General features: G+C 48.5%; 1 long non-coding RNA gene across 4 annotated transcripts; it reads left to right on the top strand.

Annotated features, from left to right (window-relative positions):
* The first annotated feature begins 1,667 nt into the window (after nucleotides 1-1,667).
* Nucleotides 1,668-27,439, top strand: LOC112668825 (uncharacterized). Of its 4 annotated transcripts, none has more exons than XR_003141900.3 (5): nucleotides 1,668-2,353; nucleotides 17,284-17,416; nucleotides 19,975-20,123; nucleotides 23,105-23,199; nucleotides 26,201-27,439. It is a non-coding gene; the product is annotated as an uncharacterized LOC112668825 (long non-coding RNA). The 4 variants fall into 4 exon arrangements; XR_003141899.3 differs by lacking the exon at nucleotides 19,975-20,123 and having other exon boundaries at nucleotides 1,698-2,353; nucleotides 26,201-26,477; nucleotides 26,706-27,437; XR_003141901.3 differs by lacking the exon at nucleotides 19,975-20,123 and having other exon boundaries at nucleotides 1,699-2,353; nucleotides 26,201-26,477; nucleotides 26,896-27,435.
* Nucleotides 27,440-53,481: the final 26,042 nt, after the last annotated feature.

Genomic DNA, 53,481 nt, shown 5'->3' with positions numbered 1-53,481 from the left:
ATTCAAGCAGCTGGCATTCTCACCTCAGTTCCCAATCTGCCAGGTGGCTTAGAAATTGATGTCAAAGCAAGAGTTTCGTGGTTCTTGGGAGACACTGAGCAGCAAGAAATAAGCTGGTACTTATTTCATTCTTACTACCTGCTCTGTGTATCTCAGGAGGGCTTGGATTTCATCCTAAGGACAACATGCAGGTGTGGAAGTATATACAAGGGGCGGGGGGGAGTTGCACATAAAAGGTATCTCCAAAAACCATTCCCATTTTATGAAGGAGGAAAATGGGGGGAAAAAAACCCCTCAGAGTGGTCAAGTGACTTGCCCAAAATCACACAGCTAGTGAATGGTCAGCCGGGATGCTGGAATCAAAATAGTGTCAGCCCCCTTAGAGTTCTTTTCATTCAAAGTCTTCCTTCTGCAAAGTTTGCCAAATAATTAATAGTGTAGGGTTGGTCTGCCATGGTGTAGAGTGGGCAGGATCTTTATAGAAAATTATGGGCATGACAAAGGTAGATAACTTGGTTGTCTAGCAGAGTTTTGATCTAGATCTCACAAAGCTGCCAGGACCTTAGCAAGGCAGAAATAGCCTTTTTCTGAATGATTACAAGTTGCTATATGATAGAAGGTGCTCTAATAAATGTAACAGTACAGGCCAACACTGTATTCAATACCTCAGAGACTTCAGTGGAGAAAATGAGTGAGGGTGGGCTCTTCCCTGGGAGGTCATGGCTACTTGGGAGCCTGTTGCTTCTTTGTGTACTTTCGGCAGTTATGCTGTAAGGTAAATGCATCTGTTGCAAAGAGAGGAACTGGAGCTGGCCTGGGTGGGGGGATCAGGAAAGTTGAAGGAGGTAAGGCATTTGAACTGAAATGTCAAGAAGCTGGTGTTTTAATACGACTCATCTTTCGTAAGAACAAACATTTATGGAACACTAATTGTGTGCTACAAGCTTTGGAACATTATTCATTTATTTTTTAAATTTTTTTTATTTATGATAGTCACACGGAGAGAGAGAGAGAGGCAGAGACACAGGCAGAGGGAGAAGCAGGCTCCATGCACCGGGAGCCCGACATGGGATTCGATCCTGGGTCTCCAGGATCGCGCCCTGGGCCAAAGGCAGGCACCAAACCGCTGCGCCACCCAGGGATCCCTGGAACATTATTTAATTTAACCCTGGTAACAGTTCTGTGGGAAGGTATACTTGTTGCTTGTTGGAGCAGATGCTATTGGTGACCTGCCCCTGGAGCCTTGGCTGGACTAGCTGCTAATGGCATTGGTGACAGTGGTTCATACTGACCTTTTTCTTGAGGACTGCTCTTGAGTGGCAGAAGAAGCCTTACCTGGAGTTGTAAATTGGATGGCAAAGCCAAGGAAACCTGTGGACAAAGGGAGAAAACAGGAAAAACAACTGGTGAGAAATATGAATGTTGGATTTTCCAGATCTATCTTCCATCTAATTGACATTACAGAAAGAGAGACTTTTTAACAATTTTATCTTAATAGAAAAAAAAATTTATCTTAATAGGAAAAAAAGTTCATTTTTAAAGGACTTTAAAAATATATTTTATTTATTTGAGAGAGAGAACACAAGCGGTGGGGTGGAGCAGAGGGAGAGGGAGCAGGGAGCCCAATGTAGGACTTGATCCCAGGACCCTGAGATCATGACCTGAGCCAAAGGCAGACACTTAACCAACTGAGCCATACAGATTCCCCCAAAATAGTGCTCAAATTTTTTTATGTAAATTTCCTTGAGGTGCCCTCAGGTGGCAAGAAACAATAGTGGGGGAAAATCGCATGTAGACGGCACCTAGTGAAATTTCAAACTCTTAAAGATGCCAAGGATCCTTGGCTAAGGATAAAGAGAGAATCCTACAAGTTTCCAGAGGGAGATAATACAGTTTCAACAGTCAGACTGGTGCCCAATTGTTCATCTTCAAAGTGTGAGCTATCTACAAAATTCTGAAGGAAATTGATTTTGAACCTAGAATTCTACACCCAGTTTATGATTCTTAAGAGTGAAAGCAAAATAATAATGCTCTTGGACACGCAGAAAAGACTGGATGTATAATTTGTGGAGCTCAGGGCAATATGAAAATGTGGAGTCCCTAATTTAAAAATACACTAAGAATTTTAGGATAGCATCAATGGCAGAAGAGTCAGAGTCATTGTGATGCAATGAGAGTAAAACTTGACCAGCCATTGCTGGCTTTGAAGATGAAAGGGGACCCAAGGCAAGGAATGCAGGCAGCTTTGAGAAGCTGGGAATGGCAAAGAAATGGATTCTCACCTAGAGCAGCTGAAGGAACACCTTGATTTTTGCCCAGTGAGATCCATTTTGGACATAGGACCTCCAGAACTGTAAGATAACAAATCTGTGGTATATTAAACCACTGACTTTATGGTAATTTGTTATAGCAGCCATAGGAAATTATTTTACCCTCAGTTAAAATGACAGACTCTCAAATAATATAAAATCAAAACCAAGATAAAACAAACACTCTTACTACAACGGGGTTTAAATTCAGTCACCTGCATTTTACAAGAGAAAAACAAAACTGAGCAAATTGTGAATCCTAATTCATTCATTCAAAAGTATGTGTTGTGCATTTATGTGTGCCAGGCAGTGAGCTAAATAAAAGTGAACAGAATGGAGGAATTCTTTGCCTTCATGACATTTACAGCTGGGGAAGGGAGCAGTTTAAAAGGCATATATTTGGGGACGCCTGGGTGGCTCAGTGGTTGAACGTCTGCCTTCAGCTCAGGAGGTGATCCTGGGGTCCTGGGATCGAGTTCCACATTGGGTTCCCTGCAGGGAGCCTGCTTCTCCCTCTGCCTGTGTCTCCTCTGCCTCTCTCTCTGTGTCTCTCATGAATAAATAAATAAATAAAATCATTTTTAAAAGGCATATATTTGGATATATGTAAATAATCACAACTCCCAGGAGGGCTGTGATACACAGCATGCTGAGATTGAAACTGTGGCTTGTGTCTGGGCACATATTGAAGAAAGGAGTGGTGGTAGGAAGTGGCCTCATTTCTCAGAAAAGGTTGAGGTGACCATGGAAGGTGCCACTTGGAGCATGTGCTTTGGGGAAAGACAGACTAATTGCCCCAGGAGCCACCCCTCCAAATCCAGCTCTGCATTCTCCTCGAGGCCACACTCATCCCAGCCAGTGGCAGAGGCAGCCCCAGCCAGTGACCAAGCCTGGGGGCACTCAGGAGCCAGGTATCCCTGCCTGACACAGGTCTCCCTCAGTGGTCACTCCCCAGCCACTGCCAGAAACTGTCCTGGAGCTGCACTCCTGTGATCTTCCTGCCTAACTTCTTTCTTCCTCCTCTCCTTTCACACAGCCCAGCCCACCCTGTCTCTTCCAGGTCTCTCCCTTCTGTGGGCATTTTCCTCAGCAAATGCCTTGCACGCCTACAGCTGTTTGACATGCTTATTATCTCACAGCTTGTGGATTGGGAACCCAGGCATGGTGTCATTGGTTCTCTGCCTTGGGATCTTTCCCAAGGCTGCCATCATGGTGGCCAGGGTGGGGCTTTCACCTCAAGGCTTGAGCGGGGATGGATCAGCTTTCCCAGCTCACATGATTACTGGGGAGAGGATTCAGTTCCATAGAGCCTGATGGGTGGAGAGCCTCGATTCTTCACTGCTTGTCAGCCAAAGCCACCCTCAGTTCTTTACCATGTAACCTCCCCAATGTGGTCCATCCCTTCATCAAACTTTATAAGCTAAGAAGGCAATCAAATCTGCTAGCAAGTCAGAAGTTATTATCTTATGTACTATAATCACAACAGTGACATCTCATCAGCTTTTCCAGGTTCTACTGGGGTTAGAAGAAGTCACATGTCTCATTCACACTCAAGGAGGGAGGTCACACAAAGGCAGTGGAGTTTGCTGGGACAACTTTGAGAGGGCTTGCCCCACGTTCATGCACAATTCAGGGTCTGTTGGATCCTGGAGACTTGGTGAAACACTTGGTCTACAAAAAGCCTTGCCTGTGCTCCCTGAAGTTGACAGAGTAAATGTGTTGCCCGAAAATATCAATACGTGGTTTCAAATGCAATCATATAGTCACTATTTGTTGAACGAACATATCAATTTGCTGCAAATGAAAGCAGTTTTGAGAAAACAGAGTCTGGCACCACTAATAGGTTGTTTTAAATTTGCATTATATAACTGATTTGACAGTTTTGTGTATTAAAAGGTCAAAATTTCAAGCCATGTGACATTAAAATAAAAAAAAAGGGGGGGGGCTTAAACATTGAGGAATAAAATTTTCCAAAGCATACCCTTGTGCTTGCCTTTCACATCTGGAGCATTGTTAGTCCTGCCCTTCACAGCCATTTACATTTGAATCACGTTTCTCTCCAAGAAACTCGAACAAATATAGCACTTCCTTTTAAATGTCCTTTACTCAGGGAGAAACATATTTTGGGATATGTACTTACTTTTCCACAACAATAGTGCCATCAATTTTAAAGCACTGTGTGCAAGGGGTAGTGGCTGCATTAGGTTAAGCCTGTCAGTTGATGCCTTTTAGATGATTTTTGAGAATTGATTCATTAACACCGTCGCTGTTCTGTTTTTGGCACAAGAATCAGGCCAGTGCTCACCCTGTGAAGCCACATCGGAGGCTCAGAAAGTCAGGGATTCGTGTTCCAACACTACCACATGAGCTGAGTGGCCCTGCAAGTCACCCTCCCTGTCTGTTTCACAGTTCTCTTGTTTGTGGAATGAGAGGTTCAGATGAAAAATCTCTTACCCATCCATTCAGGGGTCTGTCACTCCACTGTGAGCTCTCAGGGGTGACCATGATCAGGTGCTGTGGTGCTCCCCGTAGACCCTCTTCACTGGGCTGATGCAACCACTCCCGAACATTGACTGACAAAGGGGTGCAAAAAGCCTGCCCCGGATGAGCACTGGGTGTTATTCTGTATGTTGGCAAATTGAACACCAATAAAAAATAAATTTATTAAAAAAAAAAAAACAAAGCCTGCTCCTCACCTCCATGTGGGACTGAGCCTTGTGGTACAATTCATGTTCTGAGTTCCCCGTGGGAACTGATCCTTCCTCACCTCCTTCCGTCACTCCGTCTGCTTTCCTCTCTCCTCCTGAGCACCTCCCTAAATCAAATACACAGAATTCTTGTCTCAGGTTCTAGTAGATCTAGAGATCTACTTCTAATCCAAGAAAGTTACCTGAGAGGGGAGCACTCAGGTTTGTGGGATTTCCTGAATCTGCCTGAGGGTGTATGTCATCATGAAAACGGGGAATGGTGAGATATAAAAATAGACAGGAAGCCTTTAACTAAAGCACTAGATATATTTAAATAATTATGTGGTTTTTAGTTTATAGACAATTTAGTTTATATTTGTGTTGATGATGGCACTGCTAAGTGGATCTGCTCATGCCTTGCTCAGGGTGGGTACTCAATAATTACTGAACTAAATTGAATTTCTAAAAAGGGGCCTAGAATGCTTATGAGAGGCTTGGTCATAGGACAGAAGAGTTGGGGGCAGAAAGGGGAGAAAGGAGAGAGCATAAGAAAAAGTCTGGTGGCCCTGGTCTCCAGACTGCGCCTGCTCCTGTGGCAGCATGGTAGAAATCAGGGTTGGGGGAAAGCAGTCATCGAAGGGTCATCTCAGCAAGTATGCCTGGATTGCAGGTGACAACCCTTGGGAGCATTGTCAGTAGGCTCTGATCTTCCTCTTTGTCACCACCTGCCATGTTGGTAAACTTGATGGGGAAGCCAACTCCCTTCCAGTGGCTTTCCTGGGTTCAGCTACCCTTTCTTTCTCAGTGTCTGGGGGACACCTGCTGCTTTGCCCACACTCAGCCTTCTCTGTGGTTCTCAGCCCACCTGACTTTTAGTTATTTTGTGTCTCTTAATCCCCTCACCACTGAGTGCTTAGGGAAAACTTAGAGGGACTCCTTCTGGATTTTTCAGAATAAGTGATGGGAGCCACACAGGGAGTAGTAAAGATGTTGAACCAGAGAATGCAAGTCTTCTATCCTCAGCCAGTCCTGTACTGTCTCTGGGTTAGAGTTTTTCTATAGACCCTCAGCCATGGCCAGCACAGACAGCAGGGCCATGCTGAGTTGGAGGCCTCTCCTGGCTAATGTTCCCTGAAGGACCCCATGGACAGGGATCATCTTCTAAACAATGGTGACATGGGCTTGAGGGGGCAAGTCCTGGAGTTGGGGAACAGGGCCTCCCTGGTGTGGTCACTTCTTCAGAGGTGTGAAGGTTTCCAGAATGAGATTTGATGTTCCCAACTATGGCCTCCAGATCCTAAGCCAGGACACCAAGCATCTGTTAGAAATGCCCCCCCGCCAATCTCCTGAGCCCATCAGGGCTCCCTGGCTGCACCCTCAAGCAGGGTGTGAAGGTTTTCTGGGGGGGGCTTTGGGTGGGAGAGGAGAAGAAGACAAAGAAAGGAAACTAAGAAAATTGGCATTGAGTGGTGACAGCTGCATGCCACGTGCATTTTCGTGACCCATCTCATCTGACCCTCTTTTTTTTTTTTTTAAGATTTTATTTATTTATTCATAAGAAACACAGAGAGAGAGGCAGAGACAAAGGCAGAGGGAGAAGCAGGCTCCATGCACCGGGAGCCTGATGTGGGATTCGATCCCGGGTCTCCAGGATCGCGCCCTGGGCCAAAGGCAGGCGCCAAACCGCTGCGCCACCCAGGGATCCCTGACCCTCTTAATCTCAGTGAGAAATCACCTCTCAGACTCAGTTTCTTCACATATAAAATGTGCTTAAGAATTGGCTGAAGGTCTCCCAGGTCACAGTCATGCCACATCCATGGCACAAGACAGAGTCCTGGAGGCCAAATGGTTTGCAAAATGAGAAATCAGAGCTGATGGACAAATCTAGGTGTGCCTGATCTTTCCGGTGACTTTAGAGCACTGAGGAGGCCCTCAGCCAGGTGCTACAGCTGGAGGCTTTGGACAACTGGGTGAAAGAATAAGGGTACTGAACACCTTCCATTTTGAGCAAGGATTGGCACACATTTTCTGTAAAGGGCCAGATAGTATTTTTTTTTTCTTTTTTTGTGGGCCATCCGGTCTCTCTGCCAGAACTACTCACCCTTGCCCTTTTAAATGCAAAAGGAGTCATAGACAATATGTAAATGATGGGTGTGTCTGTATGCCAATTTACAATATTACAAAACCAGGCAGCCACTCTGTGGGCCAAAGTTTGCCAACCCCTGACTTAGAGGCACATGACAGACGCATCAGGAGGTATCTGGGTGAGACAAGAAGTGTGAATGATTAGGGTTAGCAGGGCACCTTAGTCTGTGTAAATGGCATCCTGTGGAGCCGTGCAGTGCTCAGACTTCACAATCTTATGTGATAGTCCTGAGGGTAAGATAAAAAGAAAACAAGCCTTACGATCTAGACTGTCCTACCCTGGGATTGACTAAGTGCTGGCCCCTGGACAGCATCACCCTCTCCTTGTTCGGGTGGGAGGGACAGAATGTGGAAGGACCTTGGCAAAAAAAGTGGGAGGGTCATTAAACCTGCCCAAAGGTAATGCACTCCCAGAAAATCGGGTTCTCAGCAGGTGTCAAGAGAACGCAGGATCATGTGAAGTCCTCCTTCCCAGAGTGTGAGGAAAGCAGACACTCCTGGTGACCTGATTTCCTGCAATCTGACCATCCTGCTTCGTAGCACTCGGGCAGCTCTACTTCAACCATAGAAGCAGGATGTGACCGGGTCAGCATTAGAGAAGGAAAACCCTTGTGAGGCAGAACCATCTAAGGATGGAATAGAAAGGTCTCAGTACTCATATCCCTAGAATTCCATTCCTGGGCTGCCAAGGCAGTGGGGCACATGGCACAGTGTCAGCTGATTTAACCTTTGGCCGTTCTCAGTAGTAGCTGCTCCAACAGATCAAGAGCAGGACAAAGTACAAGAAAGGGACTGAAGCAGGTGCTGCTTTGAGCAAATCTAGCCAGGGCTGGATAAGCAAGATGGAAAACGCATTTGTCTGACAGGCTCCAGGCTGCTGGTAAAGACCATTGTGAGGAGCTCTTGCCGGCCCTAGAACAGGGCCGAAGTGACTGCCACAAACTGTACCCATGCTACTCACTGCTCCCGGCCTTTCTGTCTGACTGGGCTACCGTCTGCAAGAGAGAGACAAGGAGCTCAGGGTTAGCATGGCTCCTGCCTCCAAGAGTCCCCAGTGCAATAATTAATCATGGGCCAGCTGCATACCCCATCCACAGCCACCAATAGCAAGTCAGGGAAACCAACCTTTGAAGGGAGGAAGTACGACAGAGCAGGAAAGTGATTGAGTTTTTCCTACTGTGCTTTTTGTTGTTGCTTTTGTCTTTATGCTGATGAAAATCCAAAGGGGCCATGTCACACCACTCTCAGAGAGAGTTGGTGCAAGAGACCCTTCTTTTTCTCTAGTTAAAATAGTTTAAAATTCTATCAGCAAAGTCAGGGAGTATATAAAGAGAAAGTAGAGGGAATTGAAGTTCCATTGGAAGTACAGAAAATATGCTAAAATATAAAGTGAACATGGTGATTAAGAAGTATGGAAGACAGAGTAACTGCAACCCATATCCTAGTGGCCAATACTGAAGACAAACACACAACTAGATACAAACCAGAAATACATTTTAGGTTAAAATAAAAATTTGTAGTAATAGAAAAAGGATTAGATCTAGAAAACCAGTCAGAGCATTTTTTAAACACTTTTATTTATTTATGATAGTCACAGAGAGAGAGAGAGAGAGAGAGAGAGAGAGGCAGAGAGAGAAGCAGGCTCCATGCACCGGGAGCCCAACGTGGGATTCGATCCCGGGTCTCCAGGATCGCGACCTGGGCCAAAGGCAGGTGCTAAACCGCTGTGCCACCCAGGGATCCCAGTCAGAGCATTTTAAAAAGGTCTAGAACTATTCAGTGTTTGGTAGACTTCTCCAGTATAACCATCCAGGCCTAGAGATGTCTTCTTGGGAGCTTTTTAATTATGAATCCAACTTCTTTAATGGTTGAATAGTCTTATAACCATTAGAAAAATTGAATTCAGAAGCTGAAAGCTCCTGAAGAAATAAGTCTCTTCTGGTTCCAGCTCTGACACATAGAGAGCAGAGCAGTCATTACTCCTGTCCTCAAGAGAAAGCTGAGAGAACTAGAATCTGCCTCTCTAGAATCAAAGACTCACAGCTTTTAGAGGTTTACCTGGAACAGGAGCTAATGTAAACCGAGGCAGAACAGTTTTCAAGGACAAAATAGACAAAGGAATGCTGTCCTTCGTACATAAGGGGGCTTGTACCTGTGGGCAGGGGCAGGGCACAGAGTCCAGAGAGAGCACGCACCAGTTAGACCTGAAAACGCTCCAGACAATTAAGAAAAAATGTTCAAGTTAACTCTTGATAGAAGCAAAGTGAACCACACCAATGAGGTAGGTTTACGGAATTCTTGCTAAGCTGTCTGGCACGCAGATATTCTCTGGTGGCCACACGACAGGCTTGTGTCCTATGTAGAGGCAATTTGGCAGCTGGTGTCAACAACTCTATGTGCCATGTGTCACACTCTCCCCTGGTAACTCCAATTCTAGAAAATGCCCTGAGGAAACAAACACACTTTGGGTCAAAGATCCACATACAAAAATGTTTGCCTCAGCACTACGGTGAAACACCAGAATATTCTAAATGCTGGTGAGGAGGGATGTGTAAACAATTTAGGGTATATATGCTATAATGAATGTTGAGGATCCATTAAAACTGTATTTAGAAAAAGTTCTTAATATGATAAAATGCTTATGGTGCAATACTAAGGGGGGAAAAAAGAATACAAATTTGTGTCAATCGTCTAAAAATATTTTTACGTGTACTTAAAAGCAATCAAAAGGAAATATATAAAATCTTTAGAGTTTATGTCTGCATAGTGGCTGGTAGGGTGATTAGAAAATGCAGATAAAGGTTTTTAACACTACGATTCCAATAATAAACATGCATTTTTATGTTGACTTCTAAAAATCTTTTTTGTTGACCTTAAAAACCTTTTTTGACTATAAAAGTAAATCAACTCCATGAAAGTTAATTAACTCGAACAATGTGTGGAAATAATTAAATTGATAAGAAAACTCATTGAGGGATCCCTGGGTGGCGCAGCGGTTTGGCGCCTGCCTTTGGCCCAGGGCGCGATCCTGGAGACGCGGGATCGAATCCCACGTCAGGCTCCCGGTGCATGGAGCCTGCTTCTCCCTCTGCCTGTGTCTCTGGCTCTCTCTCTCTCTCTCTGTGACTATCATAAATAAATAAAATCTTTAAAAAAAAAAAAAAAAAAAAAAAAAGAAAACTCATTGAATTTAAAAAAAAACCACTAAGACTACTCACTGTAATTATATAAATTCTACATACACAGAGAATGATTTAATGATGGGAAGAAAAGGAGAAAGAGTGGGCAGTTAGCCTGTGTAGAAACCAGTATGTGTATGATAGAGAATTTGTGGGATTCCTTTGTGAATACGTATCAGAGAGCAATACTTTGTCCATTTTTCTATTCTTCTTAAAATATTTTAAATACAGAAAAGGTGACAGACTATAACCTACTCTTAGTTTTTTTTTTTTTTAACCTATTCTTAGTTTTAAAAAAACGTTAGCATTTTGCCATATTTGGATTCTTTTCTTTGTAAGGACATAAACAATTGTGGACACGTGTGAATTCCCTCCTTAAGCCTCTCCTCTCCCCCTCAAGTTCATTCTCTCCACCCACGGCCTCCTGCTCTACTGGCATCTCCTTTGTTGGTTCTCTGCTTCCCTAACATTAGAAGCTGTCAAAGTTCTGGCTGTGAGCTCCATTTATTTGTGCACCAGGCACAGGAGGGGGTGCGGGTGCAGGGGAGCAGGGAGTGCAGATGCCCAGTCTACGCAGCCCAGCCTGGCACCTTCCTGTGACCCTGACCGTGGACATCAGGAGGCACCCCACCCCAGCCAGAGGCCCTGGAAGCTTTCCCTGCTCCCGTAACTAAGTGGCCTGGAAAAGTCTTCTTTCGCAGGACAGCCTCTTCCTTGGTACCAGAGGCGACTGTGCTGCAAGCTGTGGCCCGTTCGGCTGGACAGCAGTAGGATAGGTGGCACCTCCTGATCCTCCCAAAGCTGCAGCATGTCCCCCTAGCCCTCCTTTTGTTGTCTTTTGCATGTGAAATCTGAGGAGTGGTTTTGCACATTGCTTCCTTTGGGCACTGGATGGCAAGGAAGCATGCACACGGAGGGCAGCGAGGACCTGGGGGGCACCACCTCTGAATGCTGGGTGTTTTATTCACCAGCACCTGTCCGGTTCACTTTTCATTCGTCTCCACTATACAGGAAGCTTAACTACAGAGGAAGCTCCATTCTGGGCTTGCGCCGATACCATGTCAAGTAGCCGTAGACTCAGCTCCAGTTTGGATTAGTTGCCTACAAACTGCTGTAATAAATTACCACCAACTTGTGGCCTAAAACAACACAGATTTACCATTTTATAGTTCTGGGGCTCAGAAGTCTAAAATCCAGGGGCCCCACACTCCTGGTGCATGCCCCTCCCTCCATCTTCAGAGGGCATCACTGCCATCTCCAGCTCCATCCTTCCAACTTCTCCTTCTGACCTCTGGCTCTCTTGCCTTCTAAGGATGCTTGTGATGACATTGGGCCCACCCAGAAAATCTTGGCTAATCTCCCTGGTTGCACCAGCAAAGCCCCTTTGCCAGCAAGGTACTGTATTCTCAGGTTCTGGGGCTTTGCATGTGGACATACTTGGGGAAGGGGCAAGCTTCTGCCTACCACACTGTCACCCTGGCAGTTTTCATCTGAGTCGTCGTTAAACAAATCACAGCAAGTGCAGGAGTGGAGAGATAGACAGTGTCATCAGGGAGGTGAAGGCCTTCACTGAGGAAGCAACCTTGGCCAAGCACTAGAGGCTGAGAATGACTCAACACATGGCGTGGAAAGAGAAGGGCACTCCGCATAGAGAAAACAGCCCTTGTGAAGGCCAGTTGTCAGGACAGAGCTGGGGGAGGATGAGGGACTATTTGAAGCTTGTAGGTCAGGAGGAGAGAGAGGAGGGGAGGGATGCCCAAGATGAGGCCAAATGTGAAAGCAGAGGCCAGAAGATTCAGGCCTAGGGGATGAGGTTCAAGGTCTTTTCCTTAATATCAGCAGACAGGTGCAGCTAGGGGATGGCTGACGGCCTTGTGTTTTGAAAGCTCCTCCGGCTGACTGTGTGGAGAGCTCCCCAGTGGGACATTCTGACCTGGGTCCATGCAAGGGACAGAATGATAGCCCCCAGCCATGTCTGCACCTTCATTCCTGGAACCCGTGAATACATTGTGTCCATGACGAGGAGGCATTCGGTGGCTCATCAGCTGGCCTTAAAGTAGGGAGAGTACCCTGGAGTCTCCAGGTGGCCCAATGTGACCACTAGGGGTTTTAAATATGGAAGAGAGAGGAAGGAGAGTCAAAGTCACAGGGTTGCGATGGTACAGAGAACTCGAACCGACATGGCTGGCCTCAGAGATGGGAGGAGGTTTGGGTCAGGGGAAGCTCAGACTTGCCAGGACAGAGACCTCCACTTGAGCCCCAGGAAAGGAGCACAGCCTTGAGGCCACCTCGCTCTTTTCTTTTTTTTTTTTTTTTTTAAATATTTATTTATTTATTATTTATTTATTTATTTATTTATTTATTTATTTATGATAGGCACACAGTGAGAGAGAGAGAAAGGCAGAGACACAGGCAGAGGGAGAAGCAGGCTCCATGCACCGGGAGCCCGACGTGGGATTCGATCCCGGGTCTCCAGGATCGCGCCCTGGGCCAAAGGCAGGTGCCAAACCGCTGCGCCACCCAGGGATCCCCCACCTCGCTCTTAATTCAGAGAGACCCACTTTGGACTTCTGAGCTCCAGAACTAGAAGACTAACTTTCTGTTGTCTCTAGCTATTGACCTGTGGTCCTTTGTATAGCAGCAGGGGAAGCTCCAGGACTCCTGAGATGTTCAGTGGGGAAGCAGGGAGTGGTAGAGGTGGGGGGTGGGATGGGCACTGTTCTTTTAGCAACCTTGATCTTGAAATTTTGGAAGCTGGACAGATGCTTTGAACAGAGTCCCCTGAGCCAATAGTGCTAATAGGAGCCTGGCCCCTGAAGACACGAGAGATGCAGGTGAATAACGTGTGGTATAGACAACAAAGAAGAGGAGGGTCGTACCACCTCATGGAAGGTGGGGGCAAGGGGCAGGGAGAGAGAGGGCAAAGATACACACACCTGCCCAGGGCTCCAGTGTCTGGAGCTCATGGAGTCTTTGCGCCCCATTTGATAAAGAAGGAATCAGAGGCTTAGAGTCAGAAATAAGGTAGCGTGCTCAGGCCACACACCTGGAAATGGTAAGGTGAGTGTTCCAGCCCTTCTTGGTTTAGAGAAACCAATCAAGCCCCGCGGAGAACTTCAGCCCCACATATGGCATCGGAGCATTCCAGCTTGTGTGGCTTGCTGCCTCTGGTGAGAGTGCCTTGCATCTGCCTGGCTCAAGGTCACAGGCTGCCCTTGGTACCTGAGCCAGCCAGGGGTATAAAGACCTCGTTTTGGGGGCCAGATGTGGACACTGCCAGCCCATCTTTGCCTTTTGCACAACCAGAATGCGTCTCTGGGCAGTGAAGACAGAAGGAGGCTGTGGTTAGGGCTGAGGGAGTTCAGCCTTGTATTCTAGGTAAAGTTTTCTCCATGCAGAAAAACGAAGCAGGAGCCTCCCCATCTTTTATTGCTGCTTTTGTTTTTTGTTTTCTCTCTTCTGAAGGTGAAGCGCGGGTGTTTGCATGTGTGTCTTGATAAGAGAGAGGCCGAGCTCTTGGCGGTGATCGTGGACTCCTGGGGAAGCAGCATCCTCCTGCTCCCGCTGAGTCATGCTCAGGTTCACCTCCAGCCTCTGGCTGGCTGTCCATCTTCCCTTCCTGACCTGCCAGCCCCCAACTACATGCAGATCACATACGAATCCAGTGCTGGGACCGGGGGCACCAAATTATCACCTGATTTGCGGTCCAAGAGGGAAACAGACATTATCCGCTGAAAGGGCAGAGCCCATTTTTCCCTGCCCAGCACTCCCCACTCCTGGCTCTGGTCCCCACTGCCCGGGAAGGAAGAGGACCCTCGACACACACAGCAACTTGTGAGAATGGAAGGGGGCTGGGGGCTCAGACAGCCAAGAGTGGAGCCTCAGAGAGCTACAAAAAAGCATGTGGGTAGCAGCCCAGATTGTTTTTCTCCATTGATCCCTGAATGCTTTACCAGAAATTCCACCTCTAAATATGCAGGGATTTAGGGTTTCGGCTCCACATGTAAGGAGCTTGGAAGTCACCATTTCATCTGACAAGTGAAAAGCTATAGGCATGGAGATCCTCATCTCTTCTTGGATCCATAAAAGAGAGGAGGACACAGATGAACCCCTTCCCCCAAGCCTGGGGAGACGGGTGAATATGAGGAATCCTGGCTTACCTGAGTGGAGACTTGGGAGTGGAAGCTCAGGGGGAGCAAGTACCTGGCTGGTAACCCACCAACTGATGGAGCTCAGTGTGCATAACTCAAAGCTCACCCCGGGAAGACCCAAGGAAACAGAGACCCCTACAGTATTGTGAGGCTTACCTCCAGAGGCTCCACTGGATTCCCACCATAAATTTCGGGAAAAATCTCAGGCTGCTAATGGGGAGGGGAAAAGAACCATCTTGCAGCGCACCCAGCAGTCTCTTTTCCTTAGGGCCTGCTCTCAGGGGAAACCAGTTAACCAAAGCCTAACCTGATCTGGGGGAAGGTAAATTCACAACTGTAGCCTGCTCTGTCCTCTGTTCCATCCAAGGTGTTGGTCGTGCAGAAACTGAGAAACTCTCATGATGTTCCTGTGAAGCCTACATGCAGGACGACAGGTAGCTTCCTTTCCCCGACACCTCATCAGCACATCCCCGAAGGCCCATTTCCAGTTCCTCTCATCCGCATCTCCTCTCTGGCCTGAAGGAAAAAGTCCAAGGCACACCAAAAGAGAAAGCCACAATTTGCAAAGACAGAGCCAGCGTCAGAAGCAGACCCGGCGGGGCTGTTGGAACCATAGGCCAGAAATTTAAAACAACCAGGATTTGTATGCTGAGGGCTCCAGGGAATCCAGTAGACAGCACACAAGAGCAGGTGGACAATGTAAGCGGGGATGGAAGTCCTAAGAAGGAACCAAGAAAAGCCACAATTGCTGGAGATGGAATACTAACAGAAATAGAAACTGCTTTGCGGGCTTCTGAGTAGACTGGGCACAGCTCTGGAAAGATCTCTGGGCTGGAGGTTATATCAATAGATTCCTTGAAAACTGAAAAGGAGAACAAGAATTAGAAAAAAAAAAAAAAAGAACAGAATATCCAAGGGCTGTAGGATTGCATAACACAGTGGGAAGAAAGAAAAGCTTTTTCTTTATTATAAACTGAGCTCCACACCAAGTGTGGAACCCAATGGGGGAGGGGGGAGCTTGAACTCATGACCCTGAGATTAAGACCTGAGCTGAAATCGGAAGTTGGATGCTTAACTGACTGAGCCACCAAGGTGCCCCCAAAACTTTTATTTTTCTTATTTTTAATTGATCTAACAGATACATTTGCTCAAAACAATTCCAACGGTGTATTTGACAGCATATGCTCATGTACATATCTGCTTATGTATAAGAGAAATGAGTGCCAGCAAGGGGAAGCAGTGGAGGAGGAAACCAGATGATGATTGCCATAAGGTCCTCACACTGCCTGTGAAGTGGTATAGTATTATTTGAAAATGAACTTGGATTAGCTGCAAATGTATATTGCAAACTCTAGGGCAACAACCAAAAAAGGTAAGAAAGGAAGTATTGCTGATACGATAACAAAGAAGGGAAAATAGAATAACAAAATGCTCAATTAAAACCACAAAAGGCAGGGACCTGGGTGGCTCAGTGGTTGGTCATCTGCTTTCAGCTCAGGGCATGATACCAGGTCCTGGGATCAAGTCCTGCATCTGGCTCCCTGCAGGGAGCCTGCTTCTCCCTCTGCCTGTCTTTCATGAATAAATAAATACAATCTTTAATTTAAAAAAACCCACAAAAGGCTGAAAAAGAATGGAAGGCAAAAATAAGAATATAGAACAAGAGCAAGAAATAGAAAATAGTAATGAATATGATGGATATTAATCTGACTATATAAAAAATCACTTTGAACATCAGTGCAAGAGTTTAAAGTTAGAAATTGTCAGCGTGGATCAAAAAACCAGACCCAAATACATGTTGCTCACAAGAAACCCACGTTAGATATAAAGACATGTACAGATTAAGAGTAAATGGATGGAGAAAACCAAACCATGCTCACATGTATCAAGGAGGCCAGAGGGGTTGTGTATTAATTTCAGACAGAGCAGAATTCCAAGCAAGGGAAGTTACTGGGGATAAGGAAAGGCCTCACATAATGATAAAGGGGTCAATTTTCCAAGAAGACATGCTAATCCTTAATGTGTGTGAGCCTAATAACAGAGCATTCAACTATGCAATGCAAAAACTAATTGAACTTAAGTGAACGTGAACCTCCTTAAAAAAAGGGGGGGGGGGCAACCTGGGTGGCTCAGCGGTTTAGCGCCGCCTTCAGCCCAGGATGTGATCCTGGAAACCCGGGATCCGGATCGAGTCCCATGACGGGCTCCCGGCATGGAGCCTGCTTCTCTTCTCCCTCTGCCTATGTCTCTGCCTCTCTCTCTCAATCAGTGTCTCATGAATAAATAAATAAATAGTTTAAAAAATAAATAAAATAAATCTTTAAAAAAATTCTTAAAAATTGAGGTCAGAAACTTTCCTGGTGCAGGTGTTTTTACTGAGAAGTCCGAAAGGATGAGGGAAGGGAAAGAGGGACAGAGGGACGGAGGCCTGTGTCTTCCCCAGGCCAGCCTAGCAGCTGCTTCCTCAGGCTTCCCAGCTCTGCGCCTATGTGTGCTGCTCGGCCAGTGAGCGGCCAAAGCTCTGACCCGTAACCTTTGCTGATTTCTGTGTTGCCAACGTCAGCCGAGGCTGACAGCAGATTACCAGTTTCATTACTGGATCAGAGCAGGCAGGACATGGGCAGCGGCTCAGCATCACGTCGTACTTCCACCATACAGGGAGCAATCGACGCCAGTAACCCCAACAGCACGCAGAAGAGTAAGCTGTGGCCAAATAATTAGGAAGTGACACATCTGAGTATTATCTTTGTTTTTATCATTTAATTATAAATTTATATGATTTAATTTGATAATGGTTGTGTTTACCAACCAGCTCAGGAAGTTCCTGAACTTTCAATAAGCAGTTCTCACAGACCATTGAAGAGCCGATTCCTGCACATGCCACACAGACAGCCATTTAGCAACTCGAAGTCACTTCGTAGCCACCGTCCCAGATGCCACTAGGGGTGAGTCTGCGTGGCTTCCCTCCCCCGCCCCATGACTCTCCTTTGCAATCTCTCTGGAGGTGACATCAGATGAACAGTCACTACTTGGAGGGAATGAGCAGAGTGTAGTGGAAAAAGCACCGGCTTCTGAGTCAGAGTAGGATCTTCAGGTTTTTCAGGATTTCGGGTGAATTAATCACTCTAAGTCTCAGGCACTTCTTCTCTAAAATGGAGATAATAATGGTTACTCCACAGGGTTATTATGGCTTTTGAGAGGGATAACTAACTATATCTCAGGATCCATTCTCCCCCTTTGACAGAGTAGTGGGATTTTTAGGGGGATGCATACCTGACTGGATGAAAGACTACATTTCCCAGCCTCTGCTGGAGCTAGATAAATACATTCTGATGAATGGGATAAAAGGGAAAGTCATGTGTGCCATATCTGTACTCCTAAAGGACGGTGGCTCCCACTCCATGTTCCTTCCTCTTGCTGGCTGGAATGCTGGGGGGGATGGTGGCAGGGAAGTGGCTATGTAGACCATGACAGAAAGCTTATGTGGTAGTGGCCCAGCACCCAGGTAGAAGCAGCCTTGGCCAACAACACTGGGTCTCCTTAGCAGCCCAGGCCCACCTCTTCAGCCTGTTATGAGTGATAGACATGGTGTTTAAGCCTCTATTATCTTGAGTCTTCTTAAGACTTTTTTATTGTGACTAAATATATAGAACATATAATTTACCATTTTAAGCATTTAAAGTGTATAAAGTTCAGTGGCATTAAGTACGTTCTCATTGTTGTGCAAGTATCACCATTATCCATTTCCAGAACTTTTCATCATTCCAAACAGAAACTCGGTACCCATTAAACACGAACTCCTCACTTCCCCCAACCCCCTGCTCCTGAGAACCACAGTTTCACTTTCTGTCGATGAATTTGACTATTCTAGGTCTTCATACAAGCGGCATCATACAATCATATAATGTTTGTCCTTTTCTGTCTGGCTTACTTCACTTAGCATAGTTTTCAGGGCTCACTGTGTTGTAGCATGTGTCAGAACTTCATTCCTTTTTAAGGCTGAATAGTAGATACATCATAGACACATACCACATTTTATTTGTCCATTCACTGGTTGATGGACACTTGGCCTGCCTGTTCCTACCTCTGTGCTATTGTGAACAATGCTGCTATGAACATTGGCGTACCTGTTATTTTGGGTCTTTTTGTTAAAGCAGTAGAGTCAACATACTAGCTGATACCAGTCTTAACTAATGTACACAAAGTGTTGTCACAGTGACTGGGTTTATGCCCCCTCCCTATACACTCTTCTTCAGGGGAGTAGGTGAGACGTTGCGATGAAGGAGTTTAGGGTAAAACCAGGACAGTGCCATGTACCCTCGCAGGAGCTAATGATTAGTGAGCTGTTTGTGAGAATCTTGGTGCAGATTAGCCACGGTGTGGTTGCCAATTACCACGGTAATTTGGCAAACAACATAAATCAGGGTTTGGGGGGTTCTGAGAGAGCTGGTTGTTAAACATTTACCAGCACCCAACTGGGAAACCCTTTCGTACTGGTCCAATCTTTACCGCCCATAAGACTTTGTTCTAACTCCTCAAGCGGGGAGGGTTGTGAAAACATTACCTCTGTTGCTTGCAGAAGTGGTTTGTTGTGCGTGAAGTTTACGAAGTAGACATTTCTCTGTGTGTGCATGTGTGTATGTATGTATTTATGTTCCCTTTCTGAAACCTGCCTACGGTAATAGTAGAGAGGGTACGGGCTAGACACGTCCAAGTTCCTGGTCTCCGAGCCCTAGTCCCTGCTGTGGCACACCCCGAGGCTCTATGTGAACAGTGCTCCTAAGAGTGGGGAGCCTCCAGCAGCCAGGGGTTCCTGAACAACAGAAGTGAGTAGAAGCCCTAGTTGGCCTGTGGTAGACAGCACGAGCAAGGAATGCACCTTTGTTGCAGTTAGCCACGGAGACGTTGGGGTTGCTCATTCTGCATCATAATCCAGCTTCCTCTGACATGTCTAGTAGGTAGCTGCATATATAAGGACAGCGCCATGGGCTACCTACAGATAGCATTTAAATCTAGGGGATTAGGGACGCCCGGTGGCTCAGCGGTTGGGCGTCTGCCTTCAGCTCAGGGCGTGATCCCAGTTGGGGATTAAGTCCCACATCCGGCTCCCTGCAGGGAGCCTCCTTTTCTCTCTGCCTCTCTTTCTTTCTCTCATGAATAAATAAATAAAGTCTTTTTAAAAAAGAAATCTTTCCATTTAAATAAATAGATAGATAAATATAAATAAATAAATAAATAAATAAATAAATAAATAAATAAATAAATAAATCTAGGGGATTAGCATCCTGCCCAGCCCCCAGCATAAAGCCCCAGGATGCTGTGAAGACACAGATGTTGTGGGGGAGGTCACAGAGGTTGGGGGAGAGACAGGGCCCCTCAGAACACCGCTCCTGATGCCGTGACTGTGTCCCTCTGTCAGGCACTGATTATTTGTACCCTTCTCTGCTTCTCTCCCCTCCCCCCCCCCCAATCTGACTCCTATGCTATGCCTCACCTGGCTCAGGATCCCTGGCGGATGGGGAGGAGCTGTCTGGAGCCTGGACCAGCAGACACCATTAAGCCCTAGCAGACCATGATGGACAAGACACACAAACGCATGTTCCAGAGCAGCAGGGGGACCAGATAAAGGACCTGCTGGTCATCTAGGCTCATGTTCGCTGCAGGGAGTTTTTCAGAATGCAACTCTGCTGTTTGTGAAGGGGAGGGACCCTCTTGAGAGTCAGACGTCAGAGGCTGACCTGAGTTGCCAAATTGGGGATGTCACCCCAGGAAGGGACATGGATGTGTTTGAGCCTGGGCAATCACATCCCTGAGTTATTCGGTCACAAGAGGAGAGATAGCTCAAAGTACAGGGGAGAGGAAAGGAACTAGGATTTTTCGGGGTGCTCTATGTGATTTATTTGAACTAGAAGACAATGTGTGAAGTGCTTTTACATCATCCCTTCTAAACTCACAGTCCTTTCTGGTAGCTGTTAAAGAAGCTGGTGTATCCACCTGGGTCCATGGGACTAGCTGTCTCTCTTTATTATCCACAACAAGCCATTGTATTTGTCCAGCCAGGAAATGTGAAGAATTCACCTATAAATAAATAGAATGCTCCATGCTCTGCCCATTTTAATCAGTTATAGGTAAACATTGGAAACTCCATGCAATAAACCAATATTTCTAAAAATGGCAGAGAAGTCAGTACTGAATGTAGTAAATTGGCTTTCTTCTTCCAGAAAAACTATACAAGGCTTCTTTGTTATCTTGGGTGATGCTGACTATCAGAGACTTGGAGTAACTGACTCAGAGCAAGGATTCAGACCAATGTGGCCACTAACAAGCCTGTGTTCTTTCCTCCACGAGGCTCACAGACTCACAGCTACAGGGCCCTGGCAAGCAAAACAGTGGCTGGAGCAGCTCAGGGATGGGTTGAGGGTCTGTATGAGCAAACCAGCTCAGGGGCATCCCTTGCCTTAGATAGAGGGAGCCCTAGGAGCCAGGAGGGCTGCACAGCTTTATAGGAATGGAGGCCCAATTTTCTCACACCCTTTGGCTCCTCAAATAAGCGAGAAATAGGGAATTTGAATGAAGTGCCCTATTTTTAAAATATTACTACTTGAAACACTCTGCTGGCCAAACAGGACACTTTTGTGGCTCAGCTCCTAGCCGTGAGTTGCAGTTTCTCAGGTGTACTGGTTGGGAGAAGGTTCAGCTGTGTACAATAGGGACCTGCCTACGGGAGCCTAAGCAAGCAGGGATTTGCTTTCTCGCTCAACAAGAGGTCTCAGGAGGTAGTACAGGGCTGATGTGGCAGTCCACAATGCTGGTCAGAGACCCAGGCTTGTTCCATCTTTCTGCTCCATCCTCTAGAGTCAGTGACATTCACCCTTACACTCCCAGGATGGCAGCAGCACTCCCATGCATCACTTCCTGTTCCAGCCAGGAGGAAGGGCAAAATGGGAAAGGTGTAAGCTCCTGGGTCTGTCCTTTTAGGGAGCAATAGTTTTCCTGGGAGCTCTATCCCATACATTTTAACTTATACCCCATTGGCTAGAATTGGTCCAGACCATCCCTAGCTGCAAGGGAGTCTGAAAAGGGGAGTATTTTTTTAAAGATTCATTTATTTATTTTAGAGAGAATGAATGAAGGAAGGGGCTGAGGTTGAGGGAGAAAGAGAATCCTCAAGCAGACACCCCATTGAGTGTGTAGCCAGATGGACGTGGGGCTCCATCCCAGAACCCGGAGATCATGACCTGAGCTGAAACTGAAAGTCAGCTAGCTGCTTAACTGACTGAGCCACCTAGGTGCCCCCAAAAGGCAGTTTTTAACTGAACACATTGCTAACCAGGGTGAAATTTGCACTTTATTAGGAAGTAACAACAGGAAAAAGGATATTGTGTAGCAATGTCTTACTCACTGTGATGATTTTCTGAGTGACAATTGCCTGACTGGCCCCTGCTGGTAGCAGCAAAGGAGGTGAAATAGCCCTGTTGGTAACAATTTTACAGTGCTTTCCACCACTGGGTTTCTGGCATTGGGGTTATATAATTTAGGTGGTTGTTTTTGTTGCCCAAATCTTCCAGCTTCATAATCACAATAAAGGCCCCTCTGGAACCAGCCAGATCCCTGATAAAACTCATCCACATGGCAAATTCTATCCCTTCAAGTTGCCTCCTTTTATCTCTTAAAATAATCTGACATCAGTTTTTGCCCTTTTGGTTCTTTTGTGCCATTCATTGATAGACTTTGTTTTTCCTAAGGATATCTCCCTATTATTATATATTTAGCTATAATTTCTCTACATTCTTTAGAAAATATTACATCAGTTGCCACTGAAGTTAGTTTTCCAAACTACAGGTAATAGTGTGTATCTATCAGGATAGGCTATGGTAACAACAATCCCGATCTCAGAATCTTAAAACAACAGAGATTATGTTCACATGTCTGTTGTGAGTCATTATGGATATGGAAAGGGTCTACTCACAGTTGTTCAGGGATCAAAGTTTAATGGAAGTGTTCTTATCTTGAACCTTGCTAGTCATCACACCACAGGGAAAACGGTTTTAGAGGACCTTGCATTGGCAAACGAAATAGTCAATGTGTGTCAGCAAGCCAAGATGAGGGGTCTGTCTGGTTGAAGTTTACTTGTTACTCTTGCTGCAAATTTCCACCACTGAGGCACATCTGTTGTGGCAGTTGCTCTTGAAAAAAGCCATTGCCTCTCTGAAAGGTTTTTGCATCTGTGTTGACATGAGCAAAGAGGAACCCAGAATCTGGCTTTAGCTCTACAGAGTAGAATTTCCCCCAACTAAAATAAGGAATGTTCTAGACTATTCTCTTCCTTCAGTCTATCTCGAATGTCCTCTTACCCCAATAATCCCTAGATCATCTCACTCAGGAGCCACCTCAAAACCTCTCCACGAAGTTCTCTAGTGAGGTGGGAGGTACAGTGGGGAGGGAGGGAGGCATGTGTTGGGAGACAGTTGGAGGGCCAGGGGGCGTTCATTGAGGGCATTGAGATCCATGGACCTCAGCATTTCCAGGAGACACTGGATAAGTGAGGTTTCAGTGACAGCCACAGGACACATTCCTTTCTTTCTATGTGAGATTATATTAACAATGACGGTATTTTGTTTTCCCTATTCTAGGATGAGTTCACAAATATGGTGAGACAGGGAATAAGCTCTCCTCCCCACTCTAGCCTCCACCCCAGCTTGAGGTTTTGCATCCCTGCCACTTGAAGGTAAGAATGTGTGAACTGCAAGTACCATAGCCAAGTGTCTCTCCCTTCTCTTGGTGAGTGGGAGGAGCTGCAGGAGATGTTAATTCGCACACATCAAAGATGCATACTTGCATTTGGCTGTGGAAAGAGAACAATGGAATGCACAGAGCTGTAGGCTAATCAATTAACTTAGAGTCTTTGCAGAGAGGTTTGAAAGAAAAAAAAAATTAGCAGGCTAAGGAAAGCCTTCTTAGCTTCCAAAACTCTAATGACTTTCTCCACCATAATTATGCTGGGCGTGTTGTCAGAGGAGGATGCACCAGAGTCTGCAAGACTCCCAGGGTGGGAGTGTTAAAGCTCCAGGTGGTTCACAGGTGGAGGCTTTCCAAGCCTGGCACTGGCACTGGTGAGAGTCCTAGTTTAGGTCTTCCATCTTTCTATTTAGAAGTTTACTGTTATGCTGTTGTCATTGTATTTGGTGAGGTGGTGCTCTCTCTCTCTCTTTTTTTAAATAGATTTTATTTATTTATTTGAAAGAGAGCATGATTGGGAGAGGAGCAAAGGTGGAGGGAGAGGGAGAAGCAGAGTCCCCTCTGAGCATGAAGCCTGATGCAGGACTCAACCCCAGGACCCTGGGATCATGATCTGAGCCAAAGTCAGATGCTTACCTGAGTGAGCCACCAAGATGGTGCTCTTTCTGAGGCAGTTTACCCAATGGATAGTTGAACCTGAATTTGAACTGAGGCTCTCACTTTCACAGCCAAGCGATATTCCAGGTCTGGTTCTCCAGAAGCAGAGCCCTAGATGCAGCTTTATGTGCAAGTGCTTCATTGAGAAATGCTCCCAGAAGAGTCAGTAGAGACCAGGGAAGCGGGATCAAGCAGGGGTGAAATGTGCATCATCAAACGACATCCCTTGGAGGAGGGCTTCCACTTGGCTAAGTTCTGAGAGCTCTGGGGTCAATATAGGTCACACCTCAGAGCTCCCTATCAGAGACAAGGCAGCAGAACATTTATACTCCTGCACTTAACAGTGCCAGATTAAGTGTTCCCCCAGGAGAACTAAATTCCCAGGCACCAGAGGCATTCCTGCAGACGGGCAAAGTGGACTCTAGAGAGTCCAAGGGCGTGGGCCCCATAAAGTGACACAGGGGCTGGTTATCACAGTGAAGGCACATGGGAGTTGGTGTCACATAGTTGATGGGCATGGATTGTGCCTATTGCAAGTGACCTCAAGTAATCCACTCAGGTCTGTGGGACCCACCCGGAAAATGGAAACAGCAATGTGTCTTCTTCACAAGATTGACATAAGATTAAATGGTACATAAATGTAAAGCACCTAGACCATTGCTTGGATATGGTAAACACTCAGTGAATAATATTACAATTATGCTGAATAATGGCACAAACCTAAATTCTAGGTCTTTGGCCTATTAAGTTGACCCTAAAATGGGGATGGCAGGTGTGAGCTTCCTTCCTTTTCCTGTCCTCACATTAGATGTGTTAATCAAAGGTGGTAGGCCTCCCTCAAGCCAGCATGTTGCCTCCATATCCCTGTCAGGGCTGGAATCCTAGCGTTCTTTATCAACCTACCGAGCTGGGTGCAAGATGAAACCATCTGCTGGCTCGAAGTGGAAGAGTGCCTGTCCTGAAGGAGGTGGGTGTAAAGAGGAGAACAAAGCCTCATTGCTTCTGCCTCGTGTGGCCCCTCCAAGTGCAAACAAAGCTCGAGGCCATCACCTGTTCTCCATCCCACACCAGCCTCCAGTCAGTCCAGGCATCTGTCTGCCGCCCAATAGCAACCAGCTCACACCTTGGCCATTCTCCATCCCCAACAGCAGGCATTGAAATTCTGCACTTTCTCAACCCTGAAAGATATTTTTACAATGAACAAAGCCAGTGTGGGCTGGGATCATGTCTTAGTGAACACTGTGAGATGACAAGGGTATGGTCTCTGCCCATCTAGAAGGTGTGCTGACCAAAGATGTCACTCCTGTGCCTTGGAGGACGGTCAATAAGTGGTGCTCAGGGAGTTCCCAGGGCCTATCAGATTTCTGGTTCTTCACAAGAATCCTGCCTTTCAGTGGCAGCCAGGTGAGGAGGAACCACGCTGCTGCTGTGTAATATTGTACGGAATGATGAAATTTGCTGTGGACTAAAGGCCAATGTAAGATGTAAGGTGATGTCTTGGAGAAGGATCTGCTTCACTTCTTTCAAAAATGGGAAGTGTTTTTGAACTTACTCTGTTTGTTTTCCATTCCTTTGTGTAAGATAGTTTAGTGATGGTGAAATCTATTGCTATAGTCCTTGGGTTACCCAATTATGGGGTAGAGATGCTGGGCTTGACTGTTTTAGAGCCCAGAGAGGAATAGATATTACTGGAAATTGTGGACTCTGAGAACAGTGGGTAGCAGAATCCCATCACCCCAACCTGTACTCACTTGGCCGCGACTTTGGGTGTCCCATACTGGCAAGTGGCAAGCATGTATGTGTTTGTGCCTTTAGATCTTGGTAGATGGAAGATCCTTTATAAGTGTTGTATGGGAAAAGGGGATGTGAGCCCATGGTGGGCAAAGGACTGGACACAATGGGCAGGTTTCCTGGCGCCTCAACTGCCTTGGCCAATTCTAAAGAAACTACCCTGCCCCATTGAACAAAATGGATCCATCAGCTTTTACCTCTCAAGAATTTGAGCCAAGAGACACAGACTTGGTCACTGGTGTGGCTGGCATGTAGTTGGGCTGGTACAGCCCTGTTACAAGGCCTGGCCAAGGTGAGCCAGCCTGGCAGGAGGGCGAGGGAAAGAGAGAAGATGAGAGCACCAGCTGGCTCTTCAGTGCCTTTTCCTCCCTGGCCCTACTACTTATGTTCTTGCTTTCTCCTGGTGGCTCTTCCCCTCCCATCAACTTCCCCTCTCTGCCTCCAGAGAAGGCTTCTGCTGCTGCTGACCCCTGACTCTGGCTCTGGGGCAAAGCCCCCGGGCAGCCTAACCTTCCCAGCTTTGTCCATCTGGTCCCCTACAGGCATTTCCAGAAGTACTTCAAGCTGTTGGCCACAGAATATATTCATCCTCGCCTTCCCTGTCATGACTGTCCAGGCTCTGGCTCAGAGCAGGAGCTCCATGGCTGATGAACCGACCTCATGACTCTCAAGCCACATATTCTTCTGTAAATCAGCTGCTACCTGACCAAGGCCCAGAACAGTCACTGTCTGAGTCATCTTGAGCAATCTTGTATTAACAGTGAACTACAGAGGTGCAGAAGAATTTAATCCATAGTTGGATGTGAACTCCAGCCTCTGGTATGTATGATGACATGTGCCATCTTTTAAAGCTTATAGAACCCCCTATTGTGCTTAAACACAAACACAAAGCATTAGGATTAGCATTCATAACAGATATGCCCACTTGGGTGCGAAAGAAGTGACTTAGTGACCATTAGAATCAGAACTCTCTGGTGAGGTGTGAGGACCAGTAGCCTCAGATCACCTGGGAGCAAGGTAGAAAAGCATGTTCTTGGGCCTCCCCAGACGCACTGGATCACATCTGCACCCCTCTCCCCATCCTGTATCATTTGGAAATACATTCAGTTTCATCAACAGAAGATTTCTATGATATTTTTTGGCATTGAAAGTTGGCTTTGGTAAGCTTACATGTTAACGATGGAAGGATGACAGTTCAGAACATGGGCCTGACTTTAGATCTTGCTGCATTATCCAGATGGCCTTCTAACTTCCCCAAGACTCAACTTCCTCATCTGCGAAATGGGAATAAAAAGAGTGATTTACTCGAGAAACCTGCTGTGGACATTAATTGAAAATATGCATGTAGAAATCTTGGGACTGAGTCCTTCCTACATGTAAGCTATTATTATCTTTGCATCACCAAAATAACAACCATTTATTAGGTGTTTACTGTGTGTTAAATACTGGGCCAAGCACTTCATACCACACTTGGAGATATCATCATCTTACCAAAGAGGAGACCGAAGGTCAGAGTGGGTCAAGACCATGGGTTGAGATCTGGCTCCCCAAGGCTAGCAGGGCTTTTTCTAAGCCATGTTACATCCTGAGAGTTGGGGCGGAATTTTGACATGCCAGGTAAGGAGGGAATATAATTTCTGTGTATTAGGATATTAGCATCATGTCACACAGAGTAACCCCAGAATTGCTTGTGCAATTTAATTTGCCTTTGCCATGACTCGCCTTTGCCAGTGTATATTTATCTTATAGCTTTATTGCTTTATATTTAATCCACCCATGTGAAGTGCCTTGAATAGTGCAGTGGCACTTGTAAGTATTCAATAGTATGCAATAAATAATGGCCACTATTTGGAGGAGTTTGTATAATCTTTCTACCAATCCATTTTCAGTCTCAAGCATTCCAAATACCTTCTCTCAGTCTATGGTTTATCTTTCCATTTCTTATATGGTGTATATTGCATGAAAGGCCTTAAATTCAAGTATTGCCAGATTTAGAGTCTTTTTCATTAAGGCTTGTGCTTTGCATAAGAATTTTATTTTTTGCTCCATGGTCATGAAGATCCTCTCCTATGTTACCATCTTATGGTTTAAAATTTTGCTCTTCTAATTTAAGTCATTTTTAAACTTCTTGATGCTACTCTCCATCCCACCCCACCCTCCCCCACTCTTTTAAATGTGTTCGGTGTATGTCCTTGCATATGTATACAGCCTTGTAAAATATGCAGGACTGCCTTGCTTTGGTTGTTAATTTACATAATGGAATTTTGCTATAAATCTCATCCTGGTTCCACTTTTCTCACTCTGCATGCTGCTCTGTAGATGTCTGTTTTGCTTTTGAGTGCTGAATATTATTCTAAAGCATGCATTGTCACAGTTTACTTATTTCCCGAGTGAAAGACTCCAACCTGCCTCCAGGTCCCCAACATAAAAATACCACAATAAACCATGTGGTATTTTGTGAGACTTTCCATGGGATGTATGTGCCCAGGGATGGGGTTGTGGGGTGCTGAACCAATGGATTCTGAATTTTGCTGAATGCTGCCCAAAAGCTGTCCAGAGAGGTGGTTCCAGCTTATACCTCCCACTCACTTTCCAGCCTTTCAAACTTTTGCTGTTCCTGGTGAGTGGAAGAGGACATCTGGTCTGAATTTGGATTCCTCTGATCACTGCTGCTCTGGAGCGTCTCTTCACACACTTGTTGGCTATTTGGCCTTTCCTCCTGTGGATTGCCTGATCCTGATCGCTGTGTTCTATTTGTTTCCTCTTGAAATTGTGGTGGTTGTTGATTTGTAGTTGACTTTGAATATTTGAGAGCCTGGATAGTTAACTTCGATTTTCAATGTTGCGCTGCAAATACTTTCTCAGAGTTTGTCATTAACCTATTAATTTCCCCCTGGTTCTCTTAACTAACCAGACATACAATATTTTATATATAGGCAAAACCATTAGCTGAGTGCATACTATGCCATTACTGGGAGAGGTGCTTCCTCAGTTTGGTTCTCCTAGAGTAGACTGAGCCAGGGGTATTGGTGTAAGTAGTTAATTTGGGCAGTGAAGACCATGCCTGCAGAGGAGTGGGGGTGTGACTGGGAAGGGAAGGAGGCCAATCCATGGTCTATTATCCAGCAAGGTGCCACCTGGGTGAGGGGAACTTAGTTCTGCTGGAGACCTCCAGGGGTAGTGTAGAACTTGCCACTCAGTCATCCTACCAAAAGGCAAGGGAGCTGGGGTGTTATATGCCAATTCCTCTCAGGCTTCGGTTGTGGGGAGTGGGGAGGATGCTAAATCCCAGCATTTCAGGTTTGCTGCTAAGGAAGCGAGAAGAGCCCTAGCAGCATGAGAAAGGTCTCAGGCAGAGCAGTGCAGTACCCCCACCGCACCAGGCCTGCACCAAAAGAGTGAGAGGACACAATCAGGGCACCCCAAGGGCCCAGCGCTGCACAGTGTGCACACCACCCTTAACCAAGGGTCAAACAAAGAACAGAACACAAAACAAAATAAAGAAACAAAAACTCTCATAAATGAGCATGATTAGGCCCATTTTTAAGGCCTGGAACTAAGGAAGGTAAATGGCCTGAAGCTAATGGCAGAGCCATGATTCCCACAAAGAATGCTCATCAGAATTGGCCTGGGGGAGTTTATGTAAGGCAGATTCTAGGTCTGGGGTAAAGCTCAGAGATTTACATTTTTAGTAATACCTACCTGATACAGGTATTTGTATTCATTATTTATTTCTATATAACAAATTACCTCAATTCTTAGCAGGTTAAAACAATGAAACATCTCTCACAGTTTCTGAGGGTCAGGATTCCAGAGTGGCTTAGCTGGCTGGTTCTGACTCAGGGTTTCTTCCAAAATTGCAATGAGCACATCATTCACTTTCAAGGTCTCTCAAGTATTCCTCATTGGTTGTTGGTCATGGAACTAACTGTTTAGCATCTTGACTGGTGGTGAATATACATATACTAGTGACAAAAATATACAGACTCGAACACACATGCACACCCATGCACACACACACACATACAGGCACATCCACACAGGTACAAGTGAAAGAGGGGAAATCAGAACAAGATCCATGGTGGATGGCATCCATGCCAACACCTCGGTTGTGATATGCTACTAACAATTTTGCAAGCCGTTATCATCTAGGGAACCTGGGGAAAAGGCACACCAGTCTCTCTGTATGATTTCTTACAACTGCATGTGGATCTACAATGGCCTCAGGAAGTTTAAATAAACAAAGGTTTAAGGCAAGAATATTCACAATTACCTTGAACTTAAAACCACCTCAAGGCCCATAAAACCGAAGAATGGATAAATAGGTTAAGGTATATTTAACAGAGTGTAATGCTGTAAAACGACGACTGTGAATGAAGTACAACTGTCTGCAGTGAATGAATCACACAGGTACAGTGAGAGAAGCCAGGCACCAAAGAGGGCACCCAGTGTGGATCCATTTACATAAATACAAAGCCAAGCATAGAGCAGTTAGCATTGCTGGGGAGGGGAGTCCTGACAGAAAGCACTGTAGGAAGGGGCTTCCTGGGCCCTTGCAATGCTCCCTCCAGTCACCTGGGTGCTGGTAACGTGGGTGCGTCCAGGTTGGGGAAATTCATCAAGCTTGCACAATTATGGCACACGCACCTTTCTGCATGGGTGCATCAATAAAGGTTTTAAACAGATTTAATATCCACTATATTAGCACCCGGTATTAAGCAAGCACTACATGCCAGGCCCTTTCCTGGCCACTTTCTAGGCATTGTGTCATTGTCCAAATGAGAAAACTAAGTAAAGGAAGTAGCTTTCTAGGGTCACCCAGCTGCCCTGAGAGGAACCTGGGAATCAATGCTCTTCTTCACCTTGGGGCTAACAGCCAAGGCCAAGCTGTTAGTAACATCACTAAAAATGGGCCAGTTCCCTCACCCCACCAAACGTGGCCCTTTGCCCAAGGGAGGGGGAATTCCTACAGAGAACACTTGGGAAATTTGAGCACTTTATCTTCTGCTGAAAGCTAGGGCAGGCCCCGGGCAGGGGATGAACTGTTAATTGCTCAACACTGTAATTGAGTAGGGAGGCCTCCATTTAAACCACCAGGCTTGTAGTTGACCACAGAAGTGTGAAAATGACCGTGATTAATGAACTCGCTGATGGTGTTTTTCCTGTTAATGGCATTCTTTTCTGTTTTAGTAGGAGTACATGTGGCGATTGCAAATCAGAAAGTGGGCAAGCCAGTGTAATTTTTGCTTTCACTTGCCTGTTGCTGTCCTGGGGCCCCATTCTGCCTGGTGGTGGAAAATGTAATTAGTCCGTCTGGGGCTTTCTCTCTTTCCCCTTGTCCCTGGGTAGAGTGCCAGGGGTGGTGGCACGTGGCATCCAGGCCTCGGTGGTGGTAAGGGGGGCATGTGGTTTCTTGCTGTCATTTGTCTACACGGGTATCCCTGGGCTGACCTTCCCCATGCGACAGTGCTCACTGACCTCCCGCCACACTGGCACCTGCCACGATGTCCTTGTCTCTTCATGGCCTGCTGTCCTCCTCTGATCTACTGCCATGTGTTCCTTGTCTTGGCCACAAGTCTTTGCCACCAGTTCATCTAGTCACTTCCTTCAATGCCTTCTCAGAGGGAATAGAAATATTTGGCTATGCTGACCACACTGGATTCCACTGGTGCCAGACCCAGAACCCTTTCTCTGGGAGCTCACTCCCCGTAGGAGCTTGAGCACTGCCAGCTGAGAGCTTAAAGGTGCCTTCCTCCAGAATTGCCCCTGGCTGGTGGGTGACACCTCACCTGGGTTAGGCCAGGACCGATTGATGGCCGGTACGAAAGACCATCCCCCACTTTCGGGTGGTACAATGTTCTTTCCCCTGACACCAAATACAATGAGACTTTCCCAACACCAGTTCTGCAATTCTCTTACACCAACCAGGTGGCCAACAATTCTATGCAATTCTGACACTAACCACGCAGAATTAAAATCACACTTCATAGGTTTTTAAGGTTCGCAGTTCGCCAGGAGAGCCCTTGCTTCAGAAGCCAGCTGCAGATGGATTGCCCAGACCACCCCCCCTCCTGCCTATCCTACTACAAGTTTAGGGGCTTCCACAAAACCCTCCCCTCAGGTTCAATAATTTGCTAGAATGACTCATAGAACTTAGGCGAGTGCTCTACTCTTACTGATTTATTTTGAAAGGTAAAGCTCAGGAACAGCTAAATACAAGAGACACCCAAGGCAGGGAATGAGGGAGAAGGCAGCTGAGGGGTGTGGTGCTCCCATGCCCTCTCTGGGCCACCACCCCCGCCCAGGACCAGCCTGGAAGCTCTCTACCCCACCACTGAGAGGTTCTTATGGGGGCTTCATTACACAGGCATGATTGATTAAATACCTGAACTTTGGTGGCCAAACTTCATCTCCAGCTCCTTTCTCATCCTGGAGATTGGGGGGCGGGGCTGGAGGTTCCCACCCTCTAATCATAGCTTTGTCTTCCTGGCCACCAGCCCCATCCTGACGCTACCTAGTGTCCCCTGGCCACAGTCATCTCAGTAGTATACAAACGACAATCCTATCACTTCGGGGACCCCAAAGGTGCTAGGGGCTCTGTTGCAGGAACTAGGGACAGAGACCAGATATTTTATTATTCTGAGGTGGGAGCAAGTCTGTGGTATGATTCATGCTTTAGAGCTCTTCTTGTGGGACCAGGATGGACTAGACTCCAGCTGGGACCACGGTCTGGCTTGGCTCTTTCTTCGGCTGTGTCTTGCTCCCCTCACTTTCTTATGGGTTTCTCCTGGGGCACCCCCTGGATACAGGACTTCTGCAAGAATTCTCATCTTAGTCTCTGTGCCTGGGGAATGAGCTGAGACACAGCTCTGCCCCATGAGGTCAGGCAAGGCAGGGGACCGTCAGATGTCGCTGCATGTGTGTGCCCTCAGCCATTCATCCTCTGCATCTTCCTCACCAGGCTGGTGTGTGTGCCTGCGTGCGTTTCTGTGAGGCTTGGAAGTGAGGCATAGATTCCCTGGCCTCTCAAACCCCTAGAGCTTTCCAACAGCCTCTATTGATTGGGGTGCCCTAAGCTGCAAATAAGAAACTCTTACATAAACCAGTTTAAGTAATTTCTCTATTGCTCAACTGGAGGCACAGAGGAGGTGCAGGCTTTCAGGTTAGGGTAGTTTAAGTCTGAGCTCTGATTCTTGGGATTCTTCTTGCTTAAATCTCTTCCAAGCAGATGTGAGGCCCTGAATGCTCCAGCCATCCCATCCACCACTCACATTTGAGGGAAGAGAGAGACACAGAACTGATTCTGGGAGCTATTTCAGCAGAGTAAAGAAAGACTTCCCCTAAATCTGCTGACAAAACTTGCTTTCAATCCCAGTGCCATAAATTTGGCCATGTGCCCATTTCTGAAGCAATCTAGCCCAGACTTGGTCCTGTTGGGGATGGAGTCTGCTTCCCATCCTAACACTTGAACTGCTTATGGAAGAGGAATACATGAACCACACGTCAGGGTTCTCCCAGAAATGAGAGAGGGGAGAGCTTTCTGAAGGGTGGACAGTCAACAATGCTTATGCATAACATTATGGTCCTGGTGACTGGGATGGGGCATGGGTACAGGTGGCTTTCCCAGGAACTTCTCAGGTTCAATATCAGTGGTTTCATGTTGCTGAGCCAATACAGTCAGAATGTCCTGCAGAATGGTTATGTGACTTTATACTCTGACTTAATAGCTTGCAGGTTCTCATTTTTCCTCATCTTCACCAGCACTTGATATTACCTGTCTTTGAGAAAATCTCAATATTGTCTTAACATATACTTTTTTAAATTCTGAGGATATTATTCATTTTATCATGTATAGTTAGCCAGTCCATTTTTTCTCTGTTGAATTATCTATTTATAGATCTGCAAATTTTCTTGGAGTCTTTCCTGCCATTCTGTTATGTATTCTAGATCAGAAGTCAACAAACGTTTTCTGCAAAGGGCTAGATATTAAATTTCAGGCTCTGAGGGCTGTCTAGTCTGTCACAACTACTCACTTCTGGTGTTGTAGCACCAAAGCAGCCACAGACAGTACATAAGCAAATGAGAATGGCTATGTTTCGATAAAACTTTATTTACAAAAACAGGCAACCAGCTGCACTTGGCTCTGTGGGCTGTACTTTGCCAACTCTTATTCTAAATGTTAATCCCTTGTTTTTAGATGGTGCAAATCTTCTCCAAGTCTTCACCCAGCTGTTAGCTTTGTCTATTCTTTTTAATACAAAATCCTTAATTTTGATGTACCTAAATTAATCAGTTATTATCTGAAGTTAGTGTTTTTTGGATTAAAGCATCCTTTCTCATCCCAACAAGATAAACCTGCTCTGCTCCTTTCCTTGGGATGAACTCTTTATTTCTGCTGGCTTTCACACTGAGCCATCCCCCATTTGTGTGTGATGTGAGATGCAGCTTAATTTGTCCCCCTGTGGTGAGCTACTTGTCCTCAGAGAGCAGCCAAACCAGTCATCCTTCCCCTGTGGGTTGGTAGCAGATGCAAACTTTAGATGTGGGGCCGGGGAATGTGGGGAAGGATAAGTTGGAAGGCCTAACTCCAGCCAAATACTGGTCCTCAGTGCTTGCCCTGTTCACCTGTCCCATCTCCCCTTGGGTGTCCTTTCTAGCATCTCCCCACACACACCCAGGGCCTCTAGGGTCTGGGACATTGATCAGGCTGTTCCCTTCCCATGGTGGGCCCTCCCTCATGCTTCGTATCTCACCTCAAGTATCAAACCTGGCAGATGTCTTATCCGAACACCCTCTCATTTAATCTGTTTCTCAACCCAATTGGAAATTACTGTTCTGTTGGGGGAGGTTATTGAGAAAACGTGACCACCAATGGTCCCGTGAGCTGAACCTGATTGATCTGAGGCACCTCACCCCTCCCCTGTCCTTGGAATGTGGGTTCACTTGCCTCCCTGCTCCCAGAGGCTGCCCCAGGGATATAGCCCTGAGGTGGTGAGGTGGTATTGAGGCCTCTGGTTAGTATACAGGACTGAACCCATTTAAGGCCTCTATATAAATCTTTAAAATGTGGTATGTGGGTAAGAGATGCACTCCTCTTGCTGCTGCCCCAGATAAGCCTTGTGTGTAATTTCCTTTGCGTATGAAACCTGCCACCTACCAAGCTTCGTCACTCTCTCCCTGCCTCCTGAGTATGGAGGCCAGTTTCAGATGACACCCGAGATGCTCCCCAGCAGCATGTAAACCACACTTTCATCAGTGTGCCTGCTTGTTGTCCTATTAGAATGTAAGTTGGGGGCGGGGGCAGAGCAAAGATCTGAACCGCATTATTCATCAGTCGCCACTTCCCTTGAGCCTGACACATAGCAGGCCTGAATTAATTTTCAGAAAAACAGAACAAAAGAGCAAGTTTAACTGATTTTTCCAAGGCAATGGGTTATGAGATAGCCCAAGCATTGTCCAATAAATTCTCTGACCCTCTTTCACAACGTGCAGTATTAGAATTAAGGTTTGTCCTTCAACCCACCCCCCAGTACTCTACACTGTTATCATTTCATAAAACATCTCAGTAGCTTGAGTGTATTTATCACACCTGCAGTTATTCACAGTTCAATACGAGAGCCCTGTTGACTCCCTTAAAATATCTGATTGAATTTCATGTGGAAGCGAATGCCACAGATTAAATATATGTTGTGTTAAGAAGCTTCCCATTTTATCACAGCCTGTGTGCTGCTAGAAAAGCATTCTGCATGTTAATTAAGATCGCTGGGGGATTTTAAAAAGACTTTTTTCTCTCCCTTTAACTTTATAATGCATTCAGAGGATGGGAACTGAGGCAACTATTTGCAAAGCTGTACAAATCAGTGTCAAGTCAGATGACTCGTGGGGTCCCAGTGAGCTTCAGTGATGGGCCAGGGCGCTGTCTGTGTATCAGTGGCAGGTGGGTTCTGTGAGCCAGCTAGCTGCAAGGGAGCTGGATGACACTGCAGGGAGGAGACTCTGACTTCTGGCTTCAGTAGGAATAGAGCCTTTCTGGCTAAGACTGGAAGTTTGCCCAGGAACAGTTAAGCAAGAGGCAGGGGTGGGAAGTGACCAAATCTGAGACTCAAAGTGGACAAGATGAATCTGACCTTCCTCCCAGTAGGACATCAGCGTGGGCAGGACAGTGTGACAAGACCAAGAGAGTGCCACAGATGCTTGCCTTGGCTGCAGTAAGATAACAGCCCACTACTGTCCCTCTGGGCCCAGATTCAGAGGTCACATAGTGACGTGAATAAAGCATGGGTTGAACAGCTTCAGACCTGGGTTAAAATCAGGCTCAGCCTCTTGCTTAGACAAGTGGCCTATTGGGCCTCAGTTTCCTCATCTGTGCAATGAGTACAGGGTCACTGCAGGATTCAGAGAGCACAGTGCGGTTGGCACACGGCAGGCCCAGTACGCAGGGCACTTACTGCTGCGCCAAAGGAACCCGTGCCCCCTTCTTGCCGGCAGAGCCTCTGAGCACTGTCGGTTGTTTGGTGCGCCGGTCACGGTCCTCCCCGTCCACAACCCCAACCCCAGCTCCAGCCCCTCCCCGCTTTGAAATGCAGCAGGGCCTTGGCAGTAGGAAGAGGTGTCACGGTGGTGTGCACAACCCCGGGAAGCTCCGGTGACCTAAGACAGCCTCGCGCACAAGGCTGCAGAACAATACTGCTGTTTGTTCGGGAATCCCTGAGCCGCAGCGTGGGAGTCACGCGCTCGCAAAGCAGCGCTGCCACTGGGGTGCTACTGGCGGCCTCGCCCGAAACCTGCCCCCACCCCCCCGCCCCCGCGCCCCGGCCTGGCCGGTCCTGCGGGGCTCGCCCAGCGCCCGCCAGCAGGGGGCGCGCCCTCGCTCCCTCCCGCCGCTCCCGCCGCCTCGGCGCCGCCCGGGACCGCGGCTCTGCAGACCCCGGGCTCCTCCCGGGGGGAGGGCGGGGAGGGCGGGGGCGGGCGAGCGGGGACCCCCCTGGGGCCGCGGTGCCGGCGCGCGGCTCTCGCTCCTTGACAGGCCCAGGACAGACCCCGGCTGCGCCTGTCTCCCGCCTGGACGGGAGGCCACCAGGGACCCTCGGGCCTGAGACACGCCCGCGGCAGACATCCCAGAGACGCGTCACGCACCTCCGAGACGCAACACGCTCCACAGAGGGGACGTGCCCCTCAGGGGTGACATGGCTCGCAGGTGACACACCCTGCCCGGGGGGACATGACCGCAGAGGTGCACACCCTGCACGGGGGGGACATGACCGCAGAGGTGCACACCCTGCACGGGGGGGACATGACCGCAGAGGTGCACACCCTGCACGGGGGGACATGACCGCAGAGGTGCACACCCTGCACGGGGGACATGCCCGCAGAGGTGACACACCCTGCACGGGGGGACATGGCCTACAGAGGTGCACACCCTGCACGGGGGGACATGCCCGCAGAGGTGCACACCCTGCACGGGGGGGACATGACCGCAGAGGTGACACACCCTGCACGGGGGGACATGCCCGCAGAGGTGCACACCCTGCACGGGGGGACATGACCGCAGAGGTGACACACCCTGCACGGGGGGGACATGCCCGCAGAGGTGCACACCCTGCACGGGGGGGACATGACCGCAGAGGTGACACACCCTGCACGGGGGGGACATGCCCGCAGAGGTGCACACCCTGCACGGGGGGGACATGCCCGCAGAGGTGACACACCCTGCACGGGGGGACATGCCCGCAGAGGTGACACACCCTGCACGGGGGGACATGCCCGCAGAGGTGACACACCCTGCACGGGGGGACATGGCCTACAGAGGTGCACACCCTGCACGGGGGGACATGGCCTACAGAGGTGCACACCCTGCACGGGGGGACATGCCCGCAGAGGTGCACACCCTGCACGGGGGGGACATGACCGCAGAGGTGACACACCCTGCACGGGGGGACATGCCCGCAGAGGTGCACACCCTGCACGGGGGGACATGACCGCAGAGGTGACACACCCTGCACGGGGGGGACATGCCCGCAGAGGTGCACACCCTGCACGGGGGGGACATGACCGCAGAGGTGACACACCCTGCACGGGGGGGACATGCCCGCAGAGGTGCACACCCTGCACGGGGGGGACATGCCCGCAGAGGTGACACACCCTGCACGGGGGGACATGCCCGCAGAGATGCACACCCTGCACGGGGGGACATGGCCTACAGAGGTGACACAGCCTGCACGGGGGGACATGCCCGCAGAGGTGACACACCCTGCACGGGGGGACATGGCCTACAGAGGTGACATGCCCACAGAGGTGACACACCCCTGAGGGGTGCATCGCCATTGTACCCAGCCCTACCTAGCCCCCCGGGGAGCAGACCCATGCCCACGGCACAGTGGGCCCTGTGACCACCACCCTACAGGTCGGCTACTGGTTTTTGAGATGTTGCCGCGGCAGAGGCCTGGCCAGCCCCATTCTGGTGCCCAGCCCCAAGGTGGCCACCACCCCCACCCCGGCCCCACTCAAGGGGAATGGGGCCTGCTGGGCGCCCGCCCTGCCCTCCTGCCAGGAGAAGCTGCCGTTGTTTTGAACCCAGCAGACAGAGGTAGAGACAAGAATCAGTGAGAGGAAGAGTCATTTATGATTTATGAATAACGAACTAATTTAATCCTGGGTTTCTCTTGTGCCTCCCGTTTGGTAATTTGTTCCATTTCTTAATGGCCTGAGTTCTTTATCAGGCCACGACAGAGGAGAGCGGTGAGTCATCACACTGGGAATCTGAAGGGTGACCTATATACCAGGACTGGGAGAGCAGGTCCCGAGAGCTGAGAGCTGGGTGCCAGCACCCCAGGTTGGGGGCTGCACCCCAGGTTGGGGGCGACTCCGGGCTGGCACCGCTCTGTCCCTCAGCAGGGTGGTGGGCAGGCAGCAGGCTGAGCCGGCCACTCACGGCGGGTGCCGGGCTGATGGCCTGCAGTGTCACAGTGAGCCCTCAGCTTGTCCTCAGGTCACAGGTGGAAGGAGACAGTCAGTGGGGTTCTAGCCACCCCTTCCAGGCCACCTTTCTCTCCACAGAGAGGGGACAAGGCCATGGAGCCAGGCTACCTCGGCTCAAACCCTGGCTGCCACTGTCTTGGTGACCCAGGGGCCATCACTTGACTGCTCAGAGCTAGAAAGGATGCTCTGAATGGTGGAGGCCTTGCCTCTGTCCTTGTCCTGCTGCCTAAAGCTCTTTGAATCTGTCATCTTGAATCCATTGTTTATGTCTGTTTTTCACGCAAGGATCCTGAGGGTTGGGGGAGGCTCAGCCCCTTCATGAAGGTGGTCTGTGAACAGAGAAGGGGAGGACGGAGCCTGAGAAGGCCTGCAGCAGGGATACCAGGGTAGACTCCTGCTGTGCCTCAGCCGCGCCATCCTGCCGGGCGGCGTCTGTCCCCAGAGGTGCCCCAGCACAGGATGAGCCGGCAGGGGCCGGGGGTGCTGGGCAGACTGCAGCTGTCACCTAGAGTGAAAGCACATGGAAGAAACTAAAGCCGAGGTCTCTGGGTACCTTGGACGGCGTGGGGGGTGGTGGAAGAGACAGGGCTGGGCAATCATATTTGCATACTTAGTGCACCCCACTGGCAATTGTCATGTGCAGCGATGATCACTGTGCCCACTGTATAGGCAGATGAACTTGGGACAGGGAGGTTAAATCATTGTGTAAGTGGCTCGGCAGGTGCGGATGGAACCTGTCTTCTTGCAGCCTCTTCTCTGCCCGTTGTCCCACTGCCTCTTGCCAGCCAAGACCTGACAGGTGTGGATGTTCGGTGTAGGTGATATTGTCCTCCTCTACCACCAGTGGCCCAGAGGTCACTGGTCATTGCCACGTACCTCACCCCCCTAGGTTCCCTGGGAGGTAGGTATGAACAAGGACTACTACTTTGATAGTCAATATATTTTTTTAATTTTTATTTATTTATGATAGTCACAGAGAGAGAGAGAGAGAGAGAGAGAGAGGCAGAGACACAGGGAGAAGCAGGCTCCATGCACCGGGAGCCCGACGTGGGATTCGATCCCGGGTCTTCAGGATCGCGCCCTGGGCCAAAGGCAGGCGCCAAACCGCTGTGCCACCCAGGGATCGTACAGTACGCGGCCAGACAAGTGTGCCTACTGTGAGTGCACAGCTCTCTTGATGGTCATAAGGACAGTTATTTTAATCTCATTTTGCCTGATGAAAACTGGAGCTGAGGGAGATTGAGTGGCATTCCCAGATCTGTTCATGCAGCCAACACCGGATGCTTGCTTCTACCCCTCTCTCTTTCTCGTTCTTTTTTCTTTCTCTCACTTTCCTTTTATGAGGTGAAAATTCCTCTGTCTTTTTGTTTTTCATTTTGGATGTCTTTATTTTATTATTGAAGTACAGATGACACACAACGTTATCTTAGTTTCAGGTGTACGACAGTGATTTGACGATTCTGTTCATGATTCAGTGCTCACCACCATAGGCGTGGTCACCATACAATGTTACTGCAATATTATTATTATTTTTAAAGATATTTATTTATTTATTTATGAGAGGGAGAGAAAGAGAACAGGAGCTGGGGGAGGGGCAGAGGGAGAGGCGAGAGAATCCCCAGAGGGAGAGGCAGAGAGAAGCCCGGTATGGGGCTCAATCCCATAACCCTGAGACCATGACCTGAGCACAAATCAAGAGTTGGCAATTTAACCAAGTGAGCCACCCAGGCGCCCCACAACATTAATACAATAATGTTGATTACATTTCCTATGTTTTACTTTTCATCTCCATGATTTCCTTATTTTATAACTGGATGTTTGTACCTCTTAATCCCCTTCATGTATTTCACTATCACCCCAACCTCCCATCTGGCCACCACCAGTTTGTTTTCTGTCGCTTCCATTTCTTTATGTCTATGTTTTGAAATGGATTTTTTAAAGTTTTGATTTTTATTTCATTTGAGAGCAATATGACTTAATGGAAAACAGCAATGCTTTTATCATATTAACTTCATTACCACAAGTGGTTATGTGAGAAGGAAATCTGTATGAAAACTCTTTATTTGGGAGATGAAAGTTCTGAAGTGTCTTAAACAGAATTTGTTAGAACTTGCAGTATAGACTTCATAAAGTCTGAAGTTTGCAGATTCAAAAAGGCTTGAGGAAGGAAAATGGACTTGAACTGCTTAGTTTTGCAACATTTAACTTAGCAGTCATTATTTACATTAACACTTTGGAATATTTTGGAGAAAATCAACAAAGCCTTTATAAGAGCGGCTTGATCCTCTGCTTGCAAGTCTGATTTCCAACTTTGAAATGGCTTTTTTAATCCCACATTTCAAAAAAAGGAAAACATTTTTGCTTAGTTAAATGAGGGGAGAGAGGGTCATGTTGTATACAATTGTCCTCGTGTGGAAAAGCAGAGACCCCTCCACTTAGGGAGGAGGCCTTTCCATTGAAGTTGGGAGTCTGGGTGCATATTCTCACTTCTCTGGATGTTTTCATGGGACTCCTGGGTGAAAGGAAAGGGTTGGAGGTACATTTGAAGGCCCCTTCCCATCCCAGGAGAGCAGGATTTAGGAGAAACACAAGTCACTTCACCTTAATCATATTTCCCCTTCAGGGAAATGTGTGAAGTCTCTTCAGGGACTTTCCTGACTGCCTTTGGAGCAGAAGGAACAAAAACTCAATCAATCAGCCAATATCCACTGACTGAAACAGACTGTCTCTGTCTGGGAAGGTCCAGGGAAGTAGGTCTGAAAGGAGATGCATCTGGCAGGGGAGAGAAGATGAATCCCCCAAATTGGGAGTGCTGGACTGGCCAGGTTGCATTGGGCTTTGCAGACAGGGGCACGTGCAGTGTCCATTCCTGCCCCTGGTCCCCTTCACAGGTCCTGCAGCCTCACACAGCGACAGCTGGAGGAGCTGCTCTCGTCCCAGCCAAAGTGAGGGTGCTTTGCCAGCAAAACCTGCAAGTCATCCTGCGCAGCTGCCGCCCTGCAGAGACAGACAGGCCCTAGTGGCAGGGGGTGGGTGCTGCAAGGAGCCTCTCAGGGTTGTTTCTGTTCAGCTAGAACTCCCCACCAAGGCTTCAGAGCAGTCTACTCTACTGGCTGACTGTCTCCATCACACCCTGGCTTCCCGGCTCCGCAGCTTGGGTTGGTGGCTCCTTCCAGGGATTCCAGCACCTGGAGGGGCCACTGTCCTGCAGCCACAGCATATGAGGACAGTGTATTTGGTTTGGTCCAGGAAGAGTTGCTTACATGATTTTGCTATTTTAATGGAACTAGATGCCAGCTTGTAAACATTAGAAAATTTTACATATACATCCAGACTTCCAGCTTCTCTTGAAAGCTGGAACCTCTGGCAATACTGAGCCTGAGTGCCCGTGTGGTCGTGGGCTGAGTGTACCATCTCTGATGGCCACAGGCCATTCATATGCCTGCCCTTGAGGACCTCTGAGTCAGTGAGAGCTCCCCTGATACCTGTAGGGGTGATGGCATCCTGCCCCCTGGACTCCCTTCCTGGACAGAATGGAGCCTTCTCTGGCCCAGCATCTCCCCCTGACATCATCATGGCCTTTGCCCTTTTGTACTGAAATGACCTGTCTACTCCACAGGTTGTGGCCATTTAGGGACATTGATACTGATTTAAATTTCCTTCCTCTTAACTGGGTGTGGGTGTGTGTGTAGGGGAGGGGTGTCAGGATTTAATCCCTTTGGAAACCTTTTCAGATGTGATTCTGCATCTCCATGATGGCCTTCCAAGGAAGGCTGATTGGATCCAGTGATTTATCCTGTTTTGAAGATAGGGACATCTGGGTGGCTTAGCGGTTGAGTGTCTGCCTTTGGCTCAGGTCTTGGGATCGAGTCCCACATTGGGCTTCCTGCAGGGAGCCTGCTTCTCCCTCTGCTTGTGTCTCTGCCTCTCTCTATGTCTTTCATGAATAAATAAATAAAATCTTAAAAAAAAAAAAAAAAGAAGTTGAAGATGAAGAAACTGAGTCTCAGAGTGGTTTCCCAGTGTGCCCAGCTCACAAGGCCCACATGTGCAAGGAGGGAGCCTCTGGTGCACAGCTTCCCTCCCGAGCACTTTGCCCTGCACAGGTGGAGCTGGCAGCTCCTGTAGCCAAGGACTGTGGCGTGGAGCCGCAGGGGGGTGGCCCTGTGACACGGATCCCCCCGCACAGGCACACCCAGAACCCAGAGTGCTCTCCTCACACTGGGGGGTTCATGCAGACTGCTGCCCTGCACACCAGGGGCCAGAGTCCAGTTAGCTGCGCAGCCTGGCCACCCACACCCAGGGTCACCCACCTCTGGAGCGAGCTCTGCTGCACAGCAACTCCTACACTCACCTTCGTTTCCTGTCTAAGGCTCTGTGCCTCAGGAGCTGCTCCCACTGCAGGCCTGGAAGTGGGACATGGGTCAGAAAGAGAGAGGAAAGGGAAGAGAAAGGCTGCTTTCTTTCTCCACCTTCCTTTCCAGTCTTTTCAGTATCCCGTGGCCAGAAGGCAGGCCCCAGCCCTGGGTGTGTGTGGAGGCTCTCCCTGCTGATACAGATGACACCAAGGAAGGGTGTCGGAGAGGAGCTCCTGAAGCACACGTTTGCAGGCCTAAGGGGGTGAGGTGTGTATGTGTGTGTGTGTGTGTGTGTGTGTGTGTGTGTGTGAGGTCAGGAGATGGGTCTCACCCTCAGCAGGGCGGTGGATGCGTTGTCTCCTCGTGTCCTCTGTGCTGGGTGGAACTCCTGCCTGGGGTGGAGCTGGTTAACTAGCTGTCCTGAGAGCAGGAAGCTCCATATATTAAGAAAATATATATATCAGACAGGGTTTTCAGGTCTGCCTCCATGATTTTCTAGCTAACAGGCTTCTGGCAGCCCAGAACCCCTCCATAAAATGAGGATAACATCTCCTACTCTCCCTGCCCTTCCATCTCATCATGACCCCACATGAGATGGCATTCACATCATGAAGGTGTTTTGTGAGGTGTCAAGGGCTTTGCCAGAGAATGAGGTTCAAGCGTAAAGCTCCAGCCCTTCATCCCATTCATCTGGAGCACAGCCGGCTCCAGTTCCCTTGGAACTGTCTGCCCTGTACTCAGCAATTGGCATTTCAGCCTCAGACTCCCTCTTTTGTGGGACAATGGGAAGTTGCACATCTTCCCATAGTATCAAGTGGGCTGGAAGACTGGGTCAAGGGGAGATGGTGATTTTTATATTAAAAAACAGGAGCAGGGATCCCTCGGTGGCGCAGCGGTTCCGCACCTGCCTTTGGTCCAGGGCACGATCCTGGAGACCTGGGATCGAGTCCCGCGTCGGGCTCCCGGTGCATGGAGCCTGCTTCTCCCTCTGCCTGTGTCTCTGCCTCTCTCTCTCTCTCTGTGTGTGACTATCATAAATAAATAAAAAAAATAAAAAAATAAAAATAAAATAAAAAAAATAAAAAACAGGAGCAAAGAACTGCTGCGCTGGTGGAGGGATGGGAAGTGGAGGCTGCTTAGTGTTGCTTTCCTGGAGGACTCGGGGGACTTAAGCATTGTCCTCTGCCACCAAAGAGATTTTACTGGGAAGTGTGAGAAGCGCTGTTGCTGTGGGGAAGGTGCTGTGGTGGCTTTGTAGGGGATCAGTAAATCTAAGGAGAGAGGCTTGGCCTTGGGGTGGGAGTCAGGGGTGGCCTGCAGATGGCAGCTTTCTTACCAGGCTATTTGGGGACACAGAGGTACTAGAGGAAGAAAGCTTATGTCTGGCTGGAGATGATCAGGGGAGATTTCGGAGATCTCACTCCGAAGTGAGATGTTCGGAGTCCAGGAGCACATACTCAGAAATGCAAGTCAAGCTTGGTCACTGGCAGGAGAATCACACCTGGGCTGAGGATTTGGAGGGGAGGATGTGCCAATGTGGCAGGGACCCCTGGTGGGGAATCTGAGATGAGTACAACAGGCCTAGGAAATCCTGGAAGTCATTTGAGCAGCAAGGTGACAGGGTCAAAGGGTTGCTTTAGGGTGATTAATTTCATGTTAGAGATGGATTTCTAGTTGTTTTCTTTTGCTTGCTGCTCAGAAGCTCCTTTAAGGGATTTCTCCTCCCAGAAGATAAGAATTTCCTCTGAGAGAAAGTCTCATAGTTCAAATAGAGTCAACACTTTACAACAATCTTTTTTTTTTTTTTTCTTGCTACTCAGATGAGGAACTATGACCCAGAGAGGTCAAGGGCCTTGCCTCATGTTGCCCTGCAAATTAGAGAGATGTTGAACGCCAGAGTCACAGATCACTGGGGAAGATAGGCCCCAGCAGGCCCTTCAGAAAGGTGGACACCACACACATCCCAACATATTCCCATACAATATCATGCTTCTCTTTATGCACCAACTCTCCACAGGAGCCCTTGGCCCATGGATTCCAAGGACAGAATGAATAGGAATGGCAGCCACCTCCTTCCTCACTATTCTTGTGATCTGGCCCCTCAGGTCCTCCTCTGGACCAGGAAGACTTCACAGTAGATCTCAGGTCTTGCTGAAGAATAATATCCACCCCACATCTGAGCATATGTCTGGTCTCTGAGCCCAGAATGGAACTTGAGGTAGAATCAGGATTTGGGGCAGAGAAGAGAAAGTGCTTCTGAACAAGACAAGTGGGCTCCGGGGTGGGGGTGGGGGATCCTCTGAGAAATTAGCACGATGACAGCAAGGACAGCCTGGAGGTAGTGAAGGCACAAAGATGTGATTCAGGAGTGACTTTCTGGCCTACTCCCCTTTGACCTCGGCCCTGGACTAGATCAGTTGGCAACCTTGCTGTCTGGACCGGCTCTTCTCAAACCACTGCACGTACAAAGCTCACAGCTAGCATGCTGAAGTGTAGATGGGGACTCAGGGCGCCTGGTGGGACTTTGCATCTGCTCAAGCTCCTGGGTGATGCCAGTGGTTCAGGACTTCATACAGTTGGGTTTAGGCAACACTGCCCATTTACACTTTCCTAAGGGAAGGTGCTATCTTCTGGAGTGGTCTAACCTGCATACCCACTGCCTGCCAGCTCCCTTTTAGACCTTTCAACAACGACTATCTCCATCCATTCTATACACGCTCCCTGAGCATCACCATATGCTGGGTCCTGGGGTCCAGAGATGAGCAGAGTCTGCAGTCCCTGCAGGCTGGTGAGGCCACTGAAGCTCAAGCTGTAGCATATGAGGGAGCTGGGAAGGGACAGTAGACGAAAGCAGAGGTGACAGTGGGGTAAAGGGAATGGGCCTCTTCTTCCTCCTGGACCCACCTTGGCTATGGCAAGACTGCCTTGTCAGGATTCCTCATCAGTTGGATAAAAGAGCTAAGTGGACAAGCAGGGGGTGAGGAGTGGAGGAGAGGTGGGCAGGGCAGAGATGGGATTGCATGATAAGCCTCCTTTGGGGCATGAAGTGGGTTGAGGCCACTTCCACTGGGTCCTTAGAGCCATCTGCCCACAGAAGGGCCTTCTCCAGTCTGGGCTGCAGCTAGAAGCCAGTGGCTGAGTATCTCAGTAAATGTGGGGATACCTGCTGAGCTGTGGAGCAGGCGGAGGCCTCAGGGCCAGGCCGTGCTGGGAGAGGCAGGTGCTGAATCCTCTCCGAGGGCTCGCAGACTCCTCCGAGGCTGTCTGGGAGAGGAGCTGGTGCCAGCATACAGAACTGCATAGTGGTAGCCTTTGCACTTCTTGAGTATTGGGGTCCTAAGTGCTGCCTGGTGATTGTGGGGGATGGTTACTGCCATGGCCTCCAGGGCAGTGTACCTCTTATCCCCCACACCTTGTGTAATCTTCTCCCACATGCCCTCTGACCTTGGCCACATTACTTGCTTTGGCTAATGGGACAGCAGCAAGTATGACACAAGCCCTGTGCACTGAGGCCTGCCCTCTGGGAGTGTGAGGCCATGTGCAGAGTTCTGGCCTATGCGTCTGGGAGAGCATGTGGAGGAGAACCAAGGTGCCCTAGTGTGAGTGTGGGACTTTCCAGGCCTGGGTGGGCCTCAGATAGCTAATGCCTCCTGAGTGACCGTGCTAATGACCAATAGGAGAACCACCACTGGAGCTGGCTTCAGCTGCAGAACTGGAGCAGAGAACGGCCGCTTCCAGTAACTGTGTTTGGTGGCACTTTGTTCCACACCAGTAGTGGAAGGCCCAATGAACACCTGGGACCTGACTTCGGGTTGACAGCAGTCTGGGGAAGAAAGCAGTCTCCTACCTTGCACACGGTCCTGATGCAGAGAAACTCACCCCCGAGGCCTGTCGCGGTGCCCAGCTGGGGCTGTCTCCGCAGCTCCCACCCTGGCCTTCCCACCACCCCAGCATCAGAGGTGGGAGCCGGGCCTGCCTTTGTGGGTCATGGTGTGGGTAGACCACAGTCAGTGGAGGTTGCCAGACTCTGCCCACTCCCAAGGCCTACTGCACAATTTCTGGGATTTCTTACTCTCTGTCCGGTCTTTATGACTCCTCTGTTCCCTTCACCCTAATTTCCAGCTGCTACAGAGCACATCTCCTTCTAGATCCAATCCCAAAGCAACCAGGAGCAGAAGGCAGTTGCTTATAGACCAGCACCTTTATTAACCATTTGTGGATTGTGAAGGGTTTTGTCAGCACTGCTCTTAAATGACCTAAAATCATGGATTGGGTGTCCTGTCTTTAACACCTTCTCACCAGCTACTTTGTCCCATTGGTACTGTGTGTGTCACGTTCGGCTGTCTTGTCTTTATCCCATCCTGGCTCCTCACCCTGGTCCTGAGAATACCCCAGTCCTGACCCGAGAAGAGGTTTCAGAGGACGTCTGCCCAGATTCACTGTTTTACAACTGAGACCCAGAGCCCAGCGAGATGAGGAGGCTTGCTCTAGGCTGCCGGCGATGGTCAGGGCTGGGACGGGAAAGCAGGGTCCCCTCCACTGCGTGTGACTGTGCCAGGGTGTGAGTGGCACAGTCCCTCTGCTTGGTGCAGACGCCCTCGGCAAGGCAAGGTGAGGTGAGCAGACATGCTGATCTGTGCCATTCTCTGCCCCAGCCCTTTGGTCCCCGTGGTAATGCACACGTGCCCAGCCCATAAATATCTTAGTTTGTGTTCCTGCCAGCCCCCACTAATAGGGCTAATGCTTCCTGAGGAGCAGCCCAAAGCTGCATTAGTCGCAGATGTTTGATTGATTTAAAACCAAGAGTCTGACCACCAAGCTCTCTCTATGGTTTCTCTTCCTGCCACTTTGCTTGCAGGGTTATCTCTAAAATGCAATTAAGCAGCTTAAAAGTACATTTTCAGGAAGATGCAGAATTGATGAGGGGAGCTGGCCCCTGTGGGTGCCTCCAGATTGTTCTAGTTCCAGGGAAGGGAGCTGGACCCCGCCTGGAGCTGCATCCACACCCACCAAAGTCTTGGCTCTCCACTGCCCCCAGGAGTGCTGGGGGGATTGGTGGGAGGGTCTGCCTTCCAGAGAAGCTGCTGCTGCTTCCTTGGTCCTGTGCCTTTGAAGGCCCAACCCCTTGGGGAGGCCTCTGGGAGGGCGGTGGGGCTGCTGGATGGCAGACTTTCATGCAGCTGATGGCCATGGGGCTTCCCATGTGCTTCCCTGTGGGGCTGCTTGTCCAGACCAAACCCATGATCCCTAGGGGGGTCCGAGTGTCATGCCACTGATGGGGTCCCTGTAGGATCTCTATCCTAAGAGCTCTGTTCTCTAGAGCCCAGGTGGGGTCATCCTAAAGCAGCTGCTTTTCTGAACAGGCCATTGAGGCCCATGCCATATCTCTCAGGTTCCATGGCCTGAGCACCCCTAAAGCCATGAAGGGTCAGCTCCATGGGTCCTCCAAACTAGTTAGCCAGTCCAGCCTGTGGGAGCAAGAGGGAGAAAGCATGGGGCCACAGGCCACTCGGCATTGTTAGGAAGCCCCTGCGGACTGCTGGCTACAGTGCAGGGGCCGCGGAGGAACAAAGGTGGACTAGTGGGGTCCCAGTGTCCTGGGGGAGGGCTAGCAGCCCCAAACTGCAGCACAGGGGAACAAAGAAAGGTGCTGGGCAGGGGTAGGCCAGACGGCTGGTCAGGTGCCCAGAACTGCTCATACTAGAGCTGCTGCAGCTCACAGTGCACACAGGGGAGGAGAAAGTAATACAAGAAGGTCTTTTAAGGAAAGGTTTTTCCAGATGGGAGGAAGATTCTGAGATGGTGAGCATGGGGGTTGGAGAACACCCAAGGGTTGTTGCAGGTCACCAGAGTGCATTGCGAAGGGCATCTGCTTTGCCAGTGGTGTGTCTAGCTGGGAGCTGTGCCAATGGCCTGAGCCACCAGTACAGTTCAGGCCGGCCCCTCCCTTGGGCTGCTTTTCTGCCCCCTTCACAACACACCTCAACATTAACACACAGTTTGAAAATGTCAGGGATACTGCATTCTGTGTGGGCTGTAAACTCTCCCCAGTCCCGTTCTGGAGGCACAGAGAGGAGGCCAAGGCCATCTTCTGCCAAGGTCATTGGAGAAAGATACCATTGTGCTGGAAGAATGGTCAGGTGTTGGAGGTGCAGAGAAAGGGTCTTTCTGCTAAGGCATGTGGGAAGAAGTGAGCATTGTGGAGTGGGTATGGGAATCGTTGGCTTGCTGAAGCACAATGGTGAACAACCCAGAAGAGTAGTTTGGGACATGTGGTAGTGGATTTTATGTCGGGCTAAGAGATTTGGGATCTACCTGCTAGAGAATGGTGAGCCATAGATGGCGCTAGGGCCAACGAGAAGCAAAGTAGAAATGGATTTCTCACTGATGAATCTGAGAATGGAGAGAGAATGTAGCTGCTTTCACGATACTTAGCGGCTTTTTGGGGTTCTAGAGGGAAATTTATCTCCAACTATAGAACATACGGTTCTGACTTCCAATAGATCCCTCAGCCATCTCCCCTGTGTCAAGCACATCCCCTATATATCCATTCCTCTTCCTCTCTGGAAAATCCCAGACAGTGACTCCCTTCCCTGGTAACCACCCTGCTTCTTTGAGGCACTCAAAGTACTCAGCCAGCTGTCCCTGCCATTCTTGGCTGAGCATTCAGGCCCTCCTGTCACTCATCCAAGACCCTGGTGACCTGAATTCATGCTTTCTCTTGCCTCTGTCCAAGGTGAGAGCAACATCCACAGCCCCTACCCTCAGCATTTCAACATCCCTGTCAGCAGTACTCTCCCTCAAGCCCCTCAGCCCCTCCTGGCTCCACCTTGACCTGGTCCTCATTGGATGGCACCACTTCTGAACTCACCAAGCCAGTTCTCCTCTTTATCCTAATCCAGGCCTTGGCAAACTGTAGCCATGAGCCTACCTGGCATGCTGACTGTTTTTGTAAAAAAAAGTTTTATGGTTTTATCTATATATGGGTTGTCTGTGGCTGCTTTTGAGCTACAAGAGCAGAGAGTTGACACAGGGGAGCCTCCTGGCTCTCTGCTGAAGGAGACTTTCCTGTCTAACACCTTAACCCATCAGCTCCTCCTCCCTTCACTCCCTCCTTATCTAGCAGAGGCTCACACTTTTGATGACTCTTCCTGCAACCTCCCCTTCTGTGGCCCCTCTGGCTGAGCCCAGCTGCCCTCTTTCCCTTCACCTGCCTCAGAGCAGCCAAGTACTGCTGGAGAATGTCACATGGCAGGCAGGGTGATTCGTCACAAATTCATGATCACCAGCCACAAACAGATCCTCCACATTCCTGGAAACCCTCCTGTTTTCTCTACACAGGTGCCTTCCATTTTTGATCTGTACCTTCCCCATTATCTTCTGGCAGATGACAGGTCCACTCAAGTTACAGAGAACATAGTAGACATCAGAGAAGACTCACCATCTTAATTCCAAACATAGGAGGTTACCTATAACTCCCCTCTGCTGTCTTGCCTCCCATATGTTCACCAGTCATGTCCCAACCCCTCTTGTTTTCCTAGGGAATTTGCCCTAAATTTTCCATATGGGTTCCCTCTAAGACAGATCATGAGACAGGAAGTTAGGTGCGCTCACTTATTTGTTAGGTGATCCTTGGAAGCCCAGGGAGAAAGTGAGTGTAGGGCAGGGAAGGGAGATCAGTCAGCCAAGAGTGGGTCACTAAGCAGTGGTGGTCACTTGCCATTCAGGCAAGTGGGTTTCAGTGTCTTATGGGGTCCTTTGGGGAGGCTGTCTGGGCACAGCTAGAATCATGCTAGTTGAGGATAGGGAGGCTGAATTACTTGACCATGATCCCATCCCCCTGCACTGTTGCCCTTGGGGCATGGTCTCCCCACACTTCCTGATTGCACCTGCACAGCATAGAAGAATAAGCTCCCCAGGTGCCAGAAGAAGCCCCTAGAGAGGTGTAAAGATAGATGGGCACACAGGTGTTTGCAAGAAACTGGCTGTAGCTGCAGGATCTTCGTGAGGGCTGCAAGGATGTGGTGCTGGCATTCCTGATGTCTGTGGCTGCTCAGGCACCCATCTCTGTCACACATGCCACCAGGTCCTTGCCACTAGTTTTTAAACACCTTTGTGGTTCTCCCATTTAAACAAAATCCTCTTAAACCCTCACCACCTCCCCAGTCCCCTTTATTCTCTCTCCTCCCTCCTGTCACAAATCAACTAGAAGCCAGCTCTGTGGTCACCACCCAGTTCCCTCACTCCCACTGGTACCTCAGCTTGCTCTAGTCTAGGTTCTTCCATTCACTGTGACAAAACTATTCTCCTCATAGTCAGCCCACCTTGTTCAGTCCAGTGGACTATCCTCAGCTGTCAACATGACTGTCTATCTGACAGCACCAAACACTATTGAGCACCTCCACCTCTACACAATCTTTTCTCTTGGATTTCATGACATCACTTGATTCTGGGCTCTCTCCTACCTCTCTGAAGAAGCCTTCTTTGATTGCTGAGGGACTTCTGGGTGGACACCTAAGCCTGCAAAGGAGACAGTTTCCCTCAAAGGCTCCTCACCCTCCAGGACCCATCCAGGATCACAGCTTTAAATCCCACCGCTAAGGAGACAACGAACTCATTGTGTTCTGTAGATTACATCATTCCTCTTAGAAATCTCAAAAGCTCTTTAAAAAAAAAAAAGAAAGAAGAAAGAAAGAAAGAAAGAAAGAAAGAAAGAAAGAAAGAAAGAAACAAGAAAGAAAGAGAAAGAAATCTCAAAGGCATGTCAGAGTCCAGACTGAATACATGATTTCTTCCAGAAAGGGATTATCCTTCCCTTCCTGACTCACTCAAAGTCAGAAGAAAGAAAGGCACTTGTCTCAATGCTCTTCTCCCAGATTTTCAACCTCTTTGTTACTTTTTGAACAAGGTTGTTGAAGACTGCCTTGGGAAGCTTTATTTCAGCTTGTTTCCTGGGTCTTGCTTTGGCCTGTCTGTCATTCTGCAGGGATTCCAGAGAGGAAGGGTGAAAAGATGGACTTTTATTGTCAGGGGTTTTAGCTAACCAAACAATTGGACTTTCAGTGGAGTGATTCACAGGATGCATTTACAGCTGAAGTTGTAGATCTGTTTTTAGAAATTATTAGCAGGCATTAAACAAAAACAGGCCTTATTAATAATTCACCAGAAAAAAAAAAAGATACTGTGCAATATCCCGCAATAGTAATCTTTAATGCCAGAATAAGTATTCTATTTGTTTTGTTTTGTTTTTTACTTCCTTCGACATAACAAAGACCCAAATCCTTTGTAAACTAAAAGAAAGGCAGACCTAAGAAGGCACATTTATCAGCTCAGCAGAGCATGATTCTGCCTCTGGAGTCTCTAGAAGCACCGGACAACTTCTGGGAGCCAATGTTTAGAAATAGAATGGAATCATCTGTAATGAAATTAGGGCATGGGGCCTATGCTACGAATGCCTCTTCTCTTTAGGCCTCTGCTTGGCTTAAGCTTCAGGGCCTCATTAATTCAGGGACGTAGCAATACTCCATTGGCCCTATCCACAGCCATGGATCCTGCCCTGGGGTCCTGCAGATGCCTGTACACACCCTGATGGCTTTCTGGGTCTACCTGCCTGGAAGTGTTCTCCAGAGAAAAAGCAGGCACGGCCCAGAAGTGTCAGGAATTTGATTCTCCCTCCTGGTGGCAACTCTCAACCAATAAGAGGAGGGGAGGGATGAGTTAGAGTAGTCCTCCTGGCTCCCTGGCTCTCCTCTGTGGGATGGCTCTGAGGTGTGTTCTATATACAATGTCAAAAATCTCCTATCAGCCTCTAGAAGCAACTTATTCCATAATATGCCTTTATTGGGGTTTTCCTCTCTTCCCTTCCTTGCTTCCCCACTTCTTCACCAGGTTTCCTGGAATCCCCCAACAAACCAACCACGTGCACCCAAATTCTAGCCTCAGGGTTTGCTGGGACTATGGGGAACGTGGGGGAGTGAAAGGAGGAAATCTAATAAGAATGTGCTAAGAAGCAGGTTCCCATCTTGCTGGGGATCCTCTGCCATGATGAGGAGGAGGGGGAGCCTTTATCTCCCAACTCCCATCCCTAACTGGTTGAAGGCTGACCCTGGGGCCATTAAGCCTCCCCACCACCTCCACTCCCACTGCTCTGACCAAGGTCTCCATGACAGAAGGAATCCCTAGACAGAGAAGAAAGACACAATTCCAGAGGTGGGAAGGTGTTAGCGTGCTGGAAACTGTCTACTGTAGCTGCTGAGAATTTAAGTGACCAAATATAGGAGCAGAGCATTGACAACATCTGCTACAGGTGCCCTGCCTTGGTCCAATCAATGTGGCCAGAGAAGTAGAGGGGGTGGGTCACAGAAGCAGAATGGGCATGGATGTGGCTACCTGTGTGTGAGGAAATGGTTATGGCTGTATTCTTACAGGGGTGGATATGGTTGTAGCTGGAACCTAGGTCACTGGCTCTAACATAAGTAGAAATCTCC

This window comes from Canis lupus, chromosome 23 (genome assembly GCF_003254725.2).
Source record: "Canis lupus dingo isolate Sandy chromosome 23, ASM325472v2, whole genome shotgun sequence".
In the NCBI taxonomy this organism is placed as follows: domain Eukaryota; kingdom Metazoa; phylum Chordata; class Mammalia; order Carnivora; family Canidae; genus Canis; species Canis lupus.
This window is presented reverse-complemented; position numbering and strand designations above follow the sequence as displayed.